Here is a 72089-nt window from a genome sequence, read left to right as displayed (position 1 = left end):
CTACGACAGTCGAAGCTACGACCGAGAGGCATGGCGATTACGTTAAGCGGTTATAGACTAAAATACTTATCTCATCATATTTATATTCATTGATATTCATGCAACGCGTAAATAAAATTAGCACTAGATCCTAATTAGTTCAGTACTTGATTAATCGTCATTACACTACGCACTTTAATTAATATACGTGATTCTAGGTGAATTAAAAAGGATTGTCGCGCGGCGAAGCGCGTGACACAATGCACGACCCGAACGGAATTAAGGATTGCCGCGCGACGAAGCGCGTGACACAACATGTGACTCCAACGGAGTTTTAAACACTATGACGCGTTGGGGCTGCGCGCACGGGGATGGGGCGCACGCACGGGAATAAGGACACGCGCGGTTAGGGGCACGCCGGGGGCCGCCGCGCCGAGGGCGGGGGAGGGGTGCTGCCTGGGAGGGCGCGCGCCGCCGGGGGCTAGGTCGCGGGCCGGGCCGAACCGAGCCGGGACCATTGCACCACTACCCAATATCGCTTGCTCTCTAATCAAAATCATTCCACGAATCGAAAACACCAAACCCAATGAATGCACACATAGGCGCAACACTAGACAGAAATAAATATGCTCAGACATGATGCAACAACAATATCAACTTAGGGTTTTGTTTACACGTGACACGGACATCAGTCTTGAGAGCACCTAGACCGAGGGGTGAATAGGTGATCCTGTAAAAAACAAGACTAAACAACGCAAACTTGGACTAATATTAGATTAGTGAAAGCTAAGGCCAAGTTCGAGTGAGGAGTAAACTTTTCACTTAATTGCTCTTCACAAGATGAGTATGAAACTTAGAGCAATTATGCAAGTTAAGTGAATGGAGGTAGAGAGAATCGCACAAGAATAAATACAAGTGACACAACTATTTTTATCCCGTGGTTCGGTCAAGTAGAATACTTGCCTACTCCACGTTGTGGCATCCCAATGGACGAGGGTTGCACTCAACCCCTTTCAAGTGATCCAAAGATCAACTTGAATACCATTGTTCTCTTTATCTTAATAATATCCCGTAGTGAGGAATCTCCTCACTTTGGAGTCTCTCACGCCTTACACAAAAGATCTCGAGTAAACACAAGAGTAAGGGGGAATAGCAACACACACAAGAGCGAGATTTGCAGCAACAACACACACGCAAGACAAAAACGAGCACACGAAACAGCAGAACGGAGTTACAGCTTAGAAAAGTGCTCGAATCTCTATCACAATGAACCAAATGTGTGAATCCGAAGTCTTGGCGTCTTAGGATGTTCAATGGGTGCTTGGTGTGCTACTCCATGCGCCTAGGGGTCCCTTTTATAGCCCCAAGACAGCTAGAAGTCGTTGGAGCTCCATTTGGAAGGCCATTGTAGCCTTCTGTCTATGGGCACACCGGACAGTCCGATGCACCACAGGACACTGAACAATGCACAATTTCCTTCTGTTTCTGGCAAATCCGACCGTTGCATCCATGGCCCCCGTGGCACACCGGACAGTCCGGTGCAACCTAGTGACCGTTGGTGAAGTCCACGTGTCGCCTGATGATCGCGTGGCCGACCGTTGGAGTGGGTGCGGCTGCCACACCGGACAGTCCGGTGAATTATAGTCGTGGCTCCTCCAACTTTTCTCGAGAGCAGACAGTTCGCCGCGTGCGCCAGCCTGAGCACCAGACATTGTTCGGTGCAGTGTCCGGTGCACACCGGATAGTTCGGTGCATCGTAGGCTGGTGCAAGTTTGGCTAGACGTAACCAAACTTCTCCAATCCGATTTCTTTTGATTTGACAAGGTTCCTAGCACTTAGTAGAATATGTTAGTATCAAGAACAATTTACTAAGGCTAGAATCATACCTTGCATTTCCATTTGCATCTCTTTGACACTTAGCACAAAAAATGTGTTGAGCATCTAATCACTAAAACATTTATAGAAATGGCCCAAGGGCACATTTCCCTTTCAATCTCCCCCTTTTTGGTGATTTATGCCAACACATCAAAAGCAACTCAAAATGCAACAACATTTTCAATGATAAGCTAACGAGTGCAAATTGAAGACCAATTCATCTCACAGGATTTGGCATATTTGGATCACTTTTGCCACCACTTGGTTTATTTTCTCAAAACAAACTCGTTTTCCTATCTCTATGTCAAAAACACTTATTTTGGCAAATCAAGAGGTCTCTCAAATTTATGCATCATCACCCTGCTAAACTCCTAACTAGACTTTTGATTAGTAGAACCAAATATTATGTCATCGACATATATTTGGCATACAAAATCACCATTACATGTCTTAGTAAATAGAGTAGGACCAACTTTCCCAACCTTGAAAGCATTAGAAATAAGAAAATGTCTAAGGCATTCATACCATGCTCTTGGGGCTTGCTTAAGTCCATAGAGCGCCTTAGAGAGCCTGTAGACATGGTCGGGATACCTGTCATACTCTAAGACATGGGGTTGTTCAACGTACACTTCCTCCTTGATTAGTCCATTGAGGAAGGCGCTCTTTATGTCCATTTGAAACAACTTAAAAGAGTGGTGAGCAGCATAGGCTAATAATATACCTATTGATTTGAGCCTAGCTATAGGAGCAAAAGTCTCCTCAAAATCCAAACCTGTGACTTGGGCATAACCTTTTGCCACAACTCAAACCATGTTTCTTGTCACCACCACGTGCTCATCTTGCTTGTTGCGGAACACCCACTTGGTTCCCACAACATTTTGTTTCGGGCGTGGCACCATGCTCCATACTTCATTTCTCTTGAAGTTATTGAGCTCTTCCTGCATGGCCAACACCCAGTCCGGATCCTGCAAGGCTTCTTCTACCCTAATAGGCTCAATAGAAGAAACAAACGAGTAATGCTCACAAAAGTTAGCTAAACCTGAGCGAATAATTACTCCCTTGCTGATGTCACCCAGAATTTTATCCAATGGATGGTTTCTTTGAATAGTCGCCCAGACTTGAGTTGGAGGTGCTTGTGGTGCTTCTTCCTCCTTATCTTTTTCTTCATGTGCTCCCCCTGAATTTATGCCTTCATCTTGAGGTACCTATTCCATAGCATCTTTTTCTGTGATCGCACATCACCTATAGCCATTGTTCGTATTGCGGCCATTGGAACCTCATCCTCAACTACATCATCAAGATCAACTCGCTCTCTTGGAGAGCCATTAGTCTCATCAAATACAATGTTGCTAGAGACTTCAACTAATCCTGATGATTTGTTGAATCATAACCTAGTAAAAACCCTTCTACAACTTTGGGAGCAAATTTCGAATGTCTACCTTTCTTTACCAAGATGTAGCATTTGCTCCCGAATACGCGAAAGTATGAAACATTGGGTTTGTTACCGGTTAGGAGTTCATAAGATGTCTTCTTGAGGAGGCGATGAAGATAGAGCCGGTTTATAGCATGGCAAGCTGTATATACATCTTCCGACCAGAACCGCTCAGGTGTCTTGTACTCTCCAAGCATTGTCCTCGCCATGTCGATTAATGTCCCGTTCTTTCTCTCTACTACACCATTTTGTTATGGTGTACAGGGAGCGGAGAACTCATGCTTGATGCCTTCCTCCTCAAGATATCCTTCCACTTGAAGGTTCTTGAACTCAGATCCATTGTCGCTCTTTATCTTCTTCACCTTGAACTCGAACTCATTTTGAGCTCTCCTTAAGAAGCGCTTTAAAGTACCTTGGGTTTTAGATTTATCCTGCAAAAAGAATACCGAAGTGAAGCGGGAAAAGTCATCAACAATAACAAGACCATACTTACTTCCCCGATGCTAAGATAAGCAACGGGTCCGAAGAGATCCATATGAAGGAGTTCCAGTGGTCTTGAAGTTGTCGTCACGTTCTTGCTTTGATGAGTGGTTCCCACATGTTTCCCTGCCTAGCACGCTGCACAAGGTTGTCTTTCTCAAAATAGACATCGATTAGTCCTAACACATGTTCTCCCTTTAGAAGTTTATGAAGATTCTTCATCCCAACATGTGCTAGACGGCGGTGTTAGAGCTAGCCCATATTAGTCTTAGCTATTAAACATGCATCTAGATCGACATTCTCTTTTGAGAAATCTACTAAATAGAGCTTGTCGTCTAATACATCTTTAAAAGCTAATGAACCATCACTTCTTCTAAAGACAGATACATCATTATTTGTAAATAAACAATTATAGCCCATATGACATAATTGACTTACAGAAAGCAAATTATAACCGAGCAATTCTACTAAGAATAAATTAGAAATTGAATGCTCGGTAGTGATGGCTATTTTACCTAAACCTTTGACCTTGCCATGATTCCCATCTCCAAAGATGATCATGTCATGGGAATCCTTGTTCTTGACGTAGGAGGTGAACATTTTCTTCTCCCCCGTCATGTGGTTTGTGCATCCGCTATCAATGATCCAGCTTGTTCCCCTAGATGCATAAACCTGCAAGGTAATTTAAGCTTGGGTTTTAGGTACCCAACTCTTGTTGGGTCCTAAAAGGTTAGTCACATAAGACTTTGGAATCCAGATGCAAGTTTTGTCTCCCTTGCACTTAGGCCCCAAACTTCTAGCAACTGCTTTATCATTTTTACACAGAAGAACAAATGAAGCATCATATGTTTGATAAATCATGGTTGGTCCATTTGATGCATTCATAGGCACATGAGAAGCAACATGATGGCGCCTAGGTCGACTCCTACCATGAGCATGAAAAGAGCCAGACGATGCAAACATGGAATGAGAATCAAAAGCAACATCATGACGTACAGGTAAAACAACATGATTATACCACCTATCATGATGAGCAATCCTAGAAACATTCTTAACATGAGCATAAAGATAGGCATGATTCTTTTTGTCATGTGAAGAATGAGACTTACTAGCCATATGAGCCTTCCCTTTCTCCATGTTGAGATTGGAGGTCTTTTGGCTTGTTAAGTTCTTGGTTTCCTTTTGGAAACCAAGTCCATCCATAATGGAGTGTCTTCCAATGGTGTAGGCATCCCTGGCAAATTTTAATTTCTCATAATCACTCTTGCAAATTTTAAGTTGAGCATTAAGGTTTGCAACATCATTATTCAATTTAAGAATAGTAGAAACATGTGCGTTGTGTTTTCTAACTTAGCAAGATAGCTCCACATGCTCCACATTTGAACTAGCAATATTTGTGTTTTCTAACTTAGCATTTAAATCAGCATTTAAACTCTTAAGACTAGAAATAGAATCATGACAACAAGATAGCTCAGAAGCCAATAATTCATTTTCTTAGTTTCTAGAGCAAGATATTTTTGAACATTAATAAATTTATCATGTTCCTCATTTTGGGGGGTCTGCTTCATCGCTGAAGGTCCCATAAGAAGAAACACCTTCGGAAGATTGACACAAAGCCAAAGCTATCAATCAGAAAGCTTCGAAGTACATTTCCAAATGCACCGACTTAAAGATGAAATGACCAATCGACCCGTGATAACTTGTATTATGATTGTAAACCTTTGTAAAGGGCATGAATGTAATTACTCACATGCTGCGTCCTGTGCCTATAAATAGATGAACAGTACCCCTGTACTGTTCAGGCTGCCCTGTATTCGTTCGTGTGCCACACTTGGATTTTCGCCTTCTATCAAGCTGAAGGTATAAATGTAATTAATGTCATATTTAAATATCCAAGTTTATATAATGATGACATGTGAATGATATTATATGTTTATTCATGTTATCTTTCATGTTTCATATGCTTTGTCTTTCGTTATCATATACCATGATGATGAAGGTACGTCCTTCATGACCTTCATCCGAAGATCGTTATATCCTAAGGGAAATAATGCTTCGAAGGACGAAGGATATTAACGTTTAATACTCTGTGTTGCCTTGTTCTTGACTCATAGTATTTGAGAACAAGTCCCCAACATTGCCGCCCACCTCCGGTGAACTCACTTCCACTGTCGAGCTGATGGCTTCGTTCAACAATGAAGCTAAAGTAGCTTCGGCTACGAAGATGGTGCTCTCGATAACAGGCGGTTCATGTTCAGAACCGGCCAACAAGAAGCAGAAGAAGGAGGCCCAGAGAAGGGTGCAACATGTTGGGGTGCAGGGACCCTTCATCAAGTCAAAATGGTCCCACATCCCAATCACCTTCTCTCAGGAGGACCTTCAGCTCAAGGATTACCCTCACAATGATGTTATGGTTATATCTTGTGTCATCAAGGGATTTCTGGTCCACAATGTTCTGGTTGATACAGGCAGTGCAGCGGATATCATATTTTCTAAGGCCTTCAGACAGATGCAAGAGCCAGAGGACAAGATTCATGATGCTACACACCCTCTTTGTGGCTTCGGAGGAAGGCAGATCATAGCACTTGGCAAAATCACAATGCCAGTGACCTTCGGATTTGTCCACAACACAAGGACTGAACAGGTTGTGTTTGATATTGTTGACATGGAATACCCCTACATTGCAATCATTGGTCATGGGACACTTAATGCTTTTGAAGCAATTCTTCATCCAGCGTACCTATGCATGAAGATACCTTCGGAACAAGGGCCTATTGCAATTCATGGAAGTCAGGAAGCTGCCAGAAAGGCTGAGGGAAATTGGACAGACTCAAAAGCCATCCACAATATAGATGGAGCTAAAGCTTGTGAGCAGTACAAGTATAGAAGAGAGAAGGCTGCTTCGGCTGATCAACTGAAGCCCATGCTTCTATGTGAAGACATAGCAGAGCAGAAGGTATTGTTGGGGTCTCAATTATCTTAAGAGCAAGAAAAAACTTTGATAAGGTTTTTATTCAACAACAAAGATGTTTTTGCATGGTCGGCCAATGATCTCTGTGGTGTCAACAGGGACGTCATTGAACATTCACTCAATGTCGATCCATCCTTCAGGCCCAGAAAACAAAGGCTTCGGAAAATGTCTAATGATAAAGCCGAAGGTGCTCGGAATGAAGTGAAAAGGCTTCTCAATGCTGGTGTTATTAGAGAGGTGAAATGTCCAGAGTGGCTAGCCAATACTGTTATGGTGAAGAAGGCCAATGGCAAATGGAGAATGTGTATTGATTTCACGGATCTCAACAAGGCCTGTTCGAAGGACGAATTTCCATTACCAAGGATAGACTCTCTTGTGGATGCAGTAGCTTCTTCAGAACTTATGAGTCTACTGGATTGCTACTCGGGATATCATCAAATATGGATGAAGAAGGAGGATGAGCCGAAGACTAGCTTCATAACTCCCAGTGGCACCTATTGTTATCTTCGGATGCCTGAGGGGCTCAAGAATGCTGGAGGCAGTTTCAGCAGGATGACAGCCAAGGTTCTTCATTCCCAGATAGGCAGAAATGTGCTAACATACGTTGATGATATCATAGTAAAAAGCATGAAGCATGAAAATCATATCACTGATCTGCAAGAAACATTTGCTAATTTCAGACAAGCTGGCCTGAATTAAATCCTAAAAAGTGTGTCTTTGGGGTGAAGAAGGGTAAGTTCCTTGGCTGTCTGGTTTCAATGAAGGGGATTAAAGCTAACCCAAGCAAGATCGAAGCCATCCTTCGAATGGAACCGCCGAGCACAAAGAAGGGGGCCCAACGGTTGGCGGGAAGACTGGCTTCATTGAATAGATTTATATCTAGATCAGCAGAAAAAAACTTGCCATTCTTTGAAATACTAAAGTTAGCCGAAGTCTTTCAATGGGCCCCAGCTCAACAGAAAGCCTTCGAAGAGTTGAAGCAACACTTGATTGATATAACAACATTAACTCCACCCGCGCCAGGGGCTCCGTTACTATTGTATGTGGCAGCTTCGCACTCTGCAGTGAGTGTGGCGCTTGTGCAGGAGAAACTGGAAGGACAAATTAAAAAGCAAGCCCCAATGTACTTTGTCTCTGAAGTTCTAAGCTTATCAAAGAAAAATTATATAGAATTGGAGAAGGTGTTGTATGTTGTCTTAATGGCCTCCAGGAAGCTTCGACATTATTTTCAAGCATTCCATATAATTGTTCCTTCATCACAGCCTCTGAAGGATATCATGATGAACAGAGAAGCTACTGGAAGGATTAGAAAGTGGGTTGCGGAACTCAACGAATTTAGCATTGATTATGTGCATAGATCCTCAATTCAGTACCAGGCGTTAGCAGACTTCATCGCTGACTGGATGCCAGGGGCTCAGGAAGAAGAGGCAAATAAAGATGCCGAAGCTTGGACAGTGTTCTGCGACAGTTCCTGGGAACCTTCGAGGCAGGTGCGACTGCTGTCTTAGTTGCACCTTCCAAAGTCAGAACATGCTATGCAATAAGGCTTGATTTCACCTGTACAAATAATATTGCTGAATACAAAGCTTTACTTTTAGGGCTTCGGAAGTTAAAAGCAATGGGGATAAGAAGGGCGGTCCTTAAAACTGACTCTCAAGTTATTTCTGGTCATATTGACAAGAGTTGTAAGGCAAGAGATCCAATGCTTGAGAAATACCTAGACACAGTTCGAAGGCTTGAAGCTTCATTCGAAGGGTTTTCTGTTAAGAATATTCCACGAGGAGAAAATGAGCACGCTGATCTATTAGCCAAGTCAGCAGCACAGGGGCTGCCTCTACCTTTGGAAGTATTTTTTGAGACAATAAGAGCACCTTCGGTGGAACTTCTCGAAAGAGCAGTGCTCACTATGTCTCCTGTTTATAGTGAAGATTAGAGGACTGAGATCATATCTTTCCTCCAAGGTAACTGCCTTTCAGATGACGAAGCTTATAATAAGATAATGGAGGCAAGAACAAGACCATATGTAATAATAGAAGGGGAGTTATACAAACATGGAGTCTGCTCTCCACTTCTTAAGTGTCTATCCAGAACCGAAGGTATAGAGCTGATGAAGGAAATACATACAGGCTTGTGTGGATCTCACAATGGATCTAGACCTTTGTTAGGGAAGGTCTTCAGACAAGGATTTTATTGGCTGAAGGCAGCTTCGGATGCAACGGATCTGGTTCAAAAGTGCGAAAATTGTCAAAAATGTGCAAGAGACCAGAAATAACCTTCATCGCTAACCCAGCTAATACAACCAACCTGGCCATTGCAAAGATGGGGCCTGGATTTGTTAGGTCCACTTCCTCCAGCACAAGGCAATTTAAGATATGTTGTGGTGGCTGTAGAATATTTTTCCAAATGGATTGAAGCGAAGCCTTTGGCCACAATAACTTCGGTCACAGTCTAGAAATTCTTCTGGCAAAACATTGTTTGTCGCTTCAGTGTACCGAAGGCTATCACTGTAGATAATGGAACACAGTTCGATGCCAAAGCTTTCAAGGAATTCTGTGATCAGATTGGCACGAAGATTCATTTTGCATCGGTCAGACATCCAGAGTCAAATGGACTTGTCGAAAGAGCAAATGGTATTATAATGACAAGAATAATGAAGTTAATTTTTAATCAACCCAGAGGAAAGTGGCCAAAAGAGTTGATTAAAGTGGTGCGGAGCCACAATACAACCGTATCAAGATCAACAGGTTTTACTCCATTTAAGTTGTTATTTGGTGACAAAGCTATAACCCCAGAAGAAGCTAAAACGGGGTCAATAAGAACAACAACTTTGACTGAAGACGAAGCTGATTATCATGTGGCAAAAGACACTATAGAAGGGGTCAGACTTCAGGCTATGGAAAATATAAATAAATATCAAGCCGAAACAATAAAATGGTGTGACAGAAAAGTCCGACTGAAAAATATCAAGCCAGGGCATTTGGCGCTTCGGAGAGTGGCTAATCCGGACACAGTAGGCAAGTTACAGCTGAAGTGGGAAGGACCCTTTCTGGTGGTATCTTCGTCAAGACCCGGTTCTTACAGATTGAAGGATATGGGCGGCAACGACATTCCTAGATCTTGGAATGCGGATGAGCTTCGGCGATATTATGTATAACTTGATGTAATCTTTTTCATTTTTCCTATGGCACCCTTTTCCTTTCCAAAGGGGGAGAAATGTTTTTAATGGGGCCATAGTTTGTAAATTTTTCCTTTCTTATTCAGCTCCATGAGAGCAAAATCCCCCAAAATATGTAAATGTAAAATCTGAGCACGCACCATCGAGTGCAAAGAAAAAGAGAAAACAGGGAGAAGCTTGAAAGTCGTCCCTAAGGGGATGCAGAGCATGACGAAGCTACAAAAAGTCGTTCCTAAGGGAGCGCAGCGTAAGTTTTCTGCTCAAAAGTCGTTCCTAAGGGAATGCAGAGCCAAAATACTGCCGAAATATAAGGCGAAGCGCGAAAAGTCAACGCGAATACCGCCGAAATAGAAGGCGAAGAAGTTCAAAAGACGTTCCTAAGGGGATGCAGAAATTACACCGAAAAATAAGCGGTGCAGCCGAAAAATAAACGACAAAGAGATTTCAGTTATTCCTAAGGGAATGAAGGTTGTGGATGAAGCTTTGAATGTGTGTTTGGGCATTCATTTGCACGATACATTACATCATACATTGCATTCATAAACATTCATCTAGACATACATAGGATCATCATCATCGTATCATACAGATACAGACAGTTGCTTCGGCTCTAAGCATACAGTTTCAAAAGCAGATTCATGCTTCGTTGTGTACGAAAAGAAGGGAAGGTGTTTTTCACCTTCGGCTCAAAAAATACAAGTTTCGTCCACATCAAAGCATTTCATACATCGATGGAAAGGTAAAAATATATTACAAGGTATGGACAAATTTACAGAGTAGAATCTGATTCTTAAGTTACAATATTCTTTATAAAGGTTAATACAAGAATTTTCTTAGACTTTTTCCACAGCTAGGTATTCGAGCTTCATCACCATCTGTTAAGCTTCGGATTGTCTGCTAAGCTTCGGCTCTGTGTTCTTCGGCTTCGTCATCCTGTACATATCTAAGAATTATAAGGAAAATTCAAGTTTCGAGGAAAAGGTAAGCACAAGGTATGATTTTATTACCGGCTTGAGGTGACTTCGAGCTTCGTCACCAGCTAGGCTTCGCCCACCCTTCGTCTAAATTTGCTTTATAAATCCGTTTCCTATGCTTCGAGCAAGGCTGGGGATATCAATCAAATCTGCTGGTGATAAGCTGAAGTTTGGTCTATTAACAATCTTCCCATGCGTGCAACCAGACTTCATGAAGGCAACAGCTGTGCCCCGAGAAGCTAGCAGGGCACATAAATCACCGTGTCCGGCTATAACTTCATCAAGAGCATCAACTTCGCCCTCAATGTGTTCGAAGGTCCCCGGTAGGTCTTCAATCGAAGGATCGAATTTCTCAGAGCTGGCCCCAACTGAGTTGAAGACCTGCCTTATCCGCTGCACGCATCGGTTGCTGAACTCTATACATTTATTTTGAAGCTCTTTCAATGATTTTTGCAAATGTGAACTTTTTTCTACTTCAGCCTCAAACTTCGTATTAAATTTCTACTTTTCTTGTTCGAAGCTTTCTGACTTTGAGAGAAGTTCTTCATTCAATCTCGTAATTTTGGCTTCAGCTTCTGCCAGTAAACCCTCCGCTGTCTGAAGTTCGAAATCTTTCTTTTCAAGAGCAGCCGCTTGATCTTTTATTTTGTTCTCTAGACCTTCAATTATGACCTCATGTTTTTACCTTCAAGGTCCTGTTGCATCCTCAAAGCTTTACTCAATAACATACTCTGTGTAGAAGTAAGCTTCGTCAGCAAACACCTTCATTGTTAAAATAATGAAAAAGCCGAAGAAAAGTTTTTACCTTGAAATTAGAATAGAATAAACTACCAATGATATGCTGTCGTCGATAGCGGCTGATATCGGCCTCAAGCTTCGGGAAACCAATACTCTTCGATAGAGTACTGATAACCTTTGCTCCAATTCGGTCTTGGAGGCAACCTAAGCTTTCATCGTCAATGCTGCCGAAGAGCATCGCTCTTGGCTGATACCCGCAGGATATGGCATAGTCTCTCAACTCTTCTTTCTCAGTCTTTGACAATTCTTGTCCAATTAAGTTTTGAAATTTGAAATTTTCTTCTTCTGAAGTATCTTCGGCTATTTCCTTTTCTTTCCCAGGCACTGTGGCCATGGTTTCTTCGGCGGCTGTAGCAGCTTCTTCTGTGGCCATGTCCAGAAGTATTTTATCAATATTAGAGAGTGTGCTTTCTAGATTTGCATCTTCGGCAGTTGCAGTTTCAGCGGGTGCAGCTTCGGTAGCTGTAGCGTTCTCGACAGCTGGTGACTTTGATGCCAAAGCTGGCGGTGGTGTTTCTTCAATAGCTTCTGTCACAGTAATAATCCTTCGTTTTTTGGCCCAGCAGATTTCTTTGCTGCCAAGGGCTCCTTCTTCTTCTGTAAAAGCTTCGTCAGATGTGGCCCCAGTGGACTTAGCTTGATAGGCAAGGATTCAGTCATTACCTTTAGAATTTCTTCCACGTCGGCAGCAGAAGGTGTTGAAGGAGTCTCTTCTTCCATATCAGTCGCCTTCTGCCTCGGAGCCGTAGCTTTCCTCTTCTTCAGAGCAACTGCCTTCAGCTCAGGGCTCAATTTTCTTTTCTTCAGGATTTCTTCATCTTCTTTTACCATTCTAGCAGCCTGTCTGCCCACAACACTAACAATTCTTTTCTTTTTTGCTCTTCGGCACCTTTGTTCAATCGCTCATAGTTAGGATATTCAAAATTCAGTGCATCCATTACCCGGTTCAATCTTCGCTTCGACTGGGCGCCGAAGGCTGCAGTCAGCAACTGATCTTCTTTTTTCGTATAATTGCCTAGAATCTCATTGCACATAACGTCAATTGCATCCAACCATTCTTGGCAGGGTTCTTTGAAGTGTTTCTTGAATTTGAAATGATAGGGCAGCCGAACGAGTTCATTCTTCCTCTTCTCTCCTTCAAGCTTCGGCATACTCCATTCCCTTAGCGTTGGGAATACTCTGTTGGCTAAGTATTCCTGGACTAGATCCCTAGTTCCAATATTTTCAGACACAACCCTAAACTCGGCCACAACATCTGGGCATGGTGTCCCCGGTGTCATGTTGCACTGAGGCCTAGTCAGCCCGAAGGTTAGCTCCAACGGGCTCTGAACTATCTTCTCCCTTTGCTCATCAATCTTAACATAAAACCATTCAGATTTCCAACCGGTTGGCCACTTAGTGCGGTAACTGACCACCGGTGTCTTCATGTCTTTGCGGTATGCAAAATTATAGCAGCCAAAATTCTCGTGCAAGCCATCTTCTCTAGCCTTTGTCTGATAATGGAGTTCGTGTACTCGGCAGAAGGCTTTGGCGAGCGGCTCCACCCCTTGACTTCGGAGAGCCCAGATATACACGCTGAGCCTAACGATGGCATTAGGGGTCAGCTGATGAAGGTAAATCTCAAAATTTTCCAAAACATCTGTAATCATCCCGTGCAAAGGAAATCTCAATCTTGCTTTGAAGAAACTCTTAAAAACCACCACTTCATCATTTTCTGGTTTCGGGATAGTCTCTTCCCCGCCAAAGCGAATCAACCTCTTATCGGTTTCTCTGAAGTAGCCTAGCTTCGTCATCATAGCCATATCAGCTTCAGACACAGTTGACTTCCCAAAATCCAAATGGCTGGGCTTCGATGGCATAGCGGTGTTATAATCAATCTCTTCTTCACCAGTATCGCCCTCTTCAATATCTGCCTGCTCGGCTTCAGTAGCAAGGGCGCCTTCGTCAGGAGCGCCCTCCGTCACAACTAGTCCCGACCGCCTCATAACTTTGGAGATCGAAGCAGTTTCAGTAGCTTCGGTTTCCTCTCCATCGTGTGTAACCCTAGCTATTGAGCGCACCCTGGCCATTTGATGTTGAATTTCTTGTGTTTTGACGAAGTTGATTATTTTTGACAAAGATCCCTCTTGTCAGGAAGCTAGAGAAACGTGATCCTTTGATTGAGAATACGGTGAACAAGCTTCGGCGGTGGTCAAATTTTTCGGCAGCACAATAGTACAATAGCAGTAAATGTTGTGGTAACTTCACAACTACCCATCTGTTTATATAGTGCTGCAGGTGGGAAGGTGAATCGTCAAGTCGCTCGCACCCGCTAAACAGTCACCCGCACTTGCTAAACAGTGGACCATAATGCCCAAGAAGCTAAATCACCAGATCGTGCATACCCGTTGTATGGTGGGACCACCCTTCACTCAGAATATTTAAATCGTTTCTCGGCAATGAGCTAAGGGAAGGTGTTTTTCGGACCTTCGGCATTCCAAAGCCTGAGAGAGTTTTTCACAGGTCGAGCTCATTACGAAAAACGATCTGGCACCGTGAAGGGGCTACTTTTGGGGGTCTGCTTCGTCGCTGAAGGTCCCATAAGAAGAAACACCTTTGGAAGATTGACACAAAGCCGAAGCTATCAATCAGAGAGCTTTGGAGTACATTTCCAAATGCACCGACTTAAAGATGAAATGACCAATCGACCCGTGATAACTTGTATTATGATTGTAAACCTTTGTAAAGGGCATGAATGTAATTACTCACAGGCTGCGTCCTGTGCCTATAAATAGATGAACAGTACCCCTATACTGTTCAGGCTATCCTATATTCGTTCGTGTGCCACACTTGGATTTTCGCCTTCTGTCAAGCTGAAGGTATAAATGTAATTAATGTCATATTTAAATATCCAAGTTTATACAATGATGACATGTGAATGATATTATATGTTTATTCATGTTATCTTTCATGTTTCATATGATTTGTCTTTCGTTATCATATACCATGATGATGAAGGTACGTCCTTCATGACCTTCGTCCGAAGATCGTTATATCCTAAGGGAAATAATGCTTCGAAGGACGAAGGATATTAACGTTTAATACTCTGTGTTGCCTTGTTCTTGACTCATAGTATTTGAGAACAAGTCCCCAACACTCATAAAGAATATCTTCTTGTTTTTCTAGCAACCTATCTTTCTCATTAAGGCATCGATTAATTCATTGATTTTATCTACCTTAGATCTATCTAACGCCTTAAAGAGATCACTATAATCTACATCATCATCATCAAATTCCTCATCACTAGAATAAGTATATTTGGGGTATCTTGTGTATGTACCTTCTTCCCTTAGCCATGAGGCAAGTGTGATGTTCGCTGGGGAAGAGGGAGGACTTGTCAAAGGCGGAGGCAGCTAGTCCTTCATCGTCGGAATCGGATGAAGAGCAGTCGGAGTCCCATTCCTTGCCGATATATGCCTCACCCTTCGCCTTCCTGTAGTTCTTCTTCTCCTCCTTCTTCCATTTATTTTTGTTTCCCTAGTCATTTTCATTATTGGGACATTGTGCAATGAAATGACTGGACTTACCACATTTGAAGCAGGAGCGCTTTCCCTTTGACTTGTTCTTGTTTGGGTACTCCTTGTGTCCCTTCAAGGTGGTCTTGAAATGCTTGATTACAAGCGCCATTTCATACTCATTTTGCCCGGCAGCCTCCACTTGTGCTACCTTGTTAGGTAGCGCGTCCTTGCTGGTCGTTGCTTTGAGAGCAACGGGCTGCGGCTCATAAATAGACAGTGGTCCATTTGCAATATCATCCACATACCTTGCTTCTTTTACCATCATGCGCCCGCGCACCAATTTTCCAAGAATTTCCTCGGGCGTCATTTTGATGTACCTAGGATTCTCACGAATAAGGTTTATAACATGAGGATCAATAATAGTAAATGACATTATCATGAGTCGAACAACGTCATGATCCGTCCATCTTGTGCTCCCATAGCTTCGGATCTTATTCACTAGGGTCTTGAGCCGGTTGTAGGTTTCAGTTGGCTCCTCTCCCTGTTTCATGGCGAACCTTCCCAATTCTCCTTCCACCAGTTCCATCTTGGTGATCATGGTGGCGTCGTTACCCTCGTGAGAGATTTTGAGGATATCCCATATTTTCTTGGCATTGTCCAAGCCGCTAACTTTGTTGTACTCATCCCCGCATAGAGACGCTAACAACACAGTAGTGGCCTCGACATTCTTATGAATTTGTTCGTTAATAAATATGGGATTATTGCTACTATCAAAATGCATTCCATTCTCAACTATTTCCCAAATGCTAGGATGGAGAAAGAATAAATGACTACGCATTTTATGGCTCCAAAAGAGTAATCATCTCCATCAAAGTGGGGGGTTTACTAAGTGGAATGGACAATAAATGGGCATTTGAATTGTACGACATGCGAGAATAATCGAATGAATAATTCTGTTTAACCATTTTCTTTTTCGTGCACACGTCGTCGTCGTCATCCCTTGGTGAAGAGGAGGAGGCATCGTTGTCGTAGTAAATGATCTCCTTAATGTGCCTCTTCTTCTTCCCATCCTTTCTCTTGTTGTTTGAGCCTAAGTCGGTGGGCTTGTAACCTTTTGGCTCATCAACATAGAGGGTCTCCTCCTTTTCCTTGCCATTGATCACGATCCCATTTCCCTTAGGATCCATCTCTTCGGGCGATTAGTCCCTTGACAAAGAGAACAACTTTGATACCAATTGAGACCACCTAGAGGGGGGTGAATAGGTGATCCTATAAAAAACAAGACTAAACAATGCAAACTTGGACTAACATTAGATTAGTGAAAGCTAAGGCCAAGTTCGAGTGAGGAGTAAACTTCTTCACTTAATTGCTCTTCACAAGATGAGTATTAAACTTAGAGCAACTATGCAAGTGAAGTGAATGGAGGTAGAGAGAATCGCACAAGAATAAATATAAGTGACACAACAATTTTTATCCTCTGGTTCGGTCAAGTAGAATACTTGCCTACTCCACGTTGTGGTGCCCCAATGGACGAGGGTTGCATTCAACCCCTTTCAAGTGATCTAAAGATCAACTTGAATACCACGATTCTCTTTATCTTAATAATATCCTGTTGTGAGGAATCTCCACACTATGGAGTCTCTCACGCCTTACACAAAAGATCTCGAGTAAACACAAGAGTAAGGGGGTAATAGCAACACACACAAGAGCGAGAGTTGCAGCAACAACACACACGCAAGACAAAAACGAGCGCATGAAACATCACAACAGAGTTATAGCTCAGAAAAGTGCTTGAATCTCTATCATGATGAACCAAATGCGTGAATGCGATGTCTCGACGTCTTAGGATGTTCAATGGGTGCTTGGTGTGCTGCTCCATGCACCTATGGGTCCCTTTTATAGCCCCAAGGCAGCTAGGAGCCGTTGGAGCTCCATTTGGAAAGCCATTGTTGCCTTCTGCCCGTGGGTGCACCAGACAGTCCGGTGCACCACCGGACAGTGAACATTGCACGATTTCCTTCCTTTTCTGGCGAAGCCAACCGTTGCACCCATGGCCCCGTGGCACACCAGACAGTCTGATGCGACTTGGTGACCGTTAGTGAAGTCCACGTGTCGCCCGCTGATTGCAGCCGACCGTTGGAGTGGGCGCGACTGCCACACCGGATAGTCCGGTGAATTATAGCCACGACTCCTCCAACTTTTCCGCCGCACGCGCCAGCCTGAGCACCGGACAATCCGGTGCACCACAGGCTGGTGCAAGTTTAGCTAGATGTAACCAAACTTCTCCAATCCGATTTCTTTTGATTTGACAAGGTTCCTAGCACTTAGTAGAATATGTTAGTATAAAAAACAATTTACTAAGGCTAGAATCATACCTTGCATTTCCATTTGCATATCTTTGACACTTAGCACAAAACAATACATGTTGAGCATGTAATCACCAAAACATTTATAGAAATGGCCCAAGGGCACATTTCCCTTTCAAGTCTCTATATTGCTTTGAAAATAGGTGGAAGGAGCAAAACAGGAAGAGAAAAAGAGAGTAACTCCCGAATTTGGTGAATATTGGAGAAGAAAATTTACCCCCCCAATTTCAGGGCGTTACAGACCTATCCCCCTTAAAAGAATCTCGCCCTCGAGATTCAAGGTTGGCTAGCAAAGAGCTCAGGATACTTGGCCATCAGATCATCTTCATGCTCCCAAGTTGCTTCTTCCTCAGAGTGGTGACCCATATGACTTTGCACATTCTGATAGTGTTCCTCCGGGTGACCCTGTCTGTAGCCACTAGAATCTGCGTTGGCTTCTCTATGTAGGTTAGGTCTTCTTGGACTTCTAGGTCTTCTACTGGCAACTGCTCTTCTAGCACACACAGACACTTCTTCAACTGAGACACATGGAAGACATCATGCACTAATGACAAGCCTTTCGGTAAGCTAAGTTGATATGCCACTTCTCCACGCTTTGCGAGAATATGATACGAACCAACATATCGGGGTGCTAGCTTACTTTGACTCCGAACCTTCTGCCTCCTCTGATAGGCGATACCTTCAGGTAGACAAAATCCCCCACTTTAAAAATCAGCTCTCTTCTTCTTGTGTCTGCATAACTTCGTTGCCTTGATGCGATATCTTCAGATTCTCCTGAACCATCTTGATGTTCTCTTCAGCTTTGAGCAAAATGTCAGGCGCAAACACCTGCTTCTCTCCAGGTCGAGGACGAGATTCTTTTTAAGGGGGGTAGATTTTGTAACACCCTAGATCCATCAATTGAAGATAACTTAGTTTATATTATTATTTTCAATAGAAAGGAAAAATACTTATGATTTCCAATAGTGAAATGGTAATATAAATAAATTAAACAATTCTTGAATAGATAAAATTACCAAGTATTTGTTGCACTCATGCCTAAGCATATATTTTGTTTGAATTGATTTGCAAATCCAATTTATGGATTTGATCTTGTGAAGAAAAACTCATTTTACAAAACAATAATGAATTGCTAAAATAAGGTTTTCGGAAAATATGTATATTAATAATTTTAGTTAATAATGATAATTATGGTAATTAATTTTCTCTTAAGTGTTCGTTATTTATTTGCCTTTGGGATGATTTTTGAATGCTCATGATTGATTTTGAATATGGAATATCATTTCTTATTAAATAAAAATTCACATAAATAATATAATAAATACTAGTCCAAGAATTAATATGTTATTTATAAATAATTTTGGTTTGATTCTTATGAATTTTATGATTATTTAAATATGTATTTCGAAATTTGAAAAGGAAATAAAAAAAGAAAAAAAACAAAACCTAACCCTAATCTACCCTGGCCGAATCGGCCCACTAAGAGCCCAGCTAGAAGGAGTCGTCGCCCCTGACCTAGCCGCCTCCCTGTTCCTTTGCTAGCCGCCGCCGCCAGGGGAAGTCCCCTTCATCCTCTTGCGCGCGGGCCCCACTCGGCCTTTCTCTCTCTCTTCCCTCTGCTTCGCCCCGACGCACCGCCGAGGAGCGCCAGAAGACCCGCCCCTGCTCGACTTTGCACCCAAGCGCCCCGTGCCCAACACCGCCCCTGCCCGAGCCCCGACGCCGCAGACCCGACCGCGCCCAGCTGCTCGCCGCGCCCGAGCACCCCCGCACACCGCTCGCACCCCGATGCGCCACAACCGCGGCCGAGCCGAGCCCCAGCCCCACCTCGACGCCATGGCCACGACCGCACGCAACGCGCAAGGACCCGACGTCCGTTTCTTCACCGAGTTAATGGAGATCAATGCTTCCGTTTCCTCTTCTCTCTCCATCCATTCAAGCTCTACGAATGCCATCAATGGTCATGAAGCAACCGACGCCCGTTATCCTTCCCCCTCGGCGTCTCTCCCTCTCCCCTTCCTCTCTCTATAAAGTCGGCCGCAGCATAGAGTTCTCCCTCCCCTACCCGAGCTCTACTTCCTCCCCAAGCTCCCTCTCTCTCCCACTCGCCCACGTCGGAGTCCGTGGAGCCTCGCCGGAGTCGACGCCATCACGCTCGGAATTCGCCCACGTCGTCGCAGTCCGCCTCGCCGTCGGTGGAGACTCACCGGAGCAGCGCCCTGCTCGCCGTCGTGCCTCGCTGTCGTGCCTCGTCGGAGACGTGTCCGAACCCGTCAAACCTCGTCGTTCCCTGACCATTGAACCCTCCCTGCTCGTCGACATTCATCCGTGCAGGAACGAAAACACAAGGTCGAAGACAACCCCGAAATATTTATTTTCTAAATCATGTTTTGAATTTATTGTGAATTATTGTTGTAATATTATGATGATGTGATTTGGTGATTCGTATATGATTGTAGAGATTTTGTTTTATACGTGTAGTCAAAATCGAACCCGCGACAATACTTTGAAAATGCGTATGATTTTATAATTCCAAAAATGAGCACGGTCACTATTCACTACTTTAGTGATTTTCATACTCGAATTGTTTATAATTGATTTCGCTTTAGTATGTGGAGCGATAACCGGATAGTATTGATATAAGTATAATAGGAATTAAGCCACGTATTTTCGGTCGAATGAAAATATATAGATTTTACTCATAAGTATGGCACTTAAGTACTTAGAATTAGTAAGACATTTATTTATGTCATAATAACCATGATTTTGTTATTAAAAGTCTCATTTAGTAATTTACATTAATTCTAGTATATTAATGTTAAAAGAATTAAATAAACAATTTTTAGTATACGTATAAATTCTATTTAAGGAGAAAATCGAAAGAATAGAATTTTATTACTAAAGAAATTGATAGTTATATTGATAGTTATATTGGTAAATATAGGTTTCTTACTAAAGAATTAGAGAATTTGTTCCTAACTACAAAATGATCTTTTTAATAGACATCATGATTTTGATTTAATAAGATTTGTTATAGATGTTTAAGTGTAGTCGTACTAAATAGTAATATGTCTAAATAATAATATAATGGCTTAAATAAGTGCTCACACCGTCATAACTTAAATGATAGTTAATACCAATAAATATAGTATTCATTTTAATTATCTGGATCATTTGTTCCTACAATAGAATTAAAGATAATTAATATATTAATTATCCTTTATCATAATTTATTAGTCACACCTATTGTCAACTTATTCATAATTAGTTATATGGGCTTAATTAATTTTATCACATTTAGTCCATGTTATATAAATCATTTAGTTTTTCCTAAAGAGTAAAATAAAGTAATAACTAAAATGTTACTTTATATATTAACTTTGAATATAATAATATAGGCTATGTGTTTTTAAATGAAATTAAAAGATAGTTGTTTGTTTATTGTCTTTTACATAAAAGTTCATTTAAGGCATATACCATAACTTTCCATAAATAGGTGTTTAATAATAATGATCTTTTCAGATAAAACCTATTTAGACTTATATCTTAATTTGTCATAAGTGATTGGTCAACAATATTTATAATATGTTCCATAATGCTTCTAAAATTAATAACGCGTTTCGTAGCCCATTAACCTTAGATATATAACATATATTTTTTCTAAAAAGGTTAAATAGTTTAATATTGTTATAACGTGTTTTATCATCCTATAAACCCTTAATCTTAGACATATCACATATGACGTTTTAAGAAAGATTAAATTAGTGAACCTAATATTTGTATATTTTAAATTAAGATATTTTAAGCTCATGTCTTGTTTTATAAAGTATAGATCACACACTTTTGAAAAGAATACCTTTTTATTATAACCCTTGCGTGTAATGTTTTTGAAAAGCGAACGCTCTTTTCGTTAAACTTTCTTTTAGCTTTACGTATGGTGAATGTTGTATGTTATTGAGTGGTGTTTGTTCTTGTTTGTTTGTGTGATATTCAGTGGTTGATCTAGTAGTTAAGAATCAAGATCTATTCAGATCCGTGGAAGAGTCTCAAGTTTTCAATAAGCAAGGCAAGTAGACTTCTCCCTCTGCATACTCTGTTTGATCCCAAACAATACATTTAATAAAGTTTATTCTTTTGGATATATATGCATAATTTGACGGGTTACCTATTTAGATAACCTTTCCAACCTTATTCCTTGATCAAACCTGGGAATTATACTTTACCTTTGTAGCTATGCTATTGCTACAACTTAACTTTATGCAGTCACTCCCGCTTATGATATTAATGTTCCAAATGGTAAGATTACTTTGTTGTTGTTAACCCGATGGTTAAACAAGATTATTGCATATTAATTGGAACATGGAGTGACCACCCAGGAAAACAGTGCTACCATGAGAACTATCATGGCTCTGGTCTTGGCTAAATAACTAGGGAAGTCTTATGTTGGGTGCTGGTCGTGGTCGACAGGAACGGGGGCATCTGGCAAGCTCTTATAGTTTCGGCTCAGGCAGATTGGATACGGGCATAGTTCCCAAAGCTTTACCCTGTAGTCTGGACTATAAGTTGGTTACGGTAGGTGTGCCTTATGCAGTTTGACCATTTCCAGCATTTGCGTAATGAGGACTCTAGGGAGAAGCCTCGTAGTGAGACCCTGGCCATTCACCTCGGAAGTGAATACGGGTCTAGCTAACCCGGGCTAGAAGGGAATCGCGACTCATGGGTAAAGATGCGCCACCTCTGCAGAGTGTAAAACTGATATATCAGCCGTGCTCACGGTTATGAGCAGCCTGGACTCCTCACATGATAATTGAACTTGAAGATGGAAATAAATCGAGATCCGATGATCTGCTAATGGTTTTGCTTAAGTGGTTTCACTTAAGTGTTTTTGATATACTCTTGTACCTTTGTTTAATGGGAATACTTGGGATTCACACTTATTAGTAAGACAGGTGTTGTTAATAAAATGTTGACCAACTAAAATGCTTACTGCTCAACCTTAGCCTCACCTTGTTATACCTGCATTAGTTTTCCCCCCACTTGTTGAGCCCCGACCATAAGTGAGCTCACCCTTGCTTAATTTTGATCAGAAGTTGCAGATGAAGATATGATGCTGAACTCCATGGATGCTAGTCTAGTGATACCCCCGGTCATCTTCCTGTGGATGGATGTCCATGTTCGCTGTACTTTGATGAATAAAGGTTAAGACATTATGTCTGTTCGAAGTGTAATATGTTAATATAATCGTTATTTACGCTCTTATGCATTGTTCTTTTGATATATTACACTTGTGACGTCAACATATATGTGGAAATAGATCCTGGCACACATATGCTATGCACCCGGCTCTGCCCTTCGGAACCGGGTGTGACATCAGACGAGGGATTCTTGCAAGTGCTCTTCCCATAAACTATAGCGGGTTTTCGGAAGCTAGTGGAACTTTGTAAAGGCCTCGTAGTGTTGCCCTGCCTTGCTTCCTTGGTAGAGGTCTATGGGTGTCGCGATCCCTTGGCAGATGGGTAACATGACTTGTGGGTACAGAGTACAACCTCTGCAGAGTGTAAAACTGATATACTAGCCGAGCTCACGATCATGAGCAGCTCAGGCCTCTCGCATGATAAATTTATGGAACTTAAATTCAATTGGTCATTTGCATTGCATGCGATTATTTATTAATTTTGTTCTATTATTTTTATTATGGTTTGGTATTCACTTACATTTAGTAAATGCTAATAAAATTTTGACCAACTTATTAAAAGCAATGCTCAGCTTTAACCCCTATTGTTGATCAGCCTTACACATAGCATGCACTCCCACATTTGGTGAGTTCATGCACACTAGTTTCCCCACAACTTGTTGATCTATGATCATGTGTGAGCTCACCCTTGCTGTCTCACACCCCCCACAAGAGAAGATCAGGTGGTTCAGGAGGAGCCACCCAACGAGGAGTTTGATCTGATCTAGGTGGCGTCTCCCAGTTGACCTATTGGCGCCAAGGATGGATTTAGTTCATTGTATATTTATCTTTTATTTTTGTAAGACTTCCGCTATGTAATAAGTATTCTACTGTTATTGTGACATTTATCTCTATACACTCTGTTATTATATATGTTGTCTTCTTTGGCGCATGTATGAGATGCACCCGGCTTTGTCCCTTAAATCCGGGTGTGACAAAAGTGGTATCAGAGGAATGTTGACTGTAGGACGAAACCTAGATAGAAATGGACAAACCCTTACCTACTTACCTTACTCTGATTCTTTTCTAAACTTATCTTAATCTTTTATTGTCTATTTCCGCTTTACTCTGATTATTCTTATCTTTTCCTTCTAAAGATAAATGTGGATTTCACACTTTGAAATCCTGTGCCTAAAGTGACCTTGAGGAATAGGAGACCTACTCTTAGGAACAAAAACAAAACTATTTTTATAGGTATCTATACGCTTGAGTGTTTGTTCTTATGATATTTGTCTGATTTGGATCTTTGATTGAGTGTGATAAGTTGTGGAGTAATGTCCGCAATTACATCTGCATATACATATAGGCATAAATAGAATTCATAAGATAACTAAACAACCTAGATTACCCTCCATTAAAGTGTATCTATTTCAGATAGATTCCTTTAAGTTGAAATATATATATATATAATCTATCTTATCCTAATAGGTTCATCTTGTGTAAAAAAATTATCTTATCCTCTTAAATTATTTATAAGATACACTAGACCAACTAAAATTACTCCCACTAGAATGTATCAAATAGATCCATCTTACCTTAAAAGATTCTCTCTTATCTTAATAGATTCATCTTATCTTGAAAAGATTTTATCTTATCCTAATAGATCTAACTAATCTCAAAAGATTCTATCTTATTCTTAGAGACTCATCTTGTCCTAATAAGCATACTTATCCCAACAACTTTGCTTATCTCATAATAGTGTAACAAACATGATTTGTTCCAAAATAAACTAAGTAGATCTTATCTAGTCTAATCTGAGTACACCAATTTAATTCTGATCCCATCTAATCTGGTCAGATCTAATCCAATGGACAAACATGTTAGATAATACTGGTAAAATGAGATTGGATCCTACTTGTATAAATATGTTTTAACCTAAATTGGTGTCTTCGACCAACTCGTCCGAGAAACCACAACCTAGCCTATGTTATAGGTTGCCCAACCCATTTATCTAAGAAAGCAAAACTCTGTTTAATCTACCTACCCCATGTAACCGCAATGGTTATCCCAACTTAGATAAATGCATCTAACACCACAACTGATGGTCCCTAAATCAGACCCAAGAAGAAGGTTAACCTCGACAGTTAAAGATATGAATAGAAACAGATCTTCAAATGAATCAAGATCCATCACCCGGAATAAAAGCCTTCCTTACCTAACTTTATTTTACCCCAAATCTCCTCTATACTCACCAAATAGCTAAAACGTGATGTACCCTTGCTTCTATACCACACCTGCTAATGGCATAAAAAGAATTTCAGGTGTATAAAAAAATACTAGAACTTCATAAAGATAAAAGCCAACTTGTTATGCTTAACTAAGTGGTATTCTTAAATAGGATTACAGAATCTAGTGTGATCACATCCAATGTGGGCTGCTTAAACAGATTAGTGGTACTTGGACCCTTCTAGCCAGGTGTTAACTTAACTTAGCATATTAGATCAACTCGACCAAAGGCAAAAGAGTTAACCCAACCCTAGAGTTATGATGAATTGATTAATTATATGTCCCCCACCTAACATCAAACCAGACTTTGACCTACATCATGTAGTCTATCTCACCCATATCTATCTCATCTCGATAGATTCTATCTTACCTTTGGAAATTCACCCTATACGACTAGTTACCTCAATCTGGATATAAAACAGATTAAGCCCTGCTAAAGAATCTTCAGATCATAAACAACTACTAACCTATTCATTCTGCTTACCAAATACTTTCCATTGCAAAACTATCCCACCATATGCTTCTAACTCTCATGGTCAATACCAGGAAGGGAAGATTATCAGGCAACAACAAACAGAATGAATCCTTCAGATCCTCCACCGGTTGGAATCCATCAAGTGGTTGTTGCCCAAATGATGGTAATACAACAAATGGCAAACATTGTTACCGAAATGCAAAATCAGATAAGGCAAGAATGCCAGGAAATACGTCAGGACCGGCTGGAGATACGTCGAGAAATAAGGCAAGCACGGTTGGAAAGACAACAACAACAACACCCACTACCTCCACCACCACCACCAGCTCCACCAAGCTACATAAATATATATATATATACTACTATTTGTATGATCTAAGTGTTACTTTAGTTAGTGGTTGGTATGGTACTGTTTTAGAAGGAATGATAAGGTCTAATTGACCCCATGTGTTGCTAATAAATTATGCATCATGCTGAGATTTTTGTTTGTGCATATGTGTTTAGACAATATGAGTATACACCCTTTCCTTACAAATCTCGAGGTCGAGATTTCTATTAAGGGGGGTAGGATTTGTAAGGCCCAAAATTTGTATAAGAAAAATAATAATAAAATAAATATATGAAGAAATAAAATAGTAAATTCAGATACCTCAAATTATACTTTAGTATTGAAAATTGAGGACTAGATTTGTGAAAACCAAGAATTAATTTAGAAAGAAGGTAGAAAGGTTTTCTATGCAACTAAATAATTATGCATATCATTAAATGATGCACCATAAGCCTTTATTTACATGAATATTAAATTTGGAAGTAACTTTTACTTCCTATTTCATGTTCAAAATACTATTTTTCTACAAAGATAGAAAACAATATGAGTGTGTTTCATATTTCAAACATTTACCAAACAAATAAATCAATTAAAATAAATATATATCTATTGCATCATAAATGTTTTTGAGTATTTATTAAAAATTTGATTCCTTAAACTTTATATTAGATTAGAATTGGAATTTTGTAATGTAAAAAAGGAATAATGTGGGAATATAATAATGAGATTAGGATTGAGATTTAACCAAAGGTACAATTTTGGAATGAAGAAAAAAGAAGAAAACACTAGACAAATAAGATAAAATCAATATAGAAATTAAATAAATTCAGTTCATATGGGTATCTAAATTTGGGAATTTCAACCTAAAGTATGAATTTCACAACAAGTATGTATTTAAATTTTAAACCTAAATTTGGAAAATAAGAGAAGGAAAAGATTATACAAAATAGAGAAAATAAATATATGAATAAATACATTCTGTCCCTAATAATAATTGAATGTAGGCATTTAACTCAGGTATGAAGTTCACAAATAAGTTTGAATTCAAAATGGAGATTTAAAATGTGAAAAGAAAAGAAAAGGAAAAGGAAAAGAATAAAAATAAAAAAAGAAAGAAAACTCGCTTGGGCCCGATTTCCTGCTTGCGGCCCACCTTACCTTTCCCTCCCCTCGGCCCATCACGGCCGGTCAACCTCGCTCACCATTTTTGCGCCGTGTCTATGCTCCGTGGGCCTGCGTTGTAGACCTGCCATCCTCGCGCCTAGGGAGCTGACTGGTGGGCCGCTCCCGTCAGCTCTATCCCCTCTCAACAACTTCACCGGCATGCTCGGCGGAAAGATCACCGGCCGACTCGGCGCCGAACCACGCGGGTCCCTCAAAGTCAGCCTCACAACTACTCGACTGAGCATGTGCGCCGTGGCTTCGCGGTGGGGCCCTCAGGTCGGAATTGTCCTCATCTAGCGCGCGGACTCCGTCAGCTTAACCCCGTCAATCGCAGCTCCGAGCATGGCGAGCCACGTCTCGGATTCTTCGCCACGCGTAGACCACCTCTACCTAGCTACAAAGGCGGGCCGAATTCTCCCGCACCTCCTCTTCTCTAGCCATCCGTGAGCCACAGTCAACCAGGGGCGCGAGATTAAGTTGTGACCAAGTAAAGAGAGTCACTGCCGTAGGCAATCCTGCTTGCTTCTCGCCGTCGCATCCTTGGGGTCGTGCCCAGGGGTTTCGCTGGGTCTCGTGGATGCGTTCCATGGCCTCGCCGGCGGGAATCGTCGTGCAGTGAGGGGGGAATTGCTCACCGTCGTGCTACAACCGCTGCGGATCCGCGGGTCGTGTGGACGGCATCAGCTGCGCCATCGAGGTACCCTCTGCCCTTGACCGTCTTCATCTCCGCATGCGCTAGAACTCCATTAAATCCGGGATTAGGTATTGTTGGGGGACAAATTGCTCGTCGGGATTTGAAATCAACGCGGGCGGCGCCGCCGTTCCCGAATTCGAGCGGGGAAGAAACACGAGCACCGTAGATCCACGGGTTTGCGGCTGTGATTGGCTGGCCGTCTGTATGAGGAGGGGGAAATCGGGCACCGTTGGATCATTTACCGACGTGTATGATTAGATCACGTTCAAAAGTGACCTGGACCGTTGATCCATTATCCAATGGTCCTCGCTGCTCACCAGTACATAACACGCCAGATCCAATCTTCACCGCTAGATCTAATCTGGACGACTCGAACCGCCCAATACCCTTTCATCGTTCACATTTTCTAAAAGAACCCCTTCCCTTTTGTTATATTAACCCGCCGTCCACTGCGGAATTAGCCAGAGTCTTGGAACAATTTACACGCTACACCCTGTGCTTCTCAGGAATTCTGTGCGCAGTCCAGTGAATAGGAAAATTATAGGAATTGATTAAGAAAATGATTTTTAATACAAAAATAATTATAAAAACTTGTTTAATTCCTAGAAAAGCCATATCAAGTCCAAAATGATCCATTCCTGTTTCTATAATTTTTTAATAATATTATCTATCACCTAGTGCCTCTGTTTTGACATGAAAAACATATTAAAATTTATCTCTTAATTAATCTCGTATCAAATAAATAAAACCTTCGGAAATTCTTAACTCACAATCCGTAACTCCGATTTGATCCGTTCAAGTTGCGTTAGTCTCGTATAAATATTTACTATGCAATAACAACATTTATTGTACCATATCTCATTCTTTTCTAGTTAGATCTTTATTTAACTTATGTTGGTTAGTATGGTTAAACTGCTTATCATTATAATCTACCAAAATATGATCTATGGTCAATTTATAACTTAGATTGAAGTTGAATTAATTATTTATGGAATAATCTCTCATAGGATGTACAATAATCAATTCATGATTTAATATTCCAACCACGCAGATCTCCCATAGATCATAACTTCTTAACCATAACTCTGATCGTAGTAGTTCTCGATCCCGCGATCTCGTAGCTACGTGTAGATTATTATTATTCAGTTTATTCTTATATTTGGTGTGATGTTAATTTTGTCTATACCATGTTTGTTTGTATTGCTACGACTAGCGTGAGGCCGCAAGGATCTGAAAGATCATCTTGGTACCTGGAATCTCAAGTGTCGGGCAAGTTGTGCCCTTGACCACTTTTTACCCAATAATGTTCTTTAATATCACTTATTCATGCATAGGTTTAATTTTGATGGGACCCAATAGGTCACCCTAGTCTGTTTATCCTTTTTACCTTGTTTACCCCTGAATCATTTGGGTAGTTATGCTATTGCTTTACATGATTTTGGGTTAATATTTTATTATATCCATGTTCCAATTGTTCTGTCATTTTATTTATGTTCATGTCAAAATCATCATTATCTTTAATTGGAACATGGAACTTAACTCGAGAAACACGTGCCACCACAAGGGTGGAATGGGACGCCCTTGGGTAACTAATTAGGAAAGATAGTGGAAGACTACCTTACCCGAAAGGGGCAAGGGCAGTAGGGGAATTGCATGCAGAGAGGTTCTCGGGTTGATTTTGTTGCGATGACGGTCAGACGAGGGATTCTTGCAAGTGATCTTCCCATAAACTGTAGCGGGTTTTTGGAAGCTAGTGGAACTTTGTAAAGGCATCGTAGTGGATCCCTAGCCATTCACCTTGGTAGTGTTTAAGGGCTTTGCAAAACCTGGCGACATGGGATACACGACTTGTGGGTACAAGGTACAACCTCTGCAGAGTGTAAAACTGGTATACTAGCCGAGCTCACGGCCATGAGCAGCTCAGGACTCTCGCATGATTAAATTATGAAACTAAATTCAATTTTGTCATATGCATTGCATGGGATTATTTATTAATTTTGTTCTATTATTTTTATTATGGTTTGGTATTTACTTACATTTAGTAATTGCTAATAAAATTTGACCAACTTATTAAAAACAATGCTCAACTTTAACCCCCATTGTTGATCAGCTTTACACATCACATGAACTCCCACCTTTGGTGAGTTCATGCACATTATTCCCCACAACTTGTTGAGCGATGATCATGTGTGAGCTCACCCTTGCTGTCTCACATCCCCCCACAGGAGAAGAGCATGTGGTTCAAGAGGAGCCACACAACGAGGAGTTTGATCTGATCTAGGTGGCGTCTCCGAGTTGACTTTCTTGCGCTAAGGATGGATTTTAATTCGATCTATATTTATATTTTATTTTGTAAGACTTCCGCTATGTAATAAGTACTCTGATTATATTGTGACATTTATCTCTATACACTCTGTTATTATATATGTTGTCTTCTTTGGCGCATGTATGAGATGCACCCGACTTTGTCCCTTAAATCCAGGTGTGACACACTGACTGACATGGGTCCTTGCTTTAGTGCCAAAAATTCCTCTTTCTTCACTATCATCAGACCTTATGGAACATGACATCGACGAAAGTTATCTCTGAATTCTTTCCAAGTAATGGCTTCGAGGTCGGTGTGGGTGGCGAGATAGGACTCCCACCAGGACTGAGCTGCTCCCCTCAACAGACGGGAACCATATAGAACATTTTCCATGTCGTTGCACTGAGCGGTGTGCAACTCCAGCTCCACGGTACGTAGCCAGTCTTCGGCGTCCATGGGGTTAGCAGAGTGAGCGAACACAGGGGGGATGATGTAACACCCTGAACTTGGGGGTATAAAATTTCTTTCCTAATATCCACCAAATTCAGGTGTTACTCTCTCTTTTTTTGCTTTCCTTCTCTTTTTCCTGAAAATGGAGAATTATTTTGTTTTATATTGGCGTAAACCTAGTGGAATAAGCCCTAGAGGTGCTTTGGTTGTTGCATTCATGCCGTCGCACGGTGTTTCTAAGTGCAAAATGTGTTTGAAACATGTTAGTTTATCCTATAGAAGCTCTCGGTAGATTTTCATATTTTTTAGAGTATTTTTTCTATTTTCCAGAAAAAAATCTATTTATTTGAGGTACTTAAAAATGTTTTTAGAAACTCTAAGTATGTCTTTTGAGTTCATTAGGTGCCAAAACATTTCTAGGAACTTTTCTAGAACTTTTGGAAGCATCTATAATATTTTGAGCACAAAATATGGATTTCTAGGCTTTTTTGAATTTTATAAACGGTAAAATCCAAATTTTGACCAAATTTCCATCTGGTCCGAACCCTAAATATATATACATGCCCGACTTCTCCTCGTTGAGCCCGTTCCAGAGCATGAATCGCTTTCTCCAGATTCAATCCCTAGCTCCCGGAATTGCTCGCCGAAGTTCGGAGCGGTTCTAACTCCGGCGACAACTCCGACGAGCAATTACTCCCAATTCGTGCATCGTCTGCGGAATCCAAGGATACCGTTGCGTTCGTCTCGTCGAGGGCTTCGTCGCAGTGCGTCCGATTCATCGATCGGACCTCCGAATCTCCGTCAATCGGCAGTTTTCTTCTCGGCTCCAGCGATGGTCTTCTTCTCCGGTGAGAAACCTCAATTGTAGTACCTAGGGTTCCTTCGAGTCCTTCGTTTTCCCGTCCGTGCAGAGCCTCCCTCACTCTTCCCTCACCTTCCCCGGCGGCGGCGCCCCTCCCCCCTCCGTTTCCCCTCCCCGGCGTGGCCCCCTCCCCTCCCTGGCGGCGGCCGGCGCGCCGTCCCGCGCCCGCAGCTCCCATGTGCGTGCCGCACACGCTCGTGCTCGCGGTGGCCGAGCCGAGCCCCATCCCCCTGCTCCTTCCCCATGGTCATGGTGGTTACCTGCGTGATGAAGAAGATGAGGTGAGAAAGAAGATGACAGTTTCGTAATTTAGTACGCGCGAATTATAGTCTAGCTTAAAATAGTGATAACTTTTACGTTTTAAACCCGATTCGATCCATTCAAGTTGCGTTAGATTCGTATTAAAATTATCTTAGTTTAAAAGTATTTGTCCCCACTGTTGCAATTTTTTTAATTTATTTAAACGGTTATTTAACCGATGGCTACTAGAATGACGTTTCAATTTTAAAATCTAATTTAGGAATTCGATTTGCGCATTTATAATTAGTCACCAATATGATTAACCTTAACTGAAATGTTTCTTATTAAAAATTATTTAGTTTAATCATGTTTTCATTTATTTATTAGTTTCGCATATCGTGTCGGCTCGCTCGTACCGTGCACGTGCTGCAGTGCTGTTTCGCACGCGTCTTCGCGAGTGTCGCGCGTGCTGTTCGCACACGTTGTCGCATGTCTTTCGCGTGTGTCACATGCCTGGCCACGCGCCGTTCGCACGTTGTCCACGCACGAGATTAAACTGTTCGCTTATAATCACTCGTGTCAGTTAATTAGTTATTTATTTAATCACCCACAATTAAAACAGTAAGTTAGTCAAAACTAAATAGTTTTAATTTATATTTCATAAATTTCAATTAATATAATTACGTCGAATCAAATGTTTTAACTAGTACTTGTTTAGCGTAAACGCAATAACTTCTCGACCGTTGCTCCGACTGTCGTGTTTCTTTTCGTCACGTGACCATAGTAGCGAGCTCTATTTTTGCATGTTTTATTATGTTTTTCTTTGAATGGGGTAATGTTCTTATGCATATATATATACTACTTATTAAGGCAGTAAGGAGTAGGTTGTCATTCCGTGTTCTGCCATTCCCATTCACTGTCCTGTCTTGTTCTGCCTTTCCCCCCACAGTCTGTTCTCATGTTCGGTCACCATTCCGCGTTTCCTTTCTCATTCTACCTCCCCGCAAAGCCCATTCCCATTGCCACGCTACCACTACACCACATGTGTGTTTATGTCTACATCTATTATAGTAAAAACATATACTACATCTCTCCCGAAGCTCACCTGCTACCCTTGCACAATGTGTAGTAGTAGATAAGTATCACCGAGATTCTTAAATTATATTTTTGGATTGAGGGAGTAGTATTTAAAGAAGAGCCTTGCATCCAATTTCTTTTGTTTGAATAATATTTTCAACTTAAATTTCTTTTTTTTGCATGTGTGACATTTATTCTCCGTAATATTTTCTATGGATCTGACTTATGAGTCATTTTAATAAACCAATGCCAAAGATGAATCCATGTTTCTTACTTGGAAACCCCGAACAAACACCACTAGCAGGAGGCGCTCGCGTTGGCGTCGCTCATCGATGACGAGAAGCTTGGCGACTGCCAGTTCGACCTCTAGAAGCAGTCCTACGTGGCCGCATGCGCCGTTGTGTATGGCAAGCTACGGCGCAGCTGCCGCTTGGACGCGGTCCAGAGCGGCTGCACCACGCTATCCATCATCAAACAGGGGCCCTCATGGTCGTCGCCAATGCCGGCGACTCTCGGGTTGTTCTGAGCACCACAACCGACAACGGCGCCATCACGCCGTCTAACTCATCATCACCTGAATCCCAACCTGCCACGTAAGTCGCTACTGACCGGCCATGAATTCTTGTGTGCTGGGATGACGGCCATTGCTGCTGTGTGTGAGTGTCCTCGAACAAGATGTATGTAGAGGAGTAGCACATCCGATGGTGCAACGACCATGTGTACTACCTCGCTAATGAGCCCGGGGTGCACTTCATTTGGCAACCCAGTCAAGAGTCGTCGGTACTCGCCATGTCGCGCGCGTTCGATGACTACTATATCAAGGATTGTGGTGTCATCTCGGCGCTGGAGGTGACGCAGAGGATGACCGATAATAATGACCACTCGCCATTGTCAGGGTAGCTTTTGTGTCGGCCTGCATTTAATTCTCTTCGCAAACACACACACTTGCCTTTTTGTTTAAGCAAGCATGTATGGTGGTGCGTGCCTGATGACTAACGATGTATGACGGAACTTCTACCGGCAGGTGTGGCACGTGCTCTCCAATGACGAGACCATGTAAATCGTGACATATATCGAAGTCTGCATGATACTGATGGTTGCAATGTAGTAGTGAAACAACTAAATTAAAATAACAAAATTTATATGGCTAGGATCACAAATGGATTATGAAACATTTTCTTATAACAATATAAGACATATTTTGTATATAAGTTATCATGGTATTATATGTTCCCGTTGCAACACACGGGCACTCACCTAATATATATATATATATATATATATATATATATATATATATATATATATATATATATATATATATATATATATATATATATATATATGTGTGTGTGTGTGTGTGTGTGTGTGTGTGTGTGTGTGTGTGTGTGTGACTGTTCGTCTTCGCTTCGCGTTGTGATTAAATCGTGATTTGTTTCCGAGCTTTGAGGAATCGACGGTCAAGCTAACCAAGTGGTCTAGTTCTTCGAGTTCTACAAAGTTGAAGACCCTGAGCATCTATTTGGTGAAGGCAAGTGTCCTCTGACCTATTATGTCCTACTTACTTATAATTCACTGTCCCGCATTACTTAATTGAAACCTAAGGATTGACTAGCTTTGTATTCACCTTGTCCTTGATTATCTTTTGGGTTATTATGGTTAGCTTCATGCTATTGCTCTACTTTAATCAATGAACATGATGAGAACATTTATAATACGTTGATGGTATCTTGATTATGAGGATAAACTTTGATACATTAGGGGACTTAAGCTGTTTCCTGAGTACCTCTCCGTAAGGACCTGTTCGTTGAGTGACCACCCGGATAATAGTACAACCTTGAGGGTGGAATGGGATGCCCTTAGCTGATTAATTAGATGAACCTGGGAGTGTAGTTGGCTTTGCCGGAGGGCCGTCAATGGGGGCCAAGGCATAGTGCTCGCTCTGCTAAGGGTGGGTGTCGAGGTTCATTTGATTTGGTTTTGTTAGTCACCCACCTTAGGGAGGAGTACTATGTTTGTACGACTAGCGAAACCTAACGAGCAGCTATGCACCAGGGGAGTCTTTGTAAAGGTTACGTAGTGTATCTCTGGCCATCTACCTTGGTAGTGAAGATCGGGTCTTGCAAACCCAGACTGGAAAGGGATCACGGCTCGTGGGTAAAGTGTGCAACCTTTGCAGGGGAATGAAATTGATATATCAGCCGTGCTCACGGTTAAGAGCGGACTTGGCATCCTCTTTGATTAGAGATACATATGATCTAAGATACAATGGTTATATTGATGGTTTTGGTTACGATGATGATAATGATGTTCCTCGATGAGGAAATTGGTTCACGGGTTAGTTATTGCTAAAACTTGGCTTCCACTAATAATAAATACCTAACCAACTAAAAGCAACTGCTTTGAGCTTAACTCCACATAAAGCTAGTCCACCTCAGCCAAACATGACATTTGCTGAATACGTTGATGTGTACTCACCCTTGCTTTTACAAAACACTAGGTTGCCTTTGGTGCAATCTATGCTCAGGTAAAGAAGGAAAAGAAGGTGTCGATGCAGATCTCCAGGAGTTCTAGGACTTCGACGAGTTCGAGGATTAGGCTAGCGACCTCCCTAGTCAGCTGCCCGTGGTGGGTTTGTTTACGTTGGCTATGTTTCGATTCTATGTACTTTGATTTTATATTATGTAAATGACTCTAGTCTTTAATATCATTAATTATTCTTTATTGTTATTCGAAGCATTGTGTTATGATGAGTCATTTATGTAATCGTCGTGTACGTGAATTTATGATCCTGGCATGTACATGGTTCGCATTCGGTTTGCCTTCCAAAACCGGGTGTGACAAATGACCTCTCATGAACTCCGCACGCTTATCTCTGGGCATCTTAGTCATCTGCATCTGCGGCTGAGGTTGAGATTGCTGTTGAACTTGCTGCTTGGCTGCCAAGGTCTGCCCAATTGCCTGAACTGCCTGAGTCTGCATGAGAAACATCTGCTCTATTGACATTGGGGGTGGCGGAGGCAATTGCGGGTGGGGCGCCTCATCCTGCGGGGCTTGCTGCTCTGGATGGACACATCTCCCTCCTATACGCCTATGGTCTGACATCTGTGGAAGGCAATCACACATCAGAACTGATCTTGCAAATCTTTCAGCATAAGAAAAGGTATAGAATTATTCCACAACACTGAACAAACAAGCATCTTCACTGACTCCCAACACAGGCAAACATAACTTCTCAGATAAAGAGGAAAGTAGAGCTATAAAAGCTTCCCAACTAAATATATAATTTCATTAACAGCTAAACCAAAATGCAAGGGGTACCCATAATCTAGTGATAGTCATTACAAAGATTCAAATCCATCATAGTTCATCATGACAAGCATAAAAACATAGGATAAACAAAATATCCTCACAAACTAAGACTGAATAAGACTCATATTTTAAGCATTAATTACAAAATCCAATGCTAGCGATCTATGGTTCTAAATTTATCTAGGTCATACAGTTGGGGCTGCCGTAGGCATGATGTCCACGTTGATGCGAGCGGTAAGGGTGTTGAGTCCCAATGGGGCGGGAGAGCCATCCTCTAGGTGAAAACACTCCGCGCGTTCAGCCTGCAACTGGGCGATCTCAGCATGAGCCCTACTCAGCTCGTCTAAAGCGTGGTCAAGCTCCGTCTTTAGCACAACGGGTAGGTTGACTGTGCTGCTCAACCAAGATTGTCCTCGCCGACAGGTGAGACAACCACACCTCTAGTGCTGCCAGATGGACCGTGGGGGTAATACCTCAGGTCAAGACCATCGGCCACCCCACCGAGCACTGAGAAAGCGCATGCCGTGCAGCATCCTACAGGGCTGCCTCGGCTGAGTCCCGCTCAGAGATAGAAAAATGCTCCGAGCAGACCTCTGCACCTCGGAGACCATCCTCCGGACGACGCATCAAGCAAGTCGCCTCCCAGCAGTCCGGGTATGCCCACGACTGTGCTGGTAGACCACACAACGATACTCGATGGACCAAGTGTGTCGGTCAAGGGCCCGACGCAGCAAGGTGTCGAGCGCATCGTGGAAGTGACACCCACGAGTGGCGTCATGAGTGATGGGTCGGGTGACCCATCCCTCCGCCTCCTGCTCCTCTGAGATGTCGGTGCTGTGGCTCGAGCTGCTGTCGTCGCCATCGGGGTCTCCTCCAGCAGCTACTCCAGCGGTCGGGGCGCCCAGTGGTGGTGTAGGGGATGCCTCCAGCGGGAGCACAGGGGAGCAACGTCTCGCAGACTCTACCTCCTGCTGAGGCGGGGAGGAAGAGCCCTGCTGCTCCAGCTCCTAGCACCGACGCTCCTGCTCCTCGAGCAGGCGGTGGTGCAACCTCTCCAAGTGGCTGGACTGGCCAGTCACTGGGTGACGAAGCGGACGCTCCGCAAGACGAGAGGGCAAGGAATGAATGACTGACTTCTGTGTTGTGTGTCTAAGACGAGCCATCTACAAAAGGCACTATAAGCATAAGAGTAAGAATAGAACTAATATGACCAGCATGTAAACCATAAAAAAAGAAATAAATATAAAACAAAATTTTAGCAAGGTGTAATATATATAGTAGAACATAGGATTGGTCGAGATGACCAACTTTTGAAGTGACACCAAGGGTGAAGGTGAGAATAGGGATATATAATCCTTATAACAACCATTCTACTCAAGGTTAGCGGTCCTACAGTTAGCACAGCTTTGATACCACTTATGTCACACCCGGTTTTAGAAGGCAAACCGAATGCGAACCATGTACGTGCCAGGATCAACAATTCACGTACACAACAATTACATAACAGGACATCATCACAGTGCTCAAATAATAACATAAAGAAGGTAGTAGTTTGATTACATCATGATGCCTGAGACATCCACATAGTCTTTGTTGGGGGCCTTCCTCTTCTGAAGGTCCTAAAAACATGACTAACCATTTGCTTCTAGCATAATACCGATTATTACAGGAGCTTCGTCACAAACAAAGATTCATGACGGGAGTGATCTCCTTCACCGAAGGTCTTCGAGACAAAGACATAGCCCAAAAGTAACAACAATGAACGCCGAAGCTACAGCCGAAGAGAAACAGCTTCGGCTTAAAGTGATGCCGAAGATCAAACATGGAGCTGAGCCGAAGAGGAAAAGAGTAGCTAATCCCTAATGATTTATGTTATAGTTATGAACAAATGTTAAGGTCATAAATTTACTTTTACCTGGGCTGCGTCCCGTGCATATAAATAGGTGAACAGTACTCCCATACTGTTCACGGTGGATTGTAATCGCTTTCGCGTCATCTCCTTCAAACAAGTAGAAGGTATCAATGTAATATAAATTCTGTTAATGTTCATGTGTATATCATGCAGTACATATATGAATGAACAAATGGATTACATATATTATCTCTATGTACTCTTATAGATGATGAAGGTGTGTCCTTCATGACCTTTGTCTGAAGATTATTATATCGAAAAGGAGATAATGCTTCAAAGGATGAAGGTCCTTAATCTTTAACAATTGTGTTGCCTTGTTCTGGATTTATAGTATTTGAGAACAAGTGACCAACATTGGCGCCTACCTTCGGTGAACTCAAACGACCACTTTCGGCAACAGTTCGAGCAACAACCTTTGGCATGCCGCCGAAGAAGGCAATAGCACCAGGGGCTGCCCTTCATCCGTTGGACATCAACCAAGAGGGACTCTCTCTGAGAGAAGCCCGAAACCAGAAAACGAAGGCCACCAGCCCAACACCGCAGGAGGAGGAGTTAGATCAAGAGATTAGAGACTTAGAAGCCATACACTAGCAAGTGCAAAGAAAGAGAGAGAAAATGCTTCGGCTAGCTGATCTTTAGCAGAAGATTGATGAAGTTGCCGAAGAAATACGTCATATCACGCAAGACGACCACGAAGGCCACAATAGAGAGAGCTTCATCAAGAAAGTCTAGGCAATGATGACGAATGGTATGATGATTATCATCATGGTAACTTTGCTTTTGATGATGCTTCTCCTGTAGCAACAGAATTGCAGGCTACCCCATGGCCACCATCCTATAAGCCACCACAGCTTCCCATGTATGATGGGCATTCTGATCCGAAGAAGTTCCTTATGAGCTACGAGGCAACCATATCATCATATGGTGGCAACACGACCGTCATGGTGAAATCCTTCATCATGACAGTCAAGAGCGTGGCTCAGACATGGTATTCTTCTCTTCGTCCCGAAACAATCACGTCATGGCAAAAGCTGAATGACATGCTGGTAACTAGCTTTTAGGGTTTCCAGACGAAGCCAGTAACTGCTCAAGCTTTGTTCCAGTGCATGCAAGACCATGAGGAATACTTGCAAGCATATGTCTGAAGGTTTCTGCGACTTAGGGCCTAGGCACCAACAGTGCCAAATGAGATTGTCATCGAGGCTATGATCAAAGGGCTTCGACCAGGACCAACGGTGCAATATTTTGCCAAGAAGCCACCACAAACTTTGGAAAAGCTTCTACAGAAGATGGATGAGTACATTAGGGCCGATAATGACTTTTGGCAGAGAATGGAAGAGGCTTATAGATACTCCGAGATGACTAGGGGCTTTGGAGGAAGGCTCCACACTAGGTATGTCAGAACAATCCACAATCCCAGCTTAAGCGACGATAGAGGAAACCACGCTCAAGACCATCAGCAAAGCTCCTAGTCTTCAGGGACGCAACAAAGTTCTTACAGGCCACCAGCTCCGAGAGGTAGAGGAGGAAGAAGCTTCGGAGGAAGGTTTAGCTCTCAACCTAGAAGGTTGTTCTATTTATTCTGTGGGGGAGGATAAGGGACATACAACAAGGACTGCTAAGTCACAATCTAGAAGCAAAAAGAAATAGCTGAAGCCAAAGCGCGACAGAATCAGCCGAAGCAGGTCCTGCATACTGCTTCATGCTATTCTCCATACATTCCCGAGTATGTGGGCAACCAGCATCCCACAACATCAGTTATTTCGGCAAGTCTCTCTCAAGCTGCATGGACCCCGCTACCACCACCACCACCTATGGCACCAATCTTGTTTCACAATCAGCAGCCAGAAGGACACCACCAAGTGCAGCAACAACGTGACACACGTGAAGAGTCTGAAGCTCGCACAATAAACAACACTGTACCTGAGTTGAGACATATTTACTGAAGCAATACAAGGGCTCAATCATAAAATTTTCATGCTTAATGTACCCTTTATTATTCTAGTTTTATATTTTTCTCTGAAGACAATATAAGAATGTTCAACCTTCGGCCTGTTGTAATGAATCTGTGGTTACACCATCGAGCGTAACAGAAAGGGTGACGAAGCTCCAAAGTCGTTCCTAAGAGAATGTAGAGCTAAAATACCACCTAAGTAAATGGTGAAGAAGCTCCAAAGTCGTTCCTAAGGGGATGTAGAGCTTAGCTCCAAAGTCGTTCCTAAGGGGATGTAAAGCTAAAATACCTAAGTAAAAGGTGAAGAAGCTCCAAAGTCGTTCCTAAGGGGATGCAGAGCTAAAATACCACCTAAGTAAAAGGTGAAGAGACTCCAAAATCGTTCCTAAGGGGATGCAGAGTCTAATTTTTTATGATTTGTGCATAAACATCATTTGCATCATATCATCACATCATATTGCATAATATCGCATCATACATCATTTTGCATCGACAGAAGTAGTGGAAAAAGAAGGAAAATTGCTCCTTCAAACATACCGACTAACCCATGAGGTTAGATCTACCTTCGGCAAAGAGTCACGAAAGAATGAATCAATGACACAAGATCTCTGCCGTTGGCACATGTGTTTTAATACAAGGTTTGCGCTTTCACCAACAGTATTCATATGCAACATCCACGATGAGATATTCAAAGTTGCTTCAGCAAATAAGGGGAATTTCTTTCTTTATGAAACGTGAAAAGAAGGGAAGGTGTTTTTTTACCTGTGGCTCAAAAATGGTACGTACAAAAGTTTCATGTCTCACAAAGAAATATATTACATCATTAAATATACAAATAGTTGGTAATTGTTTCTTACAAAAATGAAACTACATGCAAAGATTCTAAATTCTCAATAGACAGGCCCTAGTCTTCTTTTAAAACTTTGTCAGCAACTTTGTCTAGTAGTCTGTTGACAGCTTCGTCAACGACTTCATTAGCTATTCTAATTATGTCAAGCGCCCCCTTCAGAGATGGATCAACATCAGGATCGTATGGCTCTAGAGGGGGAGAGAGCTTAGCTACACCAAAATACAAGTGTTTATTAGTACCGAAGCTAAAATAATTTACGAAGCTAAGTCATGATAGATATACCTATAAGTCTGGCACATTCAGCAGCTTCTTCATTTCTTCTGGCCTCTTCCAAGGCGTCATGAGACTCTTTCTCATTCTTCCTGATAGCTTCGTCAGCTACCTCTTGGCCATCCTTCAGCCATACTTCGGAATAAAACTTTCCATCTAGTGCAGTGACTTCGGCTGAAGGGTTTCTAATATCATTAGCTGAGAGCGAGAATCCTGGCTTGACCACAGCCTTGGCATGTTCGCAACTGACCTTTTCAAGGACCGACATGGCCCTACGGGCACCAACAAAAGCGCAGAAGTCCCCCTATCACTGAGAATCTCCTCAAAATCTTTGACTTCGCCATTAATCCACTGGATAACCCCATCAGAATCACCGCGGATAGAGTTCTGCTCTGAGGAGAATGCGCCAACCTTAGTAAAACTATTTTTCAAATTGTAGCACATTCCTTAGCAACATTGTAGCATTCCTCTTTAGCTTGACGAAGCTCCTCAATATTTTTCTGCACCCTTAACCGTTCCATGTCAGGTATCTCACGCTTTGTTTGTTCCACATTGAAATTTCCAGTTACTTCGTCAAGTTTCTTTTCTAACTCTTGCACTTCGGTTCTATGCAATTTCACTTGAGTGGACAGCACATACTCCAAGTCAGCAATGCGCTTCACATCTTTCAATTGTCTCTCTTCAGCCTTCTTCATCCACTGCTCTGCTTCAGAAAGGCTACAAAACCTTACTTCACTAGATTTTAATCTCTCCACCAAAGAGAATAGGATATTATCCTTTTCAAGAGCTTTGTTTCTCAATGTTGTGATCTTCAAATGAAGGTCCCAATTGCTCATTGGCTTCTTTCATCTTCTCATTCTTTTTGAGCATTTAAAGCTTTACTTAGAATTGAAAACTCTAATCAATCTCCTCTTTCCGCGGGCACCAAAGGCAATGGTCATAGCTTCGTCTTCTGCCTTTGAATAAGCTCCCAGCAGCTCGTCACTGGTGGCATCAACAGCCTCAAGCCCATCATCATTCGGCTCGTCAAATTGACTCCTATACCGATAGGTGTATCTTAAGTAAACTAGACCACCTTCGCTAGAGTCGGCAGCGGTTTCCTTCGGCATTTCCCAGTCATTCACCAGTGGCCACACTTTATAAGCAATATGCTCTTGTACCAAATCCTTGGTACCAATGTAGGTGCACACAGTGTTAAAAGCCATCAAACATGCTTGCACTTCGTTCCCAATTGCAATTGACAGCCTTCTAATGCCGAAGCGTGACCATATGGGACGTTGAATAATGCCCCTCACATCTTCCCTCTCACTCAGATCATTCTTCACATAAAACCATTGTTTCATCCAAGAGCCCGGCCAGTTCTTTCGAAATGTTGGCACGAGATATCTTGCATCAGAGCGGGGCACGAAGCTGTAGCACCCACAGTTGTTATGGTACTACTCCTTCCTAGTTGCCTTCGTCTTGTAAGATAATTCATGAATATTACAGAAGCACCTGGCATTTGGTTCTAGCCCTTGGATCCTCATAGCCCAAATAAAAAACCCCACTTTAATCAAAGCTTCGGGAGTAAGTTGATGAAGGTATATTTCAAATGTCTTCAGTACTTCAACCAACATCTTGTGCAATGGAAAATGAAGTCCAATCTTCATGAAGCTTTTAAAAACCACTACTTCATCTGCTTCGGGAAGAGGAATGGTATTCTCCCCTCTAGCCCTCACAATGGATATATCGTGAAAATATTTTCCCTTCATTCCACCAATTTGTCCTTGTTTAACACCGGACTTTCCAAAAACAACATGGCTCGGTCTCCAAGACCGTTCTTTGGCATCCTCGTTACCACTTTCCACATCAAAGCTATCACTGTCGCTGGAATCCCCAGATAGCCTAGCCAACATCTCATTAGTGATTTTTTCAACGTTGGTCCTTTCCATTGCTTCGTAAAAACAAGCAGGTGTGGGATCTACAGTCTTCTTATCTTTAGCCATTTCAATGATGATCACAGCAAATGCGGAAGCTTAAAAAACAATTGCGCTCGCAGAAGAAGAGGGCTAAAATGGCAATCACAACACGAAAAGCTAGATGGCACGAAAAATATTCATAGTGGAAGCCTCTGTATATATACACAAAACACCACTGAGCAGTGGGTCCCATGATTCAGAACGATTCACTATTCTAGCGAAGGGAAGGTGTTTTTTTGGACCTTCGGCTAAAGGCCTTCGTTCGTATCGTAGTCTGAATTTGTTACGAAGAAACAAACAAATATCGCGAGGGCTACTGTTGGGGGCCTTCCTCTTCCGAAGGTCCTCAAAAACATGACTAACTATTTGCTTCTAGCATAATATCGATTATTATTGGAGCTTCGTCACAAACAAAGATTCATGATGAGAGTGATCTCCTTCACCGAAGGTCTTCGAGACAAACACATAGCCCAAAAGTGATAACAATGAACGCTGAAGCTACAGTCGAAGAGAAACAACTTCGGCTTAAAGTGATGTCGAATATCACACATGGAGCTGAGTCGAAGAGGAAAATACTAGCTAGTCCCTAATGATTTATGTTACAGTTATGAACAAATGTTAAGGTCATAAATGTACTTTTACCCGGGCTACGTCTCGTGCCTATAAATAGGTGAACAGTACTCCCGTACTATTCACGCTGGATTGTAATCGCTCTCGCGTCATCACCTTCAAACAAGTCGAAGGTATCAATGTAATATAAATTCTGTTAATGTTCATGTGTATATCATGAAGTACATATATGAATGAACAAATGGATTACATATATTATCTCTATGTACTCTTATAGACGATGAATGTGTGTCCTTCATGACCTTCGTCTGAAGATCATTATATCCAAAAGGAGATAATGCTTCGAAGGACGAATGTCCTTAATCTTTAACAATTGTGTTGCCTTGTTCTTGATTTACAACATTTGAGAACAAGTGACCAACAATCTTAAACATAGATCAAAGTGCGAAAACGAAACTTAGCAATACACGACCTTCACAGGCAGCCGACTGGGGGTTTGCCGCTAACCCACGCCTAGAACTCATCGTAGTCTTGGAACTCCTGGAAATCCTCCACCACGACTTCATCTTCTTCTGAGCAGGGGTTGCCATGTGGACAACCTGGTGTTTTGGTGTTTTAAGCAAGGGTGAGTACACATCAACGTACTCAACAATTGTCTCGTTTGGCTAAAGTGGACTAGCTGTATGTGGAGTGAAGCTCAGAGCAGTTGCTTTTAGTTGGTCAGGTAATTATTACTAGTAGAGAGCCAGGTTTTAGCATTAAACCCAAGTTATTAACCCGAAGGTACTCCTTCCAAACGGAAAGAACATCGAAATCCATAATCATAGTCATCACCATTAATACCATAATTATCCTCATCATAATCTGTAATCATAGTATCACTAATCAAAGAAGCTCCCAAGGCCGCTCATAACCATGAGAACGACTGATATATCAATTTCATAACACTTTGTAGAGGTTGCACAGTTCACCCACGAGCCGTGATTCCCATTCTGCCCATGGATCATGACTCCCCATTGATCACTCCCAAGGTTAACTGGTAGGGTCTCACTATGAAGCCTTTACAAAGATTCCTCGAAGGTATAGCTGACTGTTAGGTTTCCTAAATGTACCGCGCTCCTCCCCAAGGGGCAAACCACCCTCGGTAGAGCAAGCTACATACACTGAGCCCCATTAACGGCACAACGGCGAAGCAAACTACACCTCAGTTACTCTAACTAATTAGCTAAGGGTGTCTCATTCCACCCTCATGGTTGTACTGTTTTCCCGAGTGGTCATGCAACGAACTAGTACTTATGGAGAGGCACTCGAGAAACCGCTCGTGCCCCCTTAAATATCACAATGCCATCATCATTTCCAAAAGTAACCTGGTATCATAAATAGTCTCATCATATTCATTGATTAAAGTGATGCGCTAGCACAGAGCTAATCCAGAAATAATTCAACCCAAATAGGTGAACAAGGTCAAGATAAACAAAGACTAGTAAATCCTTAGGTTAAATTGTGTAAATGCGGGGAGATTAATTATAAAATGTGTAGGACATAAATAGGTCAGAGGATACTTGTCTTCACCAACCAGCTGCTGCTCAGGGTCTTCGCCTGCAACTCCTTCAGACTCCGCCAATGGACCGTTATCTATACGAGTTCAAATATACATTCCACATTCTTAACATAGAAAGAAACAATACATCACACAATAAAATAGAACAACTAAACAGATGTGTGGCGCAAGGCTCACATCTATGACTATGCAAGAAAAGAAGCTACGACGGTCGAAGCTACAACCAAGAGGCATGGCGATTACATTAAGCGGTTTTGGGCTAAAATACTTATCTCAACTTAATTATATTCATTGATATTCGTGCAATGCGTAAATAAAATTAGCACTAGATCCTAATTAGTTCAATACTTGATTAATCGTTGTTACCCTACACTTTACTTAATATACGCGATTCTAGGTGAATTAAAAAGATTGTCGCGCCGCGAAGCGCGCGACACAACGCACGACTCGAACGAAATTAAAAAGGATTGCTGCACGGCGAAGCGCGCGACACAACACATGATTCTAACGGAGTTTAAAATGCTACGACGCGCTGGGGCTGTGCGCATAGGGACGGGGCGCGCGCATGGAAACGGGGACATGCGAGGGCAGGGGTGCGCCGGGGGGCTGCCACGCCGGGTCCGAGGGAGGGGCATTGCCGGGGTCGAACCTCCGCCAGGGAGGGCGCACGCTGCCGGGGTTGGGACGCCGGGCCCGGCCGGGCCGAGCCGAGACCGCTGCACCACTACCGGATCTCGCTTGCTCTCTAATTAAAATCATTCGCGAATTGAAAACCCAAACTCAATGAATGCACGCCTAGGCACAACATCAGACAGAAATAAATATGCTCCGACATGATGCAACAATATTACCAACTTAGGGTTTTGTTTACATGCGACACGGACACCAATCTCTATATTGTTTTGAAAATAGGAGGAAGGAGCAAAACAGGAAGAGAAAAAGAGAGTAACGCCCGCATTTGGTGAATATTGGAGAAGAAAATTTATGCCCCAAATTCAGGGTGTTACATGTCGCCTCCAGATGCCCATGTCTTTGTCGTGTCCTTCTCTGGCAACGAACATGTATGCCCGCCTCTTCCCTTTCCTTCATGCTCTACGAAACCTTGAAAGTGGGGGAGGCGAGGGGTGGGGGTCCCTGATTTGCTGCCTATGGTACAAGTTCGATGGCTCGGCATCGCTTGTCTACATGGTCTTTCTCTTACCACGGTGTCGACTTGGTATGCTTCTACCACTTCTATGTACTTGTCCCCCATCCTTCTGCTATTGCAAAAAATATTGTGTTGTTCCTTTGTTGTTTTGGGTGTTAGTTTTTTGTTGTGCTAAGGACTAAACATAATTTGAGTGTGTTAATACTTTATTTATTGTCTGCACATGGTTTGTGTTCTTCTGATGATGGCTCATGCATTCTACAAAATATGTGTTAGGATTTAGAGATCCATGCGGGCACTACCACAGGGTGCTCGTTCCTTGTGTTCTTGGCTCTTGCATGCATTATGTTGTTTCTGAGACCACATTGGCGCAATAGACTCCATGGTGTTTGAGGTTGCTGAATTAGATGGAGCAGCAATGATTTGTCATGCTAACAGTAAAAGGAAAGAATATTTGTTGGTTTTAAACGTTAGTAATTGCTACGAAGTACCATAATTTGTATAGAGCGTATCCAGTTTTTATTGATGACTGACTTTAGAAACCACTCCATATTTTGATCTATCTTTTTTATAAGTTTGAGTTCATGTGACTTATTTTAGAAACTTGAGCTCACAAACTTTCTCTTATTTGGTCTCTGTATGGTGAAATTATGTCATTCTATAATCTCTGTTTGTTCAGTCAGTCGTTGTGAACTCTCTTCTAATTGCTCACTTCATTGGTCGTGTTGTACCAAGACATATTGGATGAAGTAAACAACAACATCAGTTAGCTAAATCAAAAAAATATTATGCGGAGAGCGGAAACAATCAATAAAAAATCTTCAGATTTTTTTGGTGGATAGTTTACATGAGTATTGTTGTGAGCCGTTGCAACGCACGAGCAACCGATTAGTCTATATCTATACTATATATAAAGCATCAGTTTCAACGGTTTTTTCACGTACCCTTGCTTAATGCAAGAAATAAAGTAAAATTATGCGCAAATGAGGGTTTAAACCTTGGTTGTTGGCTCTACATTCACACTCATCTAATCAATAGAACACATATATTTTAAAATCTTATTAAAACAAAGGGTAATTATATGATATATAGAAAAATGTGGCAATGCACGAGCTTTGACTAATAGAAGTTAATACCGAAGTAATTTTATCTAAAAAACTAACATGTTCGGCCGTGCCAATCTTTATGATGCAGCGGCAGAATGTAACTACTTTTATCATTGTCATGTTTTTTTTCAATGCATGCACGTGTACTAATAACGATAATTCGTTGCAAAAAAAGTAAAAAATAGGACTTTTTGTTTTCGCCCGGACTCGAACCGGAGACCTTTGGAAGCCTCTGTATATATACACAAAACACCACTGAGCAGTGGGTCCCATGATTCAGAACGATTCACTATTCTAGCGAAGGGAAGGTGTTTTTTTGGACCTTCGGCTAAAGGCCTTCGTTCGTATCGTAGTCTGAATTTGTTACGAAGAAACAAACAAATATCGCGAGGGCTACTGTTGGGGGCCTTCCTCTTCCGAAGGTCCTCAAAAACATGACTAACCATTTGCTTCTAGCATAATATCGATTATTATTGGAGCTTCGTCACAAACAAAGATTCATGATGAGAGTGATCTCCTTCACCGAAGGTCTTCGAGACAAACACATAGCCCAAAAGTGACAACAATGAACGCTGAAGCTACAGTCGAAGAGAAACAACTTCGGCTTAAAGTGATGTCGAATATCACACATGGAGCTGAGTCGAAGAGGAAAATACTAGCTAGTCCCTAATGATTTATGTTACAGTTATGAACAAATGTTAAGGTCATAAATGTACTTTTACCCGGGCTACGTCTCGTGCCTATAAATAGGTGAACAGTACTCCCGTACTATTCACGCTGGATTGTAATCGCTCTCGCGTCATCACCTTCAAACAAGTCGAAGGTATCAATGTAATATAAATTCTGTTAATGTTCATGTGTATATCATGAAGTACATATATGAATGAACAAATGGATTACATATATTATCTCTATGTACTCTTATAGACGATGAATGTGTGTCCTTCATGACCTTCGTCTGAAGATCATTATATCCAAAAGGAGATAATGCTTCGAAGGACGAATGTCCTTAATCTTTAACAATTGTGTTGCCTTGTTCTTGATTTACAACATTTGAGAACAAGTGACCAACAATCTTAAACATAGATCAAAGTGCGAAAACGAAACTTAGCAATACACGACCTTCACAGGCAGCCGACTGGGGGTTTGCCGCTAACCCACGCCTAGAACTCATCGTAGTCTTGGAACTCCTGGAAATCCTCCACCACGACTTCATCTTCTTCTGAGCAGGGGTTGCCATGTGGACAACCTGGTGTTTTGGTGTTTTAAGCAAGGGTGAGTACACATCAACGTACTCAACAATTGTCTCGTTTGGCTAAAGTGGACTAGCTGTATGTGGAGTGAAGCTCAGAGCAGTTGCTTTTAGTTGGTCAGGTAATTATTACTAGTAGAGAGCCAGGTTTTAGCATTAAACCCAAGTTATTAACCCGAAGGTACTCCTTCCAAACGGAAAGAACATCGAAATCCATAATCATAGTCATCACCATTAATACCATAATTATCCTCATCATAATCTGTAATCATAGTATCACTAATCAAAGAAGCTCCCAAGGCCGCTCATAACCATGAGAACGACTGATATATCAATTTCATAACACTTTGTAGAGGTTGCACAGTTCACCCACGAGCCGTGATTCCCATTCTGCCCATGGATCATGACTCCCCATTGATCACTCCCAAGGTTAACTGGTAGGGTCTCACTATGAAGCCTTTACAAAGATTCCTCGAAGGTATAGCTGACTGTTAGGTTTCCTAAATGTACCGCGCTCCTCCCCAAGGGGCAAACCACCCTCGGTAGAGCAAGCTACATACACTGAGCCCATTAACGGCACGACGACGAAGCAAACTACACCTCAGTTACTCTAACTAATTAGCTAAGGGTGTCTCATTCCACCCTCATGGTTGTACTGTTTTCCCGAGTGGTCATGCAACGAACTAGTACTTATGGAGAGGCACTCGAGAAACCGCTCGTGCCCCCTTAAATATCACAATGCCATCATCATTTCCAAAAGTAACCTGGTATCATAAATAGTCTCATCATATTCATTGATTAAAGTGATGCGCTAGCACAGAGCTAATCCAGAAATAATTCAACCCAAATAGGTGAACAAGGTCAAGATAAACAAAGACTAGTAAATCCTTAGGTTAAATTGTGTAAATGCGGGGAGATTAATTATAAAATGTGTAGGACATAAATAGGTCAGAGGATACTTGTCTTCACCAACCAGCTGCTGCTCAGGGTCTTCGCCTGCAACTCCTTCAGACTCCGCCAATGGACCGTTATCTATACGAGTTCAAATATACATTCCACATTCTTAACATAGAAAGAAACAATACATCACACAATAAAATAGAACAACTAAACAGATGTGTGGCGCAAGGCTCACATCTATGACTATGCAAGAAAAGAAGCTACGACGGTCGAAGCTACAACCAAGAGGCATGGCGATTACATTAAGCGGTTTTGGGCTAAAATACTTATCTCAACTTAATTATATTCATTGATATTCGTGCAATGCGTAAATAAAATTAGCACTAGATCCTAATTAGTTCAATACTTGATTAATCGTTGTTACCCTACACTTTACTTAATATACGCGATTCTAGGTGAATTAAAAAGATTGTCGCGCCGCGAAGCGCGCGACACAACGCACGACTCGAACGAAATTTAAAAGGATTGCTGCACGGCGAAGCGCGCGACACAACACATGATTCTAACGGAGTTTAAAATGCTACGACGCGCTGGGGCTGTGCGCATAGGGACGGGGCGCGCGCATGGAAACGGGGACATGCGAGGGCAGGGGTGCGCCGGGGGGCTGCCACGCCGGGTCCGAGGGAGGGGCATTGCCGGGGTCGAACCTCCGCCAGGGAGGGCGCACGCTGCCGGGGTTGGGACGCCGGGCCCGGCCGGGCCGAGCCGAGACCGCTGCACCACTACCGGATCTCGCTTGCTCTCTAATTAAAATCATTCGCGAATTGAAAACCCAAACTCAATGAATGCACGCCTAGGCACAACATCAGACAGAAATAAATATGCTCCGACATGATGCAACAATATTACCAACTTAGGGTTTTGTTTACATGCGACACGGACACCAATCTCTATATTGTTTTGAAAATAGGAGGAAGGAGCAAAACAGGAAGAGAAAAAGAGAGTAACGCCCGCATTTGGTGAATATTGGAGAAGAAAATTTATGCCCCAAATTCAGGGTGTTACATGTCGCCTCCAGATGCCCATGTCTTTGTCGTGTCCTTCTCTGGCAACGAACATGTATGCCCGCCTCTTCCCTTTCCTTCATGCTCTACGAAACCTTGAAAGTGGGGGAGGCGAGGGGTGGGGGTCCCTGATTTGCTGCCTATGGTACAAGTTCGATGGCTCGGCATCGCTTGTCTACATGGTCTTTCTCTTACCACGGTGTCGACTTGGTATGCTTCTACCACTTCTATGTACTTGTCCCCCATCCTTCTGCTATTGCAAAAAATATTGTGTTGTTCCTTTGTTGTTTTGGGTGTTAGTTTTTTGTTGTGCTAAGGACTAAACATAATTTGAGTGTGTTAATACTTTATTTATTGTCTGCACATGGTTTGTGTTCTTCTGATGATGGCTCATGCATTCTACAAAATATGTGTTAGGATTTAGAGATCCATGCGGGCACTACCACAGGGTGCTCGTTCCTTGTGTTCTTGGCTCTTGCATGCATTATGTTGTTTCTGAGACCACATTGGCGCAATAGACTCCATGGTGTTTGAGGTTGCTGAATTAGATGGAGCAGCAATGATTTGTCATGCTAACAGTAAAAGGAAAGAATATTTGTTGGTTTTAAACGTTAGTAATTGCTACGAAGTACCATAATTTGTATAGAGCGTATCCAGTTTTTATTGATGACTGACTTTAGAAACCACTCCATATTTTGATCTATCTTTTTTATAAGTTTGAGTTCATGTGACTTATTTTAGAAACTTGAGCTCACAAACTTTCTCTTATTTGGTCTCTGTATGGTGAAATTATGTCATTCTATAATCTCTGTTTGTTCAGTCAGTCGTTGTGAACTCTCTTCTAATTGCTCACTTCATTGGTCGTGTTGTACCAAGACATATTGGATGAAGTAAACAACAACATCAGTTAGCTAAATCAAAAAAATATTATGCGGAGAGCGGAAACAATCAATAAAAAATCTTCAGATTTTTTTGGTGGATAGTTTACATGAGTAATGTTGTGAGCCGTTGCAACGCACGAGCAACCGATTAGTCTATATCTATACTATATATAAAGCATCAGTTTCAACGGTTTTTTCACGTACCCTTGCTTAATGCAAGAAATAAAGTAAAATTATGCGCAAATGAGGGTTTAAACCTTGGTTGTTGGCTCTACATTCACACTCATCTAATCAATAGAACACATATATTTTAAAATCTTATTAAAACAAAGGGTAATTATATGATATATAGAAAAATGTGGCAATGCACGAGCTTTGACTAATAGAAGTTAATACCGAAGTAATTTTATCTAAAAAACTAACATGTTCGGCCGTGTCAATCTTTATGATGCAGCGGCAGAATGTAACTACTTTTATCATTGTCATGTTTTTTTTCAATGCATGCACGTGTACTAATAACGATAATTCGTTGCAAAAAAAGTAAAAAATAGGACTTTTTGTTTTCGCCCGGACTCGAACCGGAGACCTTTGGAAGCCTCTGTATATATACACAAAACACCACTGAGCAGTGGGTCCCATGATTCAGAACGATTCACTATTCTAGCGAAGGGAAGGTGTTTTTTTGGACCTTCGGCTAAAGGCCTTCGTTCGTAACGTAGTCTGAATTTGTTACGAAGAAACAAACAAATATCGCGAGGGCTACTGTTGGGGGCCTTCCTCTTCCGAAGGTCCTCAAAAACATGACTAACCATTTGCTTCTAGCATAATATCGATTATTATTGGAGCTTCGTCACAAACAAAGATTCATGATGAGAGTGATCTCCTTCACCGAAGGTCTTCGAGACAAACACATAGCCCAAAAGTGACAACAATGAACGCTGAAGCTACAGTCGAAGAGAAACAACTTCGGCTTAAAGTGATGTCGAATATCACACATGGAGCTGAGTCGAAGAGGAAAATACTAGCTAGTCCCTAATGATTTATGTTACAGTTATGAACAAATGTTAAGGTCATAAATGTACTTTTACCCGGGCTACGTCTCGTGCCTATAAATAGGTGAACAGTACTCCCGTACTATTCACGCTGGATTGTAATCGCTCTCGCGTCATCACCTTCAAACAAGTCGAAGGTATCAATGTAATATAAATTCTGTTAATGTTCATGTGTATATCATGAAGTACATATATGAATGAACAAATGGATTACATATATTATCTCTATGTACTCTTATAGACGATGAATGTGTGTCCTTCATGACCTTCGTCTGAAGATCATTATATCCAAAAGGAGATAATGCTTCGAAGGACGAATGTCCTTAATCTTTAACAATTGTGTTGCCTTGTTCTTGATTTACAACATTTGAGAACAAGTGACCAACAATCTTAAACATAGATCAAAGTGCGAAAACGAAACTTAGCAATACACGACCTTCACAGGCAGCCGACTGGGGGTTTGCCGCTAACCCACGCCTAGAACTCATCGTAGTCTTGGAACTCCTGGAAATCCTCCACCACGACTTCATCTTCTTCTGAGCAGGGGTTGCCATGTGGACAACCTGGTGTTTTGGTGTTTTAAGCAAGGGTGAGTACACATCAACGTACTCAACAATTGTCTCGTTTGGCTAAAGTGGACTAGCTGTATGTGGAGTGAAGCTCAGAGCAGTTGCTTTTAGTTGGTCAGGTAATTATTACTAGTAGAGAGCCAGGTTTTAGCATTAAACCCAAGTTATTAACCCGAAGGTACTCCTTCCAAACGGAAAGAACATCGAAATCCATAATCATAGTCATCACCATTAATACCATAATTATCCTCATCATAATCTGTAATCATAGTATCACTAATCAAAGAAGCTCCCAAGGCCGCTCATAACCATGAGAACGACTGATATATCAATTTCATAACACTTTGTAGAGGTTGCACAGTTCACCCACGAGCCGTGATTCCCATTCTGCCCATGGATCATGACTCCCCATTGATCACTCCCAAGGTTAACTGGTAGGGTCTCACTATGAAGCCTTTACAAAGATTCCTCGAAGGTATAGCTGACTGTTAGGTTTCCTAAATGTACCGCGCTCCTCCCCAAGGGGCAAACCACCCTCGGTAGAGCAAGCTACATACACTGAGCCCCATTAACGGCACGACGACGAAGCAAACTACACCTCAGTTACTCTAACTAATTAGCTAAGGGTGTCTCATTCCACCCTCATGGTTGTACTGTTTTCCCGAGTGGTCATGCAACGAACTAGTACTTATGGAGAGGCACTCGAGAAACCGCTCGTGCCCCCTTAAATATCACAATGCCATCATCATTTCCAAAAGTAATCTGGTATCATAAATAGTCTCATCATATTCATTGATTAAAGTGATGCGCTAGCACAGAGCTAATCCAGAAATAATTCAACCCAAATAGGTGAACAAGGTCAAGATAAACAAAGACTAGTAAATCCTTAGGTTAAATTGTGTAAATGCGGGGAGATTAATTATAAAATGTGTAGGACATAAATAGGTCAGAGGATACTTGTCTTCACCAACCAGCTGCTGCTCAGGGTCTTCGCCTGCAACTCCTTCAGACTCCGCCAATGGACCGTTATCTATACGAGTTCAAATATACATTCCACATTCTTAACATAGAAAGAAACAATACATCACACAATAAAATAGAACAACTAAACAGATGTGTGGCGCAAGGCTCACATCTATGACTATGCAAGAAAAGAAGCTACGACGGTCGAAGCTACAACCAAGAGGCATGGCGATTACATTAAGCGGTTTTGGGCTAAAATACTTATCTCAACTTAATTATATTCATTGATATTCGTGCAATGCGTAAATAAAATTAGCACTAGATCCTAATTAGTTCAATACTTGATTAATCGTTGTTACCCTACACTTTACTTAATATACGCGATTCTAGGTGAATTAAAAAGATTGTCACGCCGCGAAGCGCGCGACACAACGCACGACTCGAACGAAATTAAAAAGGATTGCTGCACGGCGAAGCGCGCGACACAACACATGATTCTAACGGAGTTTAAAATGCTACGACGCGCTGGGGCTGTGCGCATAGGGACGGGGCGCGCGCATGGAAACGGGGACATGCGCGGGCAGGGGTGCGCCGGGGGGCTGCCACGCCGGGTCCGAGGGAGGGGCATTGCCGGGGTCGAACCTCCGCCAGGGAGGGCGCACGCTGCCGGGGTTGGGACGCCGGGCCCGGCCGGGCCGAGCCGAGACCGCTGCACCACTACCGGATCTCGCTTGCTCTCTAATTAAAATCATTCGCGAATTGAAAACCCAAACTCAATGAATGCACGCCTAGGCACAACATCAGACAGAAATAAATATGCTCCGACATGATGCAACAATATTACCAACTTAGGGTTTTGTTTACATGCGACACGGACACCAATCTCTATATTGTTTTGAAAATAGGAGGAAGGAGCAAAACAGGAAGAGAAAAAGAGAGTAACGCCCGCATTTGGTGAATATTGGAGAAGAAAATTTATGCCCCAAATTCAGGGTGTTACATGTCGCCTCCAGATGCCCATGTCTTTGTCGTGTCCTTCTCTGGCAACGAACATGTATGCCCGCCTCTTCCCTTTCCTTCATGCTCTACGAAACCTTGAAAGTGGGGGAGGCGAGGGGTGGGGGTCCCTGATTTGCTGCCTATGGTACAAGTTCGATGGCTCGGCATCGCTTGTCTACATGGTCTTTCTCTTACCACGGTGTCGACTTGGTATGCTTCTACCACTTCTATGTACTTGTCCCCCATCCTTCTGCTATTGCAAAAAATATTGTGTTGTTCCTTTGTTGTTTTGGGTGTTAGTTTTTTGTTGTGCTAAGGACTAAACATAATTTGAGTGTGTTAATACTTTATTTATTGTCTGCACATGGTTTGTGTTCTTCTGATGATGGCTCATGCATTCTACAAAATATGTGTTAGGATTTAGAGATCCATGCGGGCACTACCACAGGGTGCTCGTTCCTTGTGTTCTTGGCTCTTGCATGCATTATGTTGTTTCTGAGACCACATTGGCGCAATAGACTCCATGGTGTTTGAGGTTGCTGAATTAGATGGAGCAGCAATGATTTGTCATGCTAACAATAAAAGGAAAGAATATTTGTTGGTTTTAAACGTTAGTAATTGCTACGAAGTACCATAATTTGTATAGAGCGTATCCAGTTTTTATTGATGACTGACTTTAGAAACCACTCCATATTTTGATCTATCTTTTTTATAAGTTTGAGTTCATGTGACTTATTTAGAAACTTGAGCTCACAAACTTTCTCTTATTTGGTCTCTGTATGGTGAAATTATGTCATTCTATAATCTCTGTTTGTTCAGTCAGTCGTTGTGAACTCTCTTCTAATTGCTCACTTCATTGGTCGTGTTGTACCAAGACATATTGGATGAAGTAAACAACAACATCAGTTAGCTAAATCAAAAAAATATTATGCGGAGAGCGGAAACAATCAATAAAAAATCTTCAGATTTTTTTGGTGGATAGTTTACATGAGTAATGTTGTGAGCCGTTGCAACGCACGAGCAACCGATTAGTCTATATCTATACTATATATAAAGCATCAGTTTCAACGGTTTTTTCACGTACCCTTGCTTAATGCAAGAAATAAAGTAAAATTATGCGCAAATGAGGGTTTAAACCTTGGTTGTTGGCTCTACATTCACACTCATCTAATCAATAGAACACATATATTTTAAAATCTTATTAAAACAAAGGGTAATTATATGATATATAGAAAAATGTGGCAATGCACGAGCTTTGACTAATAGAAGTTAATACCGAAGTAATTTTATCTAAAAAACTAACATGTTCGGCCGTGCCAATCTTTATGATGCAGCGGCAGAATGTAACTACTTTTATCATTGTCATGTTTTTTTTCAATGCATGCACGTGTACTAATAACGATAATTCGTTGCAAAAAAAGTAAAAAATAGGACTTTTTGTTTTCGCCCGGACTCGAACCGGAGACCTTTGGAAGCCTCTGTATATATACACAAAACACCACTGAGCAGTGGGTCCCATGATTCAGAACGATTCACTATTCTAGCGAAGGGAAGGTGTTTTTTTGGACCTTCGGCTAAAGGCCTTCGTTCGTATCGTAGTCTGAATTTGTTACGAAGAAACAAACAAATATCGCGAGGGCTACTGTTGGGGGCCTTCCTCTTCCGAAGGTCCTCAAAAACATGACTAACCATTTGCTTCTAGCATAATATCGATTATTATTGGAGCTTCGTCACAAACAAAGATTCATGATGAGAGTGATCTCCTTCACCGAAGGTCTTCGAGACAAACACATAGCCCAAAAGTGACAACAATGAACGCTGAAGCTACAGTCGAAGAGAAACAACTTCGGCTTAAAGTGATGTCGAATATCACACATGGAGCTGAGTCGAAGAGGAAAATACTAGCTAGTCCCTAATGATTTATGTTACAGTTATGAACAAATGTTAAGGTCATAAATGTACTTTTACCCGGGCTACGTCTCGTGCCTATAAATAGGTGAACAGTACTCCCGTACTATTCACGCTGGATTGTAATCGCTCTCGCGTCATCACCTTCAAACAAGTCGAAGGTATCAATGTAATATAAATTCTGTTAATGTTCATGTGTATATCATGAAGTACATATATGAATGAACAAATGGATTACATATATTATCTCTATGTACTCTTATAGACGATGAATGTGTGTCCTTCATGACCTTCGTCTGAAGATCATTATATCCAAAAGGAGATAATGCTTCGAAGGACGAATGTCCTTAATCTTTAACAATTGTGTTGCCTTGTTCTTGATTTACAACATTTGAGAACAAGTGACCAACAATCTTAAACATAGATCAAAGTGCGAAAACGAAACTTAGCAATACACGACCTTCACAGGCAGCCGACTGGGGGTTTGCCGCTAACCCACGCCTAGAACTCATCGTAGTCTTGGAACTCCTGGAAATCCTCCACCACGACTTCATCTTCTTCTGAGCAGGGGTTGCCATGTGGACAACCTGGTGTTTTGGTGTTTTAAGCAAGGGTGAGTACACATCAACGTACTCAACAATTGTCTCGTTTGGCTAAAGTGGACTAGCTGTATGTGGAGTGAAGCTCAGAGCAGTTGCTTTTAGTTGGTCAGGTAATTATTACTAGTAGAGAGCCAGGTTTCAGCATTAAACCCAAGTTATTAACCCGAAGGTACTCCTTCCAAACGGAAAGAACATCGAAATCCATAATCATAGTCATCACCATTAATACCATAATTATCCTCATCATAATCTGTAATCATAGTATCACTAATCAAAGAAGCTCCCAAGGCCGCTCATAACCATGAGAACGACTGATATATCAATTTCATAACACTTTGTAGAGGTTGCACAGTTCACCCACGAGCCGTGATTCCCATTCTGCCCATGGATCATGACTCCCCATTGATCACTCCCAAGGTTAACTGGTAGGGTCTCACTATGAAGCCTTTACAAAGATTCCTCGAAGGTATAGCTGACTGTTAGGTTTCCTAAATGTACCGCGCTCCTCCCCAAGGGGCAAACCACCCTCGGTAGAGCAAGCTACATACACTGAGCCCCATTAACGGCACGACGACGAAGCAAACTACACCTCAGTTACTCTAACTAATTAGCTAAGGGTGTCTCATTCCACCCTCATGGTTGTACTGTTTTCCCGAGTGGTCATGCAACGAACTAGTACTTATGGAGAGGCACTCGAGAAACCGCTCGTGCCCCCTTAAATATCACAATGCCATCATCATTTCCAAAAGTAATCTGGTATCATAAATAGTCTCATCATATTCATTGATTAAAGTGATGCGCTAGCACAGAGCTAATCCAGAAATAATTCAACCCAAATAGGTGAACAAGGTCAAGATAAACAAAGACTAGTAAATCCTTAGGTTAAATTGTGTAAATGCGGGGAGATTAATTATAAAATGTGTAGGACATAAATAGGTCAGAGGATACTTGTCTTCACCAACCAGCTGCTGCTCAGGGTCTTCGCCTGCAACTCCTTCAGACTCCGCCAATGGACCGTTATCTATACGAGTTCAAATATACATTCCACATTCTTAACATAGAAAGAAACAATACATCACACAATAAAATAGAACAACTAAACAGATGTGTGGCGCAAGGCTCACATCTATGACTATGCAAGAAAAGAAGCTACGACGGTCGAAGCTACAACCAAGAGGCATGGCGATTACATTAAGCGGTTTTGGGCTAAAATACTTATCTCAACTTAATTATATTCATTGATATTCGTGCAATGCGTAAATAAAATTAGCACTAGATCCTAATTAGTTCAATACTTGATTAATCGTTGTTACCCTACACTTTACTTAATATACGCGATTCTAGGTGAATTAAAAAGATTGTCGCGCCGCGAAGCGCGCGACACAACGCACGACTCGAACGAAATTAAAAAGGATTGCTGCACGGCGAAGCGCGCGACACAACACATGATTCTAACGGAGTTTAAAATGCTACGACGCGCTGGGGCTGTGCGCATAGGGACGGGGCGCGCGCATGGAAACGGGGACATGCGCGGGCAGGGGTGCGCCGGGGGGCTGCCACGCCGGGTCCGAGGGAGGGGCATTGCCGGGGTCGAACCTCCGCCAGGGAGGGCGCACGCTGCCGGGGTTGGGACGCCGGGCCCGGCCGGGCCGAGCCGAGACCGCTGCACCACTACCGGATCTCGCTTGCTCTCTAATTAAAATCATTTGCGAATTGAAAACCCAAACTCAATGAATGCACGCCTAGGCACAACATCAGACAGAAATAAATATGCTCCGACATGATGCAACAATATTACCAACTTAGGGTTTTGTTTACATGCGACACGGACACCAATCTCTATATTGTTTTGAAAATAGGAGGAAGGAGCAAAACAGGAAGAGAAAAAGAGAGTAACGCCCGCATTTGGTGAATATTGGAGAAGAAAATTTATGCCCCAAATTCAGGGTGTTACATGTCGCCTCCAGATGCCCATGTCTTTGTCGTGTCCTTCTCTGGCAACGAACATGTATGCCCGCCTCTTCCCTTTCCTTCATGCTCTACGAAACCTTGAAAGTGGGGGAGGCGAGGGGTGGGGGTCCCTGATTTGCTGCCTATGGTACAAGTTCGATGGCTCGGCATCGCTTGTCTACATGGTCTTTCTCTTACCACGGTGTCGACTTGGTATGCTTCTACCACTTCTATGTACTTGTCCCCCATCCTTCTGCTATTGCAAAAAATATTGTGTTGTTCCTTTGTTGTTTTGGGTGTTAGTTTTTTGTTGTGCTAAGGACTAAACATAATTTGAGTGTGTTAATACTTTATTTATTGTCTGCACATGGTTTGTGTTCTTCTGATGATGGCTCATGCATTCTACAAAATATGTGTTAGGATTTAGAGATCCATGCGGGCACTACCACAGGGTGCTCGTTCCTTGTGTTCTTGGCTCTTGCATGCATTATGTTGTTTCTGAGACCACATTGGCGCAATAGACTCCATGGTGTTTGAGGTTGCTGAATTAGATGGAGCAGCAATGATTTGTCATGCTAACAGTAAAAGGAAAGAATATTTGTTGGTTTTAAACGTTAGTAATTGGTACGAAGTACCATAATTTGTATAGAGCGTATCCAGTTTTTATTGATGACTGACTTTAGAAACCACTCCATATTTTGATCTATCTTTTTTATAAGTTTGAGTTCATGTGACTTATTTTAGAAACTTGAGCTCACAAACTTTCTCTTATTTGGTCTCTGTATGGTGAAATTATGTCATTCTATAATCTCTGTTTGTTCAGTCAGTCGTTGTGAACTCTCTTCTAATTGCTCACTTCATTGGCCGTGTTGTACCAAGACATATTGGATGAAGTAAACAACAACATCAGTTAGCTAAATCAAAAAAATATTATGCGGAGAGCGGAAACAATCAATAAAAAATCTTCAGATTTTTTTGGTGGATAGTTTACATGAGTATTGTTGTGAGCCGTTGCAACGCACGAGCAACCGATTAGTCTATATCTATACTATATATAAAGCATCAGTTTCAACGGTTTTTTCACGTACCCTTGCTTAATGCAAGAAATAAAGTAAAATTATGCGCAAATGAGGGTTTAAACCTTGGTTGTTGGCTCTACATTCACACTCATCTAATCAATAGAACACATATATTTTAAAATCTTATTAAAACAAAGGGTAATTATATGATATATAGAAAAATGTGGCAATGCACGAGCTTTGACTAATAGAAGTTAATACCGAAGTAATTTTATCTAAAAAACTAACATGTTCGGCCGTGCCAATCTTTATGATGCAGCGGCAGAATGTAACTACTTTTATCATTGTCATGTTTTTTTTCAATGCATGCACGTGTACTAATAACGATAATTCGTTGCAAAAAAAAGTAAAAAATAGGACTTTTTGTTTTCGCCCGGATTCGAACCGGAGACCTTCAGTGTGTTAGACTGACGTGATAACCAACTACACCACGAAAACTACGATGCATTTTCCCCCCTTATGTCATCTAAATACGCTACATTATTTAGTATAAACAGTAAAAACATAGCACGCACACGTACTACAAATTATAGTTTGCTTGAAAATAGAATGTTCAACATGAAGCACCTACCATCTAGCCAAAAATTACTCGTCACCCGACTTTTCAGGCTAACACGGCTAATAAGCATAGTTCCAGTCCAGTGTTATTAAAACTACGTTTAAACGTCAAAACTCTAATTAGAGGTTGAAACCACGTTTTAGCGTTTTGGCGTTCTAAACTGTAAAACACAGTGTTTTATGCATTTTAGACCATTAGCTACTTTTGGGCCCAGTCTATTAGTTACTTTTGGGGTTCAATCAAGCTCATGGGTGAAGTTTTGGTAAGCCACTAACCTCTCTATTTTGGTATTTAACTTCATATTACTGTCTCAAATTATAATGTATTGGTATTTTTCCTATGTTGTTTAAAACTACGTTTAAACAAAGTTTAAACGTTTAAAAGTCAAAATTTCACCCATGAGCGTTCCAACGTTTTATCGTTTTAATAACCTTGTTCCAATCCATGGTATCAATCTCCAATTTCCAATCCTGAAGAGTACTAAACTCTTAGGAAGATTTTTTTACTCTAAATCAGAGGGTTATTATTTGTCGGCGTTTCGAGACAGGGGGGTCCCTAAGCCGACGAGTGAGTGTGCTGCGTGCCCCAGCCCAGATGGGTCGAGCGCGTGGGCGAGCGCGAAGGGGGGAGAGGCGAGGTGGCCGGAGTCGGGCGTGAGAGAGGTGGAAGTCCCGCGGCCTTCGTGTTCGTCCCGCGCCCAGGTCGGGTGCGCTTGCAGTAGGGGGGTTACAAGCGTCCACGCGGGTGAGGGAAGCGAGCGGCCCCAAGAGAGCGCCTGTCTCGTCCTCGTCCCCGCGCGGCCAACCTTCTCTAAGAAGGCCCTGGTCCTTCCTTTTATAGTCGTAAGGAGAGGATCCAGGTGTACAGTGGGGGGTAGCAGAGTGCTACGTGTCTAGCGGAGAGAGAGAGCTAGCGCCCTGGGTACATGCCAATGTGGCAGCCGGAGAGGTCTTGGCACCTTGCTGGCGTGATGTCGTGGCTGTCGGAGGAGCGACGGAGCCTGGCGGAGGGACAGCTGTTGGAGCGGTCGAGTCCTTGCTGACGTCGCTCTGCTGCCATAAGAGAGCTAAGAGCCGCCGTCGTCACAGAGCTTGGGGGGCGCCATCATGGCCCATCCGGCGGAGCTGGCCAGATGGGATGCCGGTCTTGTCCTTCGTGACCCAAGTCGGCTCGGGGTAGGTTGGTGATGGCGCTTCCTGTTGACGTGGCGGGCCTGTGCCCTAGGCAGGGCGACGTGGGGGCTCCTCCGAAGCCGAGGTCGAGTCTGTCTTCCGTTGCCGAGGCCGAGCCCGAGCCCCCGGGTCGGGCGAGGCGGAGATCGTTTGGCCGAGGCCAGGGCGGAGTCCGAGCCCTGGGGTCGGGCGAGGCGGAGATTCACCGTCTTCCGGGTCTTAGCCCGAGTCCGAGCCCTGGGGTCGGGCGGAGCGGAGTTCGCCGTCTTCCGAGTCTTAGCCCGAGTCCGAGCCCTGGGGTCGGGCGGAGCGGAGTTCGCCGTCTTCCGGGTCTTAGCCCGAGTCCGAGCCCTGGGGTCGGGCGGAGCGGAGTTCGCCGTCTTCCGGGTCTTAGCCCGAGTCCGAGCCCTGGGGTCGGGCGGAGCGGAGTTCGCCGTCTTCCGGGTCTTAGCCCGAGTCCGAGCCCTGGGGTCGGGCGGAGCGGAGTTCGCCGTCTTCCGGGTCTTAGCCCGAGTCCGAGCCCTGGGGTCGGGCGGAGCGGAGTTTCCCATGGCGCCTTTGGCAGGGCCCGACTGCCTGTTAGACTCACTCTGTCGAGTGGCACTGCAGTCGGAGTGGCGCAGGTGGCGCTGTCCTTCTGTCATACTGGTCAGTGGAGCGGTGGAGTGACGGCGGTCACTTCGGCTCTGCCGGGGGGCGCGTGTCAGGATAAAGGTGTCAGGCCACCTTTGCGTTAAATGCTCCTGCAACCTGGTCAGTCGGCGCGGCGATTTAGTCAGGGTTGCTTCTAAGCGAAGCCCAAGGCCTCGGGCGAGCCGGAGGTGTGTCCGCCGTAAAATGGGGGGCCTCGGGCGAGACGAAAGTCTCTCGAGGTCGGCTGCCCTTGGCCGAGGCTAGGCTCGGGCGAAGCGTGATCGAGTCACTCGTGTGGACTGATCCCTGACTTAATCGTACCCATCAGGCCTTTGCAGCTTTATGCTGATGGGGGTTACCAGCTGAGAATTAGGCGTCTTGAGGGTACCCCTAATTATGGTCCCCGACAGTAGCCCCCGAGCCTCGAAGGGAGTGTTAGCACTCGCTTGGAGGCTTCCGTCGCACTTTTTTGCAAGGGGACCAGCTTTTCTCGGTTGCATTTCGTTCCGGTGGGTGCGCGCGAGCGCACCCGCCGGGTGTAGCCCCCGAGGCCTCGGAGGAGTGGTTACACTCCTTCGAGGTCTTAATGCCTTGCGTAATGCTTCGGCTGGTCTAGTCGTTCCCTCATGCGAACTGGCCGTAGCCCGGGTGCACGGTCGGGGCCCAAGCTCTCGGCCTGGTATGTTGACGCTGTTAACGGTTTGGCCGGAGCCGGGTTTGCGAGAGCAGCCCCCGAGCCTCTGCACAGGGCGAGAGGACGATCAGGGACAGACTCGGCTTTTTTACATACGCCCCTACGTCGCCTTTCCGCAAGGAGGAGGGGGGGAGTGCGCCATGTTACCCTCGATGGGCACCGAACATGGTGTCTCCGGTGAGCTGCAAGCGGGTAATCCGAGTGGACGTCCGTGCCCCGTTCGTTGGGGGTCGGCTAGGGGCCCAGAGGCACGCCCAAAAGTACCTGCGGGTGATTTGCCGGACCTGGTCCCCTGGCGACGGGGTCCGAGGGCTCGATGCCTCCCTCCGATGGGATTCCGTTACAAGATCGTTCCCGCTGGTCTCGGAAATGTCCTAGGGTACCTCGGGAGCACAGCCCGAGCCTCGGTTATGTATCGAACGTACCCCTGGTCATCCCTCGCTCGGTGTCTGAGGCGACTGTGAACCCTTCGGGGGCCAGCCTTCGAACCCCTGATCAGTAGTGGGCGCGGAGCCCGAGTAGCCTGAGGCGGCCATGGAACCCTTCGGGGGGCTGGCCTTCGAACCCCTGACCAGTAGTGGGTGTCGGGCCCACGCGATCTGAGGCGACTGTTGAACCCTTCGGAGGGCCAGTCTTCGAACCTCTGATCAGTAGGGAGGGGCTCGGAGCCCGGTTCCTTCGCGGAGAAGGATCCTTTTTGGGGTGTCTCCCTTTCCCGGTCCCTGTTGCAAGAGATAGAGAAAGAGGAAAAAGGAAAAGGATACGAAATCGAAACAACGTGGCGTACCTTTTTTGACGCGGTTGTTATGGCGAAGGCGAAGCGTCGTCCGCTTCTCCTGCCAGAATCGCCGCCTGTCCCGCCGCGGAGTTAATGCGACGGGGCGAGTGGTTGGCGGGGCGGCCGTTGCGTGTGCGCGATCCGTTCGAGGAACGGGCCACGGGTGCACCGTCTTCACGCCGTGGGAGGAGGCTCTCTCGCTGTCCCAGGATGGGACGTGAGCCTGGCTGACGACGTGACTGCTGCGCCCGCCCGCCTGCCACCGCCATTACTGCCGGCCCACTTTCGGCCGCTTTGACCAACGCGCCAGGCTGGTGCTGCTGGGTCGTGCGCTGGGTCGCCTCGAGTCGCGGCATAGGCTCCGCAACCGAAGAGGTGCGACGGCGGCACAAGTGGCGGTGCGGTTGCTTGCATGCAGCAACTGGCGCGCTGGTTGCGCGACGCGTGGGCCTGGGCCTCCAAGCTGGCGTGTCAGAAGTCGGAGAAGCGCGTCCACCTGGCGCGGTTGCATGCCGCCTGCATGGCTGCCCGCCCCTTCCGCCCGTTGGTCTGGGCAAAAGTGGGGGGTCGCTCGTAACCGCTGGGCGGTCGTGCGCACCACGCGCGGCGGTTTGGCTTCTTCTGCCCTGAGCCAGTTTGCATGACATGCGGGACCCAGCCCCCGAGTCGCAGGGGAGGGCCTTGGAGCGTGTTGGAGAAGACTCAGCCCGTGGCGTCTGGGGGCGCATGTAGGGAGAGTTGCCTTTAAAAGGAGGGAGACTCCTTTCAGAAGGCAACCATGTCTTCTTCCTCCCTTATGCGTCGTGTCTTTCCATCTTCCAAGCCCCCGGATGGGGGGTATCCGCCGCCTTTCCGCCTCCTCGTTGGAGGAACGCAACTCCATGGGAGTTGGTACCTCTCAGCCATCGTTCGGCTTCAAGGATTTTCATCACGCAGCCTGGCCACGCCCCGCCACCGGCGGTCACCCAAGATGGTGACCTCCAGTTCGACGGTGGGGAAAGCGGGCCAGGCCGCGGCCTCTACTCCTCCCTCGGCCCCAAGGATTTTTGTCATCCAGGCCAAGATGGAAGATGAGGCGAGTCGGGGGGGCTGCCCCCGCATGGGTCGACTGCCTTTTTCTTCCCCCCGCGCCTGGGGGAGAATGGCGTCCTTGAGTCCCACAGGGACTTCCTCCAGCCATGCCGGGATAGGTAGGGCGCCAGTGGCCCTGGGTCTTCGTCTCCCGGCCCGAATGGCTGGTTCTCGTCCTCAGTGGGGGAGAGCCCTCCCTTCATGACACCTGCCCCAAAGCTGCTGCCTAAGCCGCTTCGCTGCCCGGGGCGTGGGTGGTTGGCGTCGTGGTTAGAACGGGCGGCAGCGGGCCGCTCATCATTCTTCTGTTGCTCCGCAGGCCTTCCCCCCCGGAGTGGGGTTGTTCGTACCTGCGGAGGGGGAACCGGAGTTCCGTTTGTGATGGCACTTTGAGTGCCAGTGTGTTTGTTCATTGCGGCTGTCGGGGCCTGAACATGTATGTAATTTTGGCACGGAGCCGTGTTTTCTCCTCATTTTTGAGCACTAAGTCTCGCCTGTTGATTATCTGAACCGCTTCACCAAACATGAGTCGCCCCGTGTCAAGGTGACGAGTGAGGTATCCGTATCCCGGAGGCGTAGGAATCCCTCGGCTCGATCGGCCTTGTTGTCTGGGGCTCCTCTGGCTTAGTTCAAGAGACCCCTCGGCCGCTCTTCGATGAGCCGAGGCCAGGGGTAGCGATATCAGTATGAACAGAGGCGGAGTTGGCTCGAGAATGGGAACCTGGTTGGCCGGAGCCTAGCCGGGTTGTCCGTCAGCGGGGCCGACGCCGGAGTCGATCAGCCGAGGCCTCGGGTCGGGCTGGCGCCCTCAGAAGATGCTTGGCCGAGGCCTCAGGGGTAACCGGCCGAGCCGCCTGCTCGGGCCGGATTCCCGGAGAAGTCCTTGATCGCATCGCCGTCCGAGGCTGGGTCGGACTTTGCTGAAGACATCGTCGATGCCGAGGGTGCTACGGCTCCCTTCAGCGTGAAGACCCGAGCCTGCAGGATCAGATCGCCTTGTAGCGTGTGCCTTCTGCGGCCGCCGAGGCCAGAAAACACACCCTCGCCGTGCTTGCAAAGCCGCGTCTTTTTTCCTCTTGTTTCGAGCATCTGGACTCTTTGTTGGTAACAGGGATGTTTGTGTGAGCGAGAGTTGCTTCTCGCGGAAGGGACGAGTGAGGTATCCGTATCCCAGAGGCGTGGGAGTCCCTCGGCTCGGTCAGCCTTGCCGCTTACGCGTACTTTCACCCATCCGTGAGGCCCTGTCCCCGACTTAGTCGAGAAAGCTTGAAGGACTGCTTCGGCAGGAGAGCTTCCGAACGTGAAGACTTGTTCGGTCCGCGGAGTCGCTTTATCCGAACGCGAGTTACTTATCGCAGAAGGTGATGAGTGAGGTATCCGTATCCCGGAGGCGTAGGAGTCCCTCGGCTCGGTCAGCCTTGGCTGCTTACGTGTACTCCGTCGTTTCCAGGATCCGCTTTCCGAAGTAGTCAAGAAGCACGAAAGAAATCCTGCTAAAGAGATCCTTTTTCGAGAAAAAATTCGATGCAGAGGGGGTCTCCCCCCTTTTAGCCCCCGAGGGAGGGTCGGGCTTCGCCGAGGCGAGGCCGACCCTTCCTTGATGACTAAACTTTGCGTTGGTGCGAGGTATGTGAATAACTTGAAAACATCTTAAGGGTAGAAGCGACGTAGCTGTTTGATGTTCCAAGCGTTGCCGTAGATCTCGCCTTGATTGTTGGCCAGCTTGTATGTTCCGGGCTTCAGAACTTTGGCGATGACGAATGGCCCCTCCCAGGGGGGCGTGAGCTTGTGCCTCCCTCGGGCGTCTTGCCGCAGCCGAAGCACCAGATCGCCCACCTGGAGGTCTCAGGACCGGACCCCTCGGGCGTGGTAGCGTCGCAGGGACTGCTGGTACCGCGCCGAGTGTAGTAAGGCCCTGTCCCGAGCCTCCTCCAGCTGGTCCAGCGATTCTTCTCGGCTAGCTTGGTTGCTTTGGTCGGTGTAGGCCCTCGTCCTCGGGGAGCCGTATTCCAGATCAGTGGGCAAGATAGCTTCGGCCCCGTAGACCAGGAAAAACGGCGTGAAACCCGTGGCACGACTCGGCGTCGTCCTTAGGCTCCAGACCACCGAGGGGAGTTCCTTCATCCATCGCTTGCCGAACTTGTTGAGGTCGTTGTAAATCCGAGGCTTGAGCCCTTGTAGAATCATGCCGTTGGCACGCTCTACTTGCCCATTCAACATGGGATGAGCCACGGCGGCCCAGTCCACCCGGATATGGTGATCCTCGCAAAAATCCAAGAATTTTTTGCCGGTGAACTGGGTACCGTTGTCGGTGATGATGGAGTTTGGGACCCCGGAGCGATGGATGATGTTGGTGAAGAACGCCACCGCCTGCTCGGACCTGATGTTGTTCAGGGGTCGGACCTCGATCCACTTGGAGAATTTGTCGATGGCAACCAGCAGGTGCGTGTAGCCCCCGGGCGCCTTCTGCAATGGACCGACGAGGTCCAGACCCCACACAGCGAAAGGCCAGGTGATGGGTATCGTCTGCAGAGCCTGAGCGGGCAGGTGGGTCTGCTTCGCATAGAATTGGCACCCTTCGCAGGTGCGGACAATTCTAGTGGCGTCAGCCACCGCCGTTGGCCAGTAGAAGCCTTGCCGGAAAGCATTCCCGACAAGGGCTCGAGGCGCTGCATGATGGCCGCAAGCCCCCGAGTGTATTTCTTGCAGTAGTTCCTGACCTTCGGCGATGGAGATGCATCGCTGGAGGATGCCCGAGGGGCTGCGATGGTAGAGCTCCTCTTCATCGCCCAGCAAGACGAACGACTTGGCGCGTCGCGCCACCCGCCGAGCCTCGACTTGGTCGAGGGGTAGCTCTCCCTGGCGGAGATATTGCAGGTACGGGGCCTGCCAATCTCGATCAGGCGTGGCCCCGCTCTGCTCTTCCTCGACGTCCAGTGCCTCACCCTCGGGGGCCGAGGGTACCTCGGGCTGAGCCGAGGGTGCCTCGGGCTGTGCCGAGGGTGTCTCGGGCTTGGGCGCGTCGTCGATCTTGACAGAGGGTCGATGCAGATCCCGGGAGAAGACGTCCGGGGGGACCGTCGTTCGCCCCGAGGCTATTTTAGCCAGCTCGTCTGCGGTTTCGTTGAAGCGCCGAGCGATGTGGTTGAGCTCGAGCCCGAAGAACTTGTCCTCCAGGTGCCGAACCTCATCGCAGTAGGCCTCCATCTTCGGGTCGCGGCAGTGGGAGTTCTTCATGACTTGGTCGATGACGAGCTGCGAATCACCGCGGGCGTCGAGGCGTCTGACCCCTAGCTCGATGGCGATCCGCAACCCGTTGACCAGAGCTTCGTACTCGGCCACATTGTTGGACGCTGGAAAATGGAGGCGCAGCACGTAGCGCAGGTGCTTTCCAAGGGGCGAGATGAAGAGCAGGCCCGCGCTGGCTCCTGTCTTCATCAGCGACCCGTCGAAAAACATGGTCCAGAGCTCCGGTTGGATCGGAGCCGTCGGCAGCTGGGTGTCGACCCATTCGGCCACGAAGTCCGCCAACACCTGGGACTTGATGGCCCTCCGAGGGGCGAACGAGATTGTTTCGCCCATGATTTCCACCGCCCACTTTGCGATCCTGCCCGAGGCCTCTCGGCACTGGATGATCTCCCCCAGGGGGAAGGATGACACCACAGTTACCGGATGAGACTCGAAGTAGTGTCGTAACTTCCGCCTCGTCAGGATCACAGCATACAGCAACTTCTGAACTTGTGGGTAGCGGATCTTGGTTTCGGACAGTACCTCGCTGACGAAGTAGACTGGCCTCTGAACGGGCAATGCATGCCCTTCCTCTTGCCTCTCGACCACAATCGCGGCGCTAACCACCTGAGTGGTCGCGGCGACGTAGACCAAGAGGGCCTCTCCATCCGCCGGGGGCACCAAGACAGGCGCCTTTGAAAGGAGCGCCTTCAGGTTCCCGAGGGCTTCCTCGGCCTCAGGGGTCCAAGCGAAACACTCGGCCTTCCTTAAGAGGCGGTACAGAGGCAGACCTCTTTCGCCGAGGCATGAGATGAAACGGCTCAGGGCCGCGAGGCATCCCATGACCCTCTGTACGCCTTTTAAGTCCTTGATGGGTCCCATGCTGGTGATGGCCGCGATCTTCTCCGGGTTGGCTTCGATGCCTCGCTCGGAGACGATGAACCCCAGGAGCATGCCTCGGGGCACCCCGAAGACACACTTCTCAGGATTGAGCTTGACTCCTTTCGCCTTGAGACATCGGAATGTCACTTCAAGGTCGGAGAGGAGGTCGGAAGCCTTCCTTGTCTTGACTACGATGTCATCGACGTAGGCCTCAACTGTGCGACCGATGTGTTCGCCGAACACATGGTTCATGCACCGCTGGTACGTCGCGCTCGCATTCCTCAAACCGAACGGCATGGTGACATAGCAGTACATGCCGAACGGCGTGATGAAAGAAGTCGCGAGCTGGTCGGACTCTTTCATCCGGATCTGGTGATACCCTGAGTAGGCATCGAGGAAGGACAGGGTTTCGCACCCAGCGGTGGAATCCACGATCTGATCGATGCGAGGCAGAGGGTAGGAAACCTTCGGACATGCTTTGTTGAGACCAGTGTAGTCTACACACATCCGCCATTTCCCCCCTTTCTTCCTCACAAGCACAGGGTTGGCAAGCCATTCGGGCTTTGATGAACCCTGCTGCCATTAGCTTGTGGATCTCTTCGCCAATCACTCTGCGCTTCTCCTCGTCGAATCGGCGCAGAGGCTGCCTGACGGGTCGGGCTCCGGCCCGAATATCCAGCGAGTGCTCGGCGACATCCCTCGGTATGCCGGGCATGTCCGAGGGACTCCACGCAAAAACGTCGGCGTTTGCGTGGAGAAAGTCGACGAGCACTGCTTCCTATTTGGGGTCGAGCCCGGAACCGATCTGGATCTGCTTGGTGGTGTCGCCACTGGGGGCAAGAGGGACGACTTTAACCGTCTCCGCTGGCTCGAAGTTGCCGGCGTGACGCTTCACGTCTGGCACCTCCTTAGAGAGGTTCTTCAGGTCGGCGATGAGGGCCTCGGACTCGGCGAGGGCCTCGGCGTACTCCACGCACTCCACGTCGCATTCGAACGCGTGTTTGTACGTGGGGCCGACGGTGATGACCCCGTTGGGGCCCGGCATCTTGAGCTTCAGGTAGGTGTAGTTGGGGACGGCCATGAACTTCGCGTAGCATGGCCTCCCTAGTACGGCGTGGTAGGTTCCTCAGAACCCGACCACCTCGAACGTCAGGGTCTCCCTTCGGATGTTGGAGGGCGTCCCGAAGCAGACGGGGAGGTCGAGTCGTCCGAGGGGCTGGACGCGCTTCCCAGGGATGATCCCGTGGAAGGGCGCAGCGCCTGCTCGGACGGAGGACAGATCGACGCGCAGGAGCTTGAGGGTCTCGGCGTAGATGACGTTGAGGCAGCTGCCCCCATCCATCAGGACCTTGGTGAGCCTGACGTTGCCGACGACGGGGTCGACGACGGGGTCGACGACGAGCGGGTATTTCCCCGGGCTCGGCACGTGGTCGGGGTGGTTGGCCTGGTCGAAGGTGATGGGCTTGTCGGACCAGTCTAGGTAGACTGGCGCCGCCACCTTCACCGAGCAGACCTCCCGGCGCTCTTGCTTGCGGTGCCGAGCCGAGGCGTTTGCCGCATGCCCACCGTAGATCATGAAGCAGTCGTGGACCTCGGGGAATTCTCCTGCTGGGTGATCTTCGTTCTTGTCGTCGTCGCGAGCCCTGCCACCCTCGGCGGGTGGCCTGGCCCTGTGGAAGTGACGCCGAAGCATAACGCACTCCTCGAGGGTGTGCTTGACGGGCCCCTGATGGTAGGGGCACGGCTCCTTGAGCATCTTGTCGAAGAGGTTTGCACCTCCGGGGGGCTTCCGAGGGTTCTTGTACTCGGCGGCGGCGACAAGGTCCGCATCAGCGGCGTCGCGTTTCGATTGCGACTTCTTCTTGCCTTTCTTCTTGGCGCCGCGCGGAGCAGACGCCTCGGGAGCCTCTTCCGATGGGCGGCCCTGGGGCTGCTTGTCCTTTCGGAAGATAGCCTCGACCGCCTCCTGGCCAGAGGCGAACTTGGTGGCGATGTCCATCAGCTCGCTCGCCCTGGTGGGGGTCTTGCGACCCAGCTTGCTCACCAGGTCGCGGCAAGTGGTGCCGGCGAGGAACGCGCCGATGACATCCGAGTCGGTGATGTTGGGCAGCTCGGTGCGCTGCTTCGAGAATCGCAGGATGTTGTCCCGGAGCGACTCCCCCGGCTGTTGCCGGCAGCTTCGAAGGTCCCAGGAATTCCCGGGGCGCACGTATGTGCCTTGGAAATTGCCGGCGAAGGCTTGGACCAAGTCGTCCCAGTTGGAGATCTGCCCCGGAGGCAGGTGCTCCAACCAGGCGCGAGCAGTGTCGGAGAGGAACAGGGGGAGGTTACGGATGATGAGGTTGTCGTCGTCCGTCCCACCCAGTTGGCAGGCAAGGCGGTAGTCCGCGAGCCACAGTTCCGGTCTCGTTTCCCCCGAGTACTTCGTGATAGTAGTCGGGGGTCGGAACCGGGTCGGGAATGGCGCCCGTCGGATGGCCCGACTGAAGGCCTGCGGACCGGGTGGTTCGGGCGAGGGACTCCGATCCTCCCCGCTGTCGTAGCGCCCCCCACGCCTGGGGTGGTAGCCTCGGCGCACCCTTTCGTCGAGGTGGGCCCGACGGTCGCGTCGA

General features: G+C 44.8%; 1 long non-coding RNA gene and 1 other non-coding gene across 2 annotated transcripts; one reads left to right on the top strand and one right to left on the bottom strand.

Annotated features, from left to right (window-relative positions):
- The first annotated feature begins 27132 nt into the window (after positions 1-27132).
- On the top strand, positions 27133-30074 carry LOC103650489 (uncharacterized). Its single transcript, XR_564177.4, has 2 exons — positions 27133-27670; positions 29893-30074. It is a non-coding gene; the product is annotated as an uncharacterized lncRNA (long non-coding RNA).
- Positions 30075-60824: 30750 nt separating this feature from the next.
- On the bottom strand, positions 60825-60898 carry TRNAV-AAC (transfer RNA valine (anticodon AAC)). The gene has a single exon. It is a non-coding gene; the product is annotated as a tRNA-Val (tRNA).
- Positions 60899-72089: the final 11191 nt, after the last annotated feature.

This window comes from Zea mays, chromosome 3 (assembly GCF_902167145.1).
Source record: "Zea mays cultivar B73 chromosome 3, Zm-B73-REFERENCE-NAM-5.0, whole genome shotgun sequence".
NCBI classification, from domain to species: Eukaryota; Viridiplantae; Streptophyta; class Magnoliopsida; order Poales; family Poaceae; genus Zea; species Zea mays.
Note: the sequence above shows the minus strand (reverse complement) of the source record. Positions and strands in the feature narration are given on the sequence as shown.